This window comes from Papaver somniferum, chromosome 7 (genome assembly GCF_003573695.1).
Source record: "Papaver somniferum cultivar HN1 chromosome 7, ASM357369v1, whole genome shotgun sequence".
Lineage (NCBI taxonomy): Eukaryota > Viridiplantae > Streptophyta > Magnoliopsida > Ranunculales > Papaveraceae > Papaver > Papaver somniferum.
In genome coordinates, this window is record NC_039364.1 from 191,863,428 (window position 1) to 191,935,516 (window position 72,089).

At 37.0% G+C, this 72,089-nt stretch overlaps 1 pseudogene; it reads right to left on the reverse strand.

The window, feature by feature from the left end:
• Positions 1–6,077: 6,077 nt before the first annotated feature.
• Positions 6,078–8,289, reverse strand: LOC113295734 (annotated as a pseudogene).
• Between the last annotated feature and the right edge of the window lie 63,800 nt (positions 8,290–72,089).

Genomic DNA, 72,089 nt, shown 5'->3' on the forward strand with positions numbered 1-72,089 from the left:
GTTACGGTTGGTAAAAACTGAACGACATAAATAACCGTAACTGAGTTACGGTTCGTATCGAGCATTTGTTTACCAACCGTAACTGGTATTACGATTGGGTTTCCCCCATATTAAACCAGTTACGGTTGGTAGTTCATCTCTTACGAACCGTAACTACTAATTATAGTTGGTTACTTGAAAAATTCTAACCGTAAGTATCTCTGAAAATGTAAAAGTTTTGATTTTTTACGTATCTTAGATAATTTTGAGCAACAAAAAGCTAATTGGAACTAATTTAGAAGTATAACTGGTCATTTTCGGGCACTGGTTCTTCATTTTCTTGATTAATTTCTTCAATTGATTGAGATTGACCTTCACATTGGGTTAAAACATCTCTAGCTACCATCTAACAAATACTCCATATCCGGATCCCCATCAAGAGGTATGTAGTATTTGTTTTCTCTATCATATAGAGATTCACCCATCTCAAATTTGTAACTGAAATCACTCATTTTGGTTGACTGAATCAAAACCAAGGATTTCACAAATATCACAAAAGTTTTTCTTTTCTTCTCCTCTAATTTTTTTTTTTAACTCTAAAATTTGATTTTGTTTTGATTTGGAGTAAATATAAGTGAAACTTAATTATTAACACTAAACTAGATTATCAACACTAAACTATGTAAGGGTTAATTAGTTATTATCATTTCTTTTTTTGGATAACGGGCACTTGAAATTACCATGTAATGATCCTTTTTGTCCTATTATATCATCCCCTGTAATGATTTCTTCAGCCCCTATAACAGGTTACTAGACTTACTAGTTACTATCATGTAATTTCAAAAATCATTATACCTTATACATAAGCTGCGATAATAAAGAGAAATATTCATGAAGTCAAATTCATTTGGGTTGTAATGTAGTAGAAAACTAGTTGTATTGATTGTATTTGGATAAGAGATAGGATAGGCGTAGACAACCCTAACACATGAAGATCTAAATATAGGCTAACACACCTATTACACTTTAGTAAAACAGGAAATAAGAGAAAGACAATTACTCTAGCACTCCCCCTCAAACAGAAGTATGGAGCAAAGTAAATACACAAGTTTGTCTAAAGTGCTATAAAAACAGTTGTGAATAATATTCTTGCAAATAAGAATTATTCATTCTTGATTCTTCTAGCTTCATGTTATATAAGAAAATTGAGTTTTCTCTCTTGAAATGCGAGAAAGTTGTGTTCCTAATATTCCCCCTAAAATTAATGCCCATTTCCCATACAAAGGGATCAATGTGCAAACAGGAAATTAAACGAAATATTATTCATTCTTCAATTTTTCTTCACTACAGTACTATAAGAAAGTTGGTATTTCTCTTCAGTTCTCTTCAAATTGTGGGATTCTTTGTTGATAAAAGATAAAATATGATGGTATACTGTGTTGGTTAACATATAAAAGGTGATGGTTTTTTGTGTTGGTTGACAGATAAAATGTGATGATATTCTGTGTTGGTTAGCAGAAAAAATGTGGTGGTGTACAGTGTTGGTTAACTGATAAAATGTGATGGTTTTCTATGTTGGTTAACAAATAAAATGTGATGGTATTCTGTGTTGGTTAACAGATAAAATGTAGTGGTGTTTAGTGTTGGTTAACTGATAAAATATGATGTTCTGTGTTCGTTAACAGATAAGATGTTGATTCTGTGTTGGTTAACAGATAAAGGTGTTTAGAATTGGTTCCAAGTGACGGTGGATAAGTTGTGGAACAAAATTTAATCTAGGTACTAAGATGTGATAAAATGGTGTTGGAAAGTTGTAGCAAAAGTAATGGTTTGGATAATGAAAAGTCTAGTCTTGAAAAGGTGTAATAAAAGTTGTGTTCCTAATAAATGAGTCTTGGAGATGTTATTAAGAGTTCAAATGTTAGTACTCTGAAAATAATAAACTAACAGAGAAAGTTGTGTTTAAAAAAAAAAAAAAATCATCCCAAGATTTGAATATATTCTAAAGGATGATTGAATATGGTATTGGTACTGGGTTTTCAAAATGAAACAATGAATTTGGTTATTGAGAAAGCAAAAGAAAAGATGCGTGTTCTAGTGAAAAATACCCAGCAACAACCTACGCGGTTTAAAATGATTTTCGAGTGTGGTGGATGGTTGGTAAGTCTGGCAAAACTATGGTCATCACGTTATAAAATATTCAAATTGACGACTAATCCAGGTAAAACTGGACATTATCCTAGTGTTTGTGGGTGAAAATAGCTTCTGCTGATTTTGGTAATTTCGGGTGTGTGGGTGAGAAACGAGTATAAACCCTAAACAATGTATTGTAAGAGATTACTTTGATTCGAGAGATCAATCTGTACAAATCCGGCCTAAACCAAGAAATGGCCGTTCCAGACTTGCTTCGGTCACAAAGTGAAGGAGAAGGGTTGGTCTTAGGGAGGGAAGCGAAGAGAGTGTTGAGACCAGAATAGTTGATTCTGGAAGAGTAGTTGTTTGACGACTTGTATCAGAAAGTAAAACGCTAGCAGATTGGGAATCTAACAAGTGATTTCTGAGTGTGGTATGTTCCTGACCAAAAACTTGTCGTTTGGTGGAAATAGGTGAGACCTATTTATATAAGTCGTAACAAAACGTACCCTTGGTCTCGTAAGAAGTGGAAACGGTTTGAGTAATGGAGGAGAATGATAACGGGTAACGCCTGGAATTGATGTTTCCATAATGAAGAATACGTTTCACCATTATTTCTTGTCATTACTAACCGCCTCACTTTTATGACACTTTCTTATAACGGGCGTATTCCACGCCGCACGCTGTAAACCGCCAGACCAATACCCTGATGAGCATCCCCCAATTTGTGACATGTTTTGATGTCTCGAGTGTTTTTGTGTAGCATGTTGCTATTGTTTGGTAAGTTAAGCTTGGGAGGCTTGCCGATCGGTGGTGACCTTTGACGGTCGAGATTTTGCATCTTGAGAGGAAAGGTAGCCGTTGATTGTTGCAACCTTTTGTTTGGCAGCCAGTGGCATGGAGGCGTGGCCAGTATGCTCGTGCATTCTTTAGGCGCGGCCAAAAATTAGGGTTTGGTACAAACCGTGTAGTTTTGGCATTGGGCCAGAAGTTGCCACGCGTTTAGTGGCGAACTTGTACGGCTGAGATTTGTATCTCAGAAGGAAGGGTAGCCGTCGATTATTGCAACACTTCGTTTGGCAGCCAGCAGCATGGAGGCATGGCCGGCGTGGCTTTTGGGTGTGGCCAAGTTAGGATTTTGGCATAGATTAGGCGGGGCCAAAATTAGGGTTTTGGCATAGTTTGGGCGCGACCAAAATTAGGGTTTGGTGCCGTGACCAAAGAATTGGCATCGTAACCAAGTTGGTGCCGTGAACAAAAGTTGTCACAAGTTTGGTGGCGAACTTATACGACTGAGATCTTGCATCTCAGGAGGAAGGATAGCCGTTGATCGTGGCTACCTTTCGTTTGGCGGCCAGCAACATGGTGGCATGGTCGGCATGCTCGTGCATGCTTTAGGCGCGGCCAAAAATTAGGGTTTGGCATAGTTTAGGCGTGGCCAAAATAGGGTTTGGCATAAACTGTATAATTTTGGCCTTGGGCCAGAAGTTTCCACGCGTTTGGTGACAAACTTGTACGGCTTAGATTTACATCCCAGAAGGAAGGGTAGCCGTTGATTGTTGCAACCCTCTGTTTTGGCAGCCAGCGGCATGGAGGCATGGTTTTTGCGTGGCTGGCATGGCATGCCATTGGCACGGTGGTGCGGCTGGCGTGGTTGGCATGCCTTTGGCGCGGAGACGTGGCTGGCATGGCATGTCATTGGCACGGTGGTGCGGCTGGCATGGTTGACATACCTTTGGTGCGGAGACGTGGCTGGCATGGCATGCCATTGGCACGGTGGTGCGGCTGGCATGGTTGGCATGCCTTTGGCGCGGAGGCGTGGCTGGCATGGCATGCCATTGGCACGGTGGTGCGGCTGGCATGGTTGGCATGCCTTTGGCGCGGAGACGTGGCTGGCATGGCATGCCATTGGCACAGTGGTGTGGCTTGCATGGTTGGCATGCCTTTGGCGCGGAGACGTGGCTGTAATGGCATGCCATTTGCACGGTGGTGCGGCTGGCATGGTTGGCATGCCTTTGACGCGGAGATGATGCTAGTCAGCACTGAGGGCTCTGCCGTGGAGCATAGTATATTAAAAAAAGGTACCCTGATAAATTTCTCACAGACGTATTGAAGGTCTCAATAAATGCGCTAGTGGAGACATTATTATTCAAGTTCTGTTTCTTTTCATAGTGACGTCACTGTTTGACTAAGGTTTTACGATTTTAACCCTAAGCTAAAAACCACCATCAACATTAAGTCCCCTGCTTAGCTCGGAACAGGGGCGTTGTTGCGAGGTAAGCATAAGATGGTGACAGACAAGGAAAAAATTGAAATGTAAGTCAGGAAGAGACGGTCAGAAAGATCCGACTAACCTTTTCGGGAGATAAAGAGAATCCATGACTCTTGCGTTGGCTGCTTTTGTGCAAATTCGGTTCGGGGTGCTGCCGGCTAGGCAGCGAAATGGTAGAGGTGGTTGCTGGCTGTGATGCAAATAGTTGGCGTCAGCTTGGCTTGGCCGCGTGCTGTCTTGACTAGGCTAGGGAACACAGAGTTGTTGGCGTTGCTGGCTTGGCTTGGCAAGCCGTTGGCATAGTTCGGCTTGAGATGGAGTCGTTAGCAGTGGATCGGCTTGGGATGGAGCCGTTAGCATTGGATCAGCTTGGGATGGGTGCTGGCTTGTCGTGGCGCGGACTATCGGCTTGGCATTGCTTGCGGGTCCGGTTGCCTCTTTCCATGCGTGGCTCAGATAGGAAATCCTTTCCTTATTCAAATCCCAAAGTATCATGTTCATATGAAAGGTGTTAGCTCTCCTACTCATGTTATACCGCCGGTTTCGCTTCCAAGTTTCGGTGCTGACAGTAGAGCAGTAGCAATAACGCGGGCCAGCGTGTTCCAAACACGTACTTCCATGTTTTTTTTTATCAAACCCTAATTGACCCGTATAGACAAATATCTTTTCCAGCCGATATCACGCCTTAATTCACTACCAGTAGAAAGTTTTCCTTTTTCGGATTTCATCGCTCTGCTGAATATAAGAGGCGATCTTGAATTCTTCGTTCGTACAGATCGTCTTGAAATCACATGTATCTTCTCGTGTTTTCTCCTGGTTTCTCACTCTGTTTTCTTGTTCATGTAGATTGCTGGTGTAGATAGGGCGAAAACTTATCCCCTCTTTTGATTCTGTAGTATATAATGGGATCTTCCAGTGACAACCGTACCTCTGACTCTTCGGAGAGAAGCTTTGGGATCGACGAAAACTGGTTTTCTTATCTTGAGGAGGCATTGGCCAGAATTAATTCTCTGTTTCACTAGTCCAGAAGGGCCTATAAATGACATATGAAATCTTTTATAAAACATGGTTTATCACGGCTTTCATCTGTCATTCGAACCGTTATTTATTTGGTGTGACTCTTTATAAATAACGAATCGAAAACGTCATTTAACTATGACAAATAAAGTATGTGACTTTAAGTCGCGGACATACTCTATCATTTAGTATCACGGTTATCATATGTTAAATTTAATAACAGTTGATGTCTGTCCTATGTAAATGCTCTGTCATCATTCAGCCTACTGATTCAGACATTAGTATTTAGATATGGCGATTCAGACATTAGTATTCAGATCGGGTGATTCAGAAGTTGGTTGAATCTGAGAAAATTTTTTCCCTAGTTCTGAAAACAAAATATTAAATGAAACGGTTTAAATTCTAGTTGCAATTTAAAGAACTTTATATTAATATAAAAAAAAACATTCAACACATAGAATCTCTAAATACAAACTGAAAGACAAATTATAGAAACCTAGAATTGCATACTAAACATTAAAACTGAAATCCATCTACTAAGATTGTCACCTAATCTTGCCACTCTAATTTGGTAGCTCTCCTACAAGATTTACATAAGTTTTTGGCCACTTAGTCTTGTCATCTGTTGCAATATCTCCAAGTACTCCTTCCATTTCGCATAACATATCACTTGCATTCATAATTTTATCAAACTTATGATCACGACCTTCCTAATGAACACATTATGCAATGGGTAAATGCTTGATGTAGCCTTCCCAATATCTTTTCCAATCATCTCAGGGATAAATTTTGCCACCAATTCTTTAAGATCACATGAAGAGGTCAGGTTTACCATGATTTCAGCCATCTTGTGAAGAATCCGACAACACAAAGTACAGATGATACAATCAGGAAATAATAAGAAAATGTTGGTTTACCATGATTTCCCTATTCTTCCAATAGGGTCACAAAAGAATCTTACACACATGAATCACATGAAATGATAAGAAAATATTGAATTCGAAAGACCCAACTTCACCTCTCGAATCTGGCTAGATTGAGCATAACAAATTCTCTTGACCTGTTTGTCTGACTGCTTGGTGAATATACTGCAGAACGATGAAACAATCTTGAGAAAATGTTGAAATCGAAAGACATAACTTCACCTCTCGAATCTGGCTAGATTGGGCATAACAGGTTCTCTTGACTTGTTTGTCTCGCTGCTTGGTGAATCTAATGCAGAATGTCCTCGAGGTGAAGTTGTCTGTTGTCTTGACATCAATATGCATTTCAATCAATGTCTGCCACTTTCTTACAAGAGGTCTCAACTTGTCTGTGGTAAAATCCATTCCCTGAATCAAACAATTATAAATATATGTATCAAAATAAATCATTAATAAGAGACGGAATTGTAGATTGTTACTTACCCAGAAATTGGTAAGAACATTCTTTCTTTTAACATCCTCAACTCTAAGTCTGAACTTCTTGCACACTTGATCCTCATTTCCTCAAAGATCAGCCAATGAAACCTCACAGTTGGCGAGTGAGTCCTTAGGAAGCAATCTGGAAAACAAGGAGAACATGCAATCCATTAATGTACATTGTTAATATTATGAAGCAAATGAGGCTGATACTTGAAACACTGGCTTTGTAACCGTTAGCTAAGATCATAAATCATTGGCAGACTCAATACTAAAACATGAAACAAAGAGATGAGTCAGGTGAAAACAATGAAGCTATGTCTTATAGTCATCATGGGTATATCTGAAAGAACAAGTGCCTCAACAAAATCACAAAGCAAGTTTTCAGCAGGAATTGGTGCCAAAGCTTGTAAGCATCACCTACGATCGTAGTTGTGCTACATCAGTATACCAAAAGATGGGCACCTAAGTTTCAATCAGCTGCTAGCTATGAATAAGAGACATAATCTAAAAACATCCAAGATTGTTCTCTTAGGCAGTTCAAAGGGACATAACATCAATGAGCTTAAATTCCTTAATACCACCAACGGCAGCATTACTGCATCACCCCCACATCACCACCGCCACATACAAAAAGATGGCGTCTAAGTTTCTAAGTTAATAACATTTCTACAGTGGTGGTGTTGATGTTTTGGACAGGTGGTTAGTGATATGGTGGTGGTGGTGGTGCTGTTGTATTATGGTAAAGGTGGTTGCCGTGGTATTGGTATTGTAGTGTCATGGAGGTGGTGCTAGATTAAGTGGCTATGAACTCGAATTTGTGAGGCATAACCATTCGATTACTACTCATGTTCTAACACTAAGAGTTCTCAAAACTGTAATGTTGTCTTTCACAAGATCACTGACTAATATCATCTAAGTTGTCCTACTTGTGTAAAGATGATTACAAAACTGAGAAGAATAAAAAAAATGCTTTGTAATTTAAAATGCAGGTGCTCATAAAATAATTCCATTTTGTTGATGCATTTCACCAAACACTTTGCACATATTCATCAGTTTATTCATAACCAAATCAGATAACATGAGTTCTACATCGGACTTTTACATAGAAAACAGAACAGATGATGAAATTAACCTTTAAAGAAGCTTGATGTATTATTCCTTGTCAATGAGTAAAGAGGAGGAATGCAAGTAAGTGATGAAATATATAAAGTGGTAACAACAGATTTGAACAAATTTGAGTAAAAAAAAACAACAAATTTGAGCAAAAACAAGGAAAATAAACCCCATCAATTGGTTCTCTATAGATGGAATCTTAGTCACTGTTAAATAAAGAATATGAAGATCAAATAAGAAATTTGGACACCTTATCATGGTTCTTCAAATAACCCATTTAGACTATCACCTTATCATCGTACATTTCAGAAACCCTAACTCCGAAATTTAACAAACTTGAGTTTTAAAGATAAAACAGACCAATTACACATCAAGCACACACAAAGTAATAAGGTTTAATGAGATTTCCTGCTATCAGTTGATGATTGAAGTGGCGAGAAAAGATTTAATTTGGTTTTTTTCTTTTCGGAGGAACCGAAGACGAGACTTTTCAGGATCTAAGTTTTTTTTTTTTTTTTTTGAAGAAAAGTCTCGAGTTTAGTTGAATCATCATCGAGTATATAGGGCTTGATGGAATCGGTCCCATACCAAACCATGTGAAACGTCCCAAGTCTTTAGATGTCATGTCCTAACATGGTTCTAATTCGGACTTCCATAAAAGTCCCAAGTCTTTAGATGTCGTGGCCTACTATTCTTGTTCCTGGTTTGGTTTCTATAACTCGGTTATAACCTACGTATAAAAATTAATCGTATTTTCTGAATGGGTACTTAAGTTCACATAAACGAGTAATCATATAGAATCTTAAAAACCCCTCTTTGATCATCTTAATTAATTTTTCTCTTTTTTCAGAAGTATCTGATCAATGGGTAAACATCCATGCATCGCTTGGGCTCCAATTCTATGGGGTAAGTGTCGTGTTTTATTTACGAGAAATAATAAGAAATCCAAGTTATCAAAAGTTGATAATGAATCTGTTCACGAGGGACATTCTATCCCTGATCTTCTTTTTCATATCATCACCAACATACTCCTTAGACTTTCCTCAAAGTCCCTCTTCCAGTTGAGGCACCATACTATCTCAACTGACTTGTTATATGATTTAACCACGAATCCGTACTTTATGCGCGCACACCTAGACCAAGCCCGAGCTACTCCAACCATTGTTGTGCAATCTCTTTCGCAGCCCATTGACAATTGCATAGAGCTTTTTCTTTTTGATGATAAAGCTGAGTACGTTGAGGCTACAAGCTTCGATCTTAGTTCATATGGAGAGGAACGCCCAACTGATCTCTGGGGTTCATATGATGGTTTTCTTTTATTCACAAGCCAAGCCAGGCATTTATGGCAATTATGTATTTGGAACCCGATCACAAAAGAACAAGTAACCATCACCTCGCCAAGTCGTCTTTTATCTTTCTGTGGATTTTACTTCCATCCATGTAAAAAGGAGTACGAAGTGGTTGTATGTCGTTATACTGCACGAAAATTCGACTTTCAGATTCTTAATTTAAGAACTAAGCATAGAAGAAGTGTTGGTAGCGGCTCTTACCCTCCAAGTACAAAAATACCGCCTGTATTTATCAACGGGACGTTTTACTGGATGGTGGATTGGTTGGCTTATTTCATCTGGAACAACTGTGTTCTCCCTAGCCTATCAGACGCAATATTATCATTTAATATTGAAACCGAGGAGTTTAGTACCATGGAATCTGCTGTGCCATGTAATTATACTCCAACGCAAAGAAGATACCCAGGAAATGAGTTTCAACTTTCCGATTTGGAAGGCGAATTGAGCCTATTCGATCCTTCGTCAAGAACTGAAGTGGTCATATGGGTGTTTAACAACAATACCAAACGTTGGGATAAGAAACACTCAGTGATTAGTCCCTATCACGAGCAAAAGTGGTATTTCTACTCGTACTTCACCGAATTTGAATACATCAAGATGAAAGGAGAATTCATAGCATATCACTGCTGGGGTACAAGAAAACCATATATTTACAATGTAAGTTCTGGAACTTGGAAGCTGTTTGAAATTAATGGATTTGAAAGAGATTGCACAACAACAATTCATACTCAAAGTCTTGTCTCTTTGGATGCTGCAGATTCAGTTATACCACTAGAAAATATTGATGTATAAATTTGATCTCTTGTCTGGTTTTTTCTTTCTTATCAAATGAATCTACATACCTGATGGCTTTTATCTTAGAATTTAGTTGATTTATATTTTATACACGTCTTTATTAGCATTACAAAAAAGTAAATAACAAAAGAATAGAAAACAAAATAAAACCTTTGACATTGGGAGGATTGAACCAACTCATCCATATCAACATTGTTGGGATGGAAGGCAGATAAATAATTACGAAATAAATTAAGATAGATGTTAAAACTACACATAGAAAATTCTTTTCCCTAAAAAAGTTTGTTTGGACGAAGGAAACCTTATTTTGTGGGATCACAAAATTGACTAAAAAACTCATACTATTTTTGGTGTGTCAAATAGACATGTAAAAAAAAGATACTCTTCTAATATTCTAGGATTTAAAAGATACTGTTCTAATATTCTATTTGGTTATTTTACCCAGAAAAACTTATAACAGCGGACTAAAGCTCCCTCTCCATATATTTATTAGAATTTAACTAACGTGTTCTATATTTCTATTGCATTCACAAGTCTACTGGTCAGTACCCTACAGTGCTCGGAGACTTGTACGATCCATGAATATATAATTCATAAAGCATTAGAAAATGCCCTAAGTACTACTAGCTATAGAAAAAAGGAAAATGATTTGTGAATATAAGACGTGTCAATTAGTTGATAGATGCTAACTAACTAATGCATGTCAGCCACAATACTACAATAATGATTGTACTTGGGAAAATAAAATAGTGTGTAATATTATTTGAATAAAGTAAAAGAAGAGTTGGTAGTTGTTCGGTGTTTTTTTTTAGGTGAAAAATTAGGATAAAGATCCGCTAAACGTGTAGTTCGCGACATTGAATCAAGTATGATCCGAGAATTTCATACTCAATTAGTAAGTTAATTAAGTTACTGAGGTGCAGATGATATTCAATGGGATTGACACAAGTTTTCTTTATAAAATCAAGTACACCGTATACTAAACCTTGAAATTTATCCTAGTTTAAACTCGATGAAACCAATTTTATCCTTGTATAAACATGGATGGAACCATGCACATCACAAATTAAACCCGGATGAAACCAGCTTCATTTTAGCTTTAAAATAGATGAATACAAATTTCAACCGAATATAAAACAGGATGAAACTAGTTTCATGCCAGTTAAATATGAATAAATTTTTTTTTATGGAAATCTAAAACAAGATGATACTGGTTTCACCCTAGCAATTTTTGAATAATTTATTTTTTCTCATTTTATTCAGGATGCATCCAGTTTCATCCTACCTATTTTTTGAATAATTTCTTATATCTTAGTTTAAGTCAGAATCCAACCAGTCTCATCACAACAAAAAAAAATTGATTTTTTTTTTCGAATTTAGTATCAACAATAGGTCTTGTTTAGTAGATATGCTCATACCATTTCCAAAATTATAAGTTTTATTAAAATATGACTTATATTTCATAAGTTGTGAATTTTTTCGTGATTAATTTTAAATTGAAAAGAAAAAAAAGTAACCTAGAGAGAAATATGACTTATATTTCATTTTACCCGACCATAATTTTACTTGTCTTTTATAACCGCACCTTATTTTTTTTCGGGCATTTGACCCATTTTATCTTCCGGGATACCTCTCTCCCCCTCATTCTAATCACTGCATTTGTACCAATGGACACATTTTTGTGTCCGATTTGTCTCGATTCTATATATTGTTAGGGCTCATTTTTGTACTTATTATGGTGTTTTTGTGTGTGTTATTTTTGGCCAATAAACATTTTGGAAAAAATCGATTTGAAAAGTTGTTAAAGGCATCCTGGGGAATTACTAAAGGCACCCATAATTTGGATAAGGGGCACCTCAATCAATAAGGGGCACCCAAGCTGTTAAAGGCACCCGATGTTTGGTTCAAGACACTTCATCTTCAACATTTGAATTCTGGTTTTTGGCGAGAAATAAAGAACAAAATTAGGTTTCGATTTTTGGACAACTTTTGGACTGATTCAATCCCTGGGTTTGGTACAGGTGAACTCTAGTTGACTAAACAGGCCTGGTATATGAGTTTGATTCAACTAAATTTGAGCAGATAGTTGGGTATTTGAAGAAACAGAGTCTCGGTTTTGCTTCTCTCCTTCCCGTGTTTCTATACGCTTGGCATGTATTCATAGAAGTCCTGACACACAATCTTTAATGAGTTTGCAGCGAATTGGAGTGTGTAAGCATTAGGTGGCAAAGTGAAGGATGAAAGAAAAGGAAGATTTCACGTAAAACAGGGAAGAAATTCCTGTATCCTGCATTGAGAGTAAAAGAAAATATTTGCATTGATTGTTGCGATATTTTGAAATACCTCGTGGTGTGGTAGAGGATGTTTTGATTGAGATTGATTAGTTTATTTATCCAGTGGATTTCGTTGTTATAGATACTCAGCCTGTTCAGGACTCTAGTGCACAAATACTAGTGATTTTAGGTCGCTCATTCTTAGTGACAGCTAACGCTATCATCAACTGTAGGACCGGACTTATGAACATATCCTTTGGTAATATTACCACTGAACTAAATGTATTTAATGTTACCAGACAACAATCTGATGATTTAGAGGAATCGAATATGACTAACCCTTTAGTTCAGGATCTAGTTCAGGATAATTGGGATGAAACTTTATTTGGCGATTCTCGAGATGAATTTGATGAGACAATTATCTTAGGTCAGATAGATGACCAGACTTAAGAACTAGAAGAAGCTCTCGGATATTTTAAAGACTCTATAGACCCGTAAATTCAAGCCATACTTAAAGGTCTTACAGAGAGTAATGATTACCCTAAGTTTAGGGGTTGTGATGGTTCAAATGATCGTCAAGTATCCCCATTAGAAGTCCCTAAGTTGGGACTCTTGTTGGATTCTGAATATGAAGCTCGATTTTCTGATTTTGGTACGGCGAGGATTTTGAAACCAGATTCATTAAATTGGACTTCACTTGCAGGGCATCCAACTCAAAACCAATTGGCCAATTGGAAATGAGTGGAGTGGCCTTTCCAGATTATATTCAATGTTTATTAATGGGATATTAGCAATGTGGGAATATTATCCTTCACACGCCCCCCTCACGTGTAGGGTACTCTTTGTGGGCCTCTAACACGTGGACCAGTGTTGTTATAGGTGGTCGTTGGGCCTACTTACATAGGGGCCTGACTCTGATACCATGTTAGAATAAGGGCATCCAATTCAATACTAATTGACAATGGGTGGAGTGACCTTCTAGATTATATTCAATGTTTATTAATGGGATATTAGCAATGTGGGACTATTATCCTTCACACCTTAAAATTTTTGTGATTTATTGTTATCAAGGTATCATATATCTGAAATCAGTAAGTAATTCACGTCCATTTATTTGTTAATAATGATGTTTGCAGATCTTGCCTATATAATGAAAGTGACCGAGATATGTGATGTTTATAGCTTTGGGGTGATCATATCAGAAGTACTTATGGGGATCCATCCATCTGAAATCATCACATTGCTCTCAGAAATTCTTCTTTCATCCCCATCATCGAGTAAGTTGGAGCCAGACATAAGGTTGACAGACATCTTGGACCCATGCATTGGAGAACCATCAGATATCATGAAGAAGGAAATAATGTACATCCTGAAGGTTTGATTTTCCTGTTTACGGGGTGATCCATGTAGTTGGCCAACTATGAAAGAAGTATTCGTAGAGCTATCATTGGAAGCTCAGAGCAGGGCTGATTTAGCAAAGCCTTTGGAAATAATTACACTGGGAGACACTCTGCAGTCATAATAATTTGTGTAACCAAGTCATCTTCTTTTTTTCTTTTCATTTTTTTTTCTTATTTTTAAGTTAATCAGTTATGATTTTATCTTTTTCAATTGTAATTTTCTCTCTGTGGGTCCTATGAATATTTTGTAATATAAGATATAATACTCCATTGCAAAAAAATATGCAACAACATCAGGGAAAGCTTACATCCGCGAGGGGAACTCTTCTTAAAATAACCCTCAACTGTAGAGTTGCACACAAGCCGCACAACTAATCCAGGTTGTAATTAATTAATCACCTCGTGTTTGTCAAATCAAATAATCATACACATTTGGAGAAGTTCAAGATTCTCGGTACAAGAATATATCATGAAAGCTCTCAACACTTAACTTGGCCCAACGTACATGTGCTCCGGTATTAATCACCTCATCCTATCATGCCCTTCAAAGTTATCTGGCTTCACCAATTGCCTACAAAGATTCCTTTCTTTCTATGGCAAGCTATGTTAAACAGAATGGGTACCAAGGATAACTTGCTTATTAGAGGCATAGACTCTGATGGTATCCGTGTCCTCTTTCAAGTCTAATTGGAATCAGTCGATCACATTTTCAATACATGCACCTTCGTTTGAGCTCTATGGGCTTCAGAAACCATATGAGTTGACAGTTATCTTGAGTTTCCAACATGTACGACTCGGAAGAATAAAAATATTTTGGATTGAAAGATATGTATTCATAACAGAATGATTTAAAGGAAACAACTGAAATGGAAAAATATAAAATAAAACTTGGTTGCACAAATTATTATAACAACAGAATGTCGGCTAAAGTAATAATTTCTAAAGGCTTTGCTAAATCTGCCATGTTCTGAGCTAACAAAGATAGCTCTACTGCGACCTCTTGCATAGTTGGTCGAGTACACGGGTCACCCTGTAAGCATGAAAATGTAGCTTTCACCATATACATTATTTCTTTCTGCGCAATATCTTTTGGTGCTCCAATGGATTGGTCCAAGATGTCTTTCAACCTTATGTTTTGCCCCACAATACTCGATGCTGGAGGTGAAAGAAGAATTTGCAAGAGCAACGTGATGATTTCTGATGGATGTTTTTCCATAAAAACTTCTAATATAATCACCCCAAAGCTATAAACATCACATTTCTGTTGGAAATGATTTTGGAGTTAATGGGATAAATGGGTATTTAAAATGATTTGAGAATGGGCTCATAGACACTCAACTGTGGTTTAAGAGAAATGAAATTTTATTGCTCTCAAAAACTTTGTTTGGTGGTACAAGACCTTACGTCTTACACACACTCCATTTAATTCTCACCTTACCACTAACTTTGGTTTTCACTCAATTACATCTTCCCCATGATGTCTATTGCCCTATTTATAGGAGCTCTTAACCAACTCTTCACTACTCTAGTTTGGTCTAGAATATTCATGACTCATTCACTTTACAACTAACTAGAATATTCTAGAGAACTTGGGCTCTAATAGCCATGAAGTCTCTAGATGGGCTAGAGTATTATGGACTAATCTACAATAGACTAGTTGGGCCTAGATAATTCTAGACACTTCTAAACTAAAATCAAGTTTACAATTTTAACAGCCGCCCTTAAACTTGATTTGAAGTAACTCCAAGAATTTCTCGTAATTTGACGAAGACCTCGTTCTTTAGAGGTTTTGTGAATATGTCCGCAACTTGGTCTTGAGACTTTGTATATTTCAGTTGTACCTTATTCTCCGATATGCACTCTCGGATAAAATGGTACCGTGTGTCGATGTGCTTGCTGCGGTCGTGGGACACTAGATTCTTTGCTAAAGCTATTACTGACTTGTTGTCCACAAATATTGTAGTCGGTTCTTCCTTCTCCATTTTAAGTTCCTTCATTAAACTCCTTATCCATATCGCGTGAAAAACACACGATGCTGCTGCGACGTACTCAGCTTCACAAGTGGAAAGTGTGACGATCGGTTGCTTCTTCGAACTCCAAGTGAAGCCCGTATTTCCGAGCAAAAATACAAATCCAGTAGTACTTTTCCTTTCATCTAAATCTCCGGCCCAATCACTATCACTATATCCAACGAGTTTGTACTTGTATGATGATGAGTAAAATAAACCGAAATCAAGTGTACCTTTTAAGTAGCGCAGAATTCTCTTGGCAGTCTTCATATGGGTAACCGTAGGTGCTTCCATGTAGATACTGATTAGTTATACTCCGTAGAGCATATCTGGCCTTGTACAAGTTAAGTATCTCAAACTTCCAACAAGGCTCTTGTAAAGAGTCGGATTGACCTTCTCGCCTCCATCGATCTTTAATAGCTTGATTCCGCATTCCACGGGAGTAATTGCCGGATTACACTCCTCCATTTTAAATCTCTTAAGGATTTCCTTCGAATATACTTCTTGAGATATAAAAATTCTATTTTTCCGTTGTTTTACTTCGAGCCCAAGATAGTATGACATAAGACCGATGTTCGTCATCTCAAATTCTCTCGTCATTGCTTTCTTGAATTCTTCGAACATTATTGGATTATTGCCGGTAAAGATCAAATCATACACACATAGGCAGACGAGCAACATATCTTCTTTTTCATTCACCTTCACATAGAGAGCATGTTCATGTGGGCATTTCCTAAAATTATTTTCTTGGAAGTACTTGTCGATTTTGCTGTACCATGCTCCTGGTGCTTGTTTTAGGCCGTATAAAGCGTTTTTAAACTTCAAGACTTTATTTTCTTGTCCTTTTACTTCGTACCCTGGCGGCTGCTCGACATATACCGTCTCTTCAAGATGCCCATTTAGAAAGGCTGAGTTGACGTCCATTTGATGGACTTTCCATCTATTTTGGGCAGCTAGAGAGATAATTAATCTTATAGTTTCAAGACGAGCGACAGGAGCAAACACCTCATCATAGTCGATGCCCTCTCTTTGGTTGTATCCTTTTACTACCAATCTTGCCTTGTATCTTTCAACCTCCCCTTTAGCGTTTTTCTTGGCTTTGTACACCCACTTTACTCCAATTGCTCTTTGTCCTTTCGGAAGTGTTACAAGCTCCCAGGTGCTATTCTTCTCAATAGCCTTAATTTCTTCATTCATCGCCTTTCTCCATTTTTCACTTTCCACGGCTTCGTCAAAAGTTATTGGTTCACTATCTGCAAAGATACAAAAGAGAGATATATTGTCTCTGTAGATATCATTTAAACTCCTCGTCTGTATGGGACTTTCGCTTGAGCTTTCATCTGCTGATGATGGATCATTCTGGTGCAACGCTGAAGGAGATGGAGGTGGTGTATTAGATGGAGATTCTGGTACCGGTGGTTGTTGTTCTTCTTCTTCTACGATAGGGAGAAAATTGTAATCCTTTTCTTGAACACCGACATCCCAGATGCCTTCTTCATCGAACTCCACATATCTGCTTGTGATGACCTTTCTATTGATTGGATCGTACAACTTGTATCCCTTGGATCGAGAGTCATAACCGATAAATATGTACTTGGCACTCCTGTCATCCAGCTTCGTTCTCAGCTGACTCGGCACATGAGCATATGTGATACTTCCGAATACTCGTAAGTATGAGACGACGGGTTTCACTCTGCTCCATGCTTCTAAAAGAGTCATGTTCCACACGTTTTTTGTGGGACATCGGTTTATCAGGTAAACCGCACAGTCAACCGCTTCAGCCCAAAACTCCCTGGGCATTCTCTTCGTCTTCAACATACTCCGGGCCATATTGAGAATTGTCCTGTTTCTCCTTTCGGCAACTCCATTTTGTCGAGGTGTATATGGAATTGTAAGAGGCCGACGGATTCCGTTGTCTTCACAGTAAGACTCGAACTCCTTCGAGGTAAATTCACCTCCTCTGTATGATCTCATAACCACAATTTCGAAGCCGCTTTCTTTCTCCACAAGGGATTTAAATTTCTTGAAATTGGAGAAAACCTCTGATTTTTGTTTCAAGAAATAAACCCATGTTTTTCGACTAAAATCGTCGACGAATATGAGGAAATAGTTATTTCCACCATACGAGCTTGGATTTATTGGTCCACAAACGTCTGTGTGAACTAACTCCAGTGGCTTTGTGGCTCTCGTCAGTGTTTCCTTAGGAAAACTTTTTCTGAAATGTTTTCCAAGTAAACATCCTTCGCACAATTGATCCGGGTGGTCTATTCTTGGCAAACCTCAAACCATATTTTGTTTGGACAATAACTTTAATCCTCCAAAATTTAGATGTCCATATCTAAGATGCCAGAGCCATGACGAGAGTTTCACACAAGCAGTCAGACATCTCGCGACGTCATTTTGAATGTTCAGATAGAACATCCTATTTCCCGTCATTGGCACTTTGGCAATTAGTTTTCCTCTCCCATCTCTTATGAAAAGACTAAGGTTTTCCATGTTCATCCTATAGCCCTTTGCTAAGAGTTTTCCCAAACTTAATATATTCATTTTTACGTTGGGGACATAATAAACATTAGAAATAAATTGATGGCTTCCATTTTTGAATCGAATCAAAAATTTTCCAAGACCACTCAACGGAGTTTTCGCTCCATTTCCGAACGTCACGTTGCCGGAAACTGATTCATCAAGCTCCACGAATTTCTCCTTTGTGCTGCACATATGGTTGCTTGCTCCCGTATCAAGCACCCATGTACAGTTTTCATCATTGTCACCTCCTTTGCATGCCACCAAAAAGGTCTGGTCTTCTTGATTTACTTTACTAGCGTAGTTTGCCCCCTCCTCGACATTATTTGAAGAAGATCGACAGTCCGAAGCATAATGACCAAGCTTATGACAATTATAGCATTCAATTTGAGATTTGTCATACCTTGGCCTATTATTGTTGCGCCATGAATGGTTTCCTCTACCACGACCTATTGTGGAGCTTGACCTCTGGCCTCTCTGATCATTGTTATTTTGTTTGCCTCTTCCTCTTCCGCCGTAGTAGCCGCGTCCTCTTCCTCTAGCATTACTACTAGAGCTCTCTCCTTTGTCTTTTAAAGTAAGCTTAGCTTGTAGAACTTGTTCTACCACTCCCTCTTTACTTATATTTCTCATTCTTTCTTCATGGGCTTGAAGAGATCCCATGAGCTCATCCGCGGTCATGGATTCAACGTCTTTGGACTCCTCGATTGCTACGACGATATAGTCGAATTCTGGAACAAGTGACCGTAGTATTTTTTTCGATCACACGACTATCACCCATGACCTCTCCATTTTTTCTTAGTTGATTAACAACAACTAAAACTCTTGAAAAATAATCCGATATTAATTCGGACTCTTTCATGGAGAGAGATTCGAACTCACCTCTTTGAGTTTGCAACCGCACCTTCTTTACTTTGTCCACGCCTTTGAATGAATTTTACAAAATCTCTCATGCTTGCTTTGCATTAACAGCTCCCGATATCTTCTCGAACGACGACTCATCCATTCCTTGATAGATGAGGTAAAGAGACTTCTTGTCTCTCTTTCTTGAAATGCGCAACACATCTTTTTCATTTTGCGGAAGCGCCGCTTCATCCTCCGATTCAACATAACCTTTATCTACTATCTCCCAAGCATCTTGCGAACCTAGTAACTCCTTCATTTGGATGCTCCAATTTTCATAGTTATCTTTAGTGAGTTTAGGGACGTGAAAAGGAAACATTTCACTAGCCATTAGAATCTTATAGCTCTGATACCACTTTGTTGGAAATGATTTTGGAGTTAATGGGCTAAATGGGTATTGAAAATGATTTGAGAATGGGCTCACAAACACTCAAATGTGGTTTAAGAGAAATGAAATTATATTGCTCTCAAAAACTTTGTTTGGTGGTACAAGACCTTACTTCTTACACACACTCCCTTTAATTCTCACCTTACCACTAACTTTGGTTTTCACCCAATTACATCTTCCCCATGATGTCTATTGCCCTACTTATAGGAGCTCTTAACCAACTCTTCAGTACCCTAGTTTGGTCTAGAATATTCATGACTCATTCACTTTACAACTAACTAGAATATTCTAGATAACTTGGGCTCTAATAGCCATGAAGTCTCTAGATGGGCTAGAGTATTATGGACTAATCTACAATAGATTAGTTGGGACTAGATAATTCTAGACACTTTTAAACTAAAATCAAGTTTATATTTCTAACAATTTCTCCGTCACCTTCATCGTAGATGCAAGCTCTGTAACAAAGTAAATGGATGTGAAATTTTATTTATTAACTTCAGAAAAATGGTACCGATAAAAAATAAATTATAAAAGTTTTAGTTGGATTATATATTTACCTGGAGCAATATATCCATAGGTTCCTGCAACGGTGGTCCAATTCGTTGAATCCGGCTTCAAAATCCTTGCCGTACCAAAATCAGAAACTCGGGCTTCCCATTCAGAGTCCACCAAAATATTGTTTCTAGTTATATCCCTGTGAACTATTGCTGAATGTAATCATGGTGCATGTAAGCAAGTGCCTCAGCTGTTCCCTTGATGAACCTTACCCTCTCTATCCAGTCGAACTCCATTGCTTGTTCCCCATCACATAAAACATTTTTCAGACTTCCCCTTTCTATGAACTCATAAACCAAAAATGAGATTTGCATTTCAGGATAAGATCAGAAACCGAAAAGCTTGACAATATTCCGATGTCGGATTTCTGTCAGTGCATGAACTTCACTTTAAAATGACTTGTGATCGTAGAATCTTCATCCAAAGAATGAAATTTCTTCACAGCAACAATCTGACTTGTTGACAGTTCCGCTTTATACACACTCCCATATCCTCCCGTACCAATGCAATATTTAGTATCAAAATTCTCGGTTGCTTCAATAATGTCTTCAAGCACTATTTTTCCATCGTAATTCCATATTGAAAATAAATTTCCACCGATATTGGTTGTTGTAGCTTGGTATGTAGGCCTGGAGTTTGTTACTGATCTTTGTCGATGAAACAAAATGGCAAAAAGTATGAATAAAAGAAACAACGAATCAATCAATGAAAGTAGGATTATCAGCAAAAGTTTGTTATTATTGGCCTTTTTTCTTCCGATCACAACTGAGGAGTTACATGGATTTATACCTCTAAAATTAATGTCACTTAACCCTTGGTTGTCCCTTAGTGCATCAATTGGAGCATCCACAAAGGCCTTGGTATTTGGAATAGGACCGCTCAACTCATTGTACAATGATCAAGCTGAGCATTTGATCAAATGAAGATGGAATTGAGCCTAAAAGGTTGTGTGGGATAAATTTAACCTTTCCAACTTGTTTAATCTACCAAGAGATGATGGTATCTCTCTATTCAAATCATTATAACTAAGATCTAACAAAAACTGTAACGAATCCAGGTTTCCGATCTGAGGTGGGATGCTTCCATTAAAATTGTTTGTACCCAAATATAAAGATAATAACGTTTTACATTCCCCTAGTTGTTTTGGTATTGACCCAATGAGTTTATTTTTCGATAGATCGAGATATTGAAGGTTGGAAAATTTTCCAATTTCAGAAGACAACCTACCGGAGAGCTGGTTATTAATCAAATCTAAATGAATTAGTGAAGACATATTCGACAAGTCCGTACGAATTTCTCCTACTAAGTTATTTGAATCAAGATAAAGTTCCTTAAAAATCACCAAGTTTCCCAAATCTGATGGTATTGTACCAGTTATATAAGATACCTAATGACCTTAGTTTTCCAATATCTTTAGGGATGTCACCAGTAAGTTGATTTGCATGAACTAATAAAAATGTGAGGTTGGTCATGTGGCATATAGAAGTAGGGATGAGACCAATGAGATTATTTCCACACACATGAAAGGTAGTAAGAGATCGTAGCCTTCCTATATCTTGAGGAATGATGGCTGAAAGTTCGTTATCAGATAAGTCAAGAGTGTTCAAGCTAGTTAAATTAGTTAGAGAAGTGGGGATTGAACCAGTGAGATAGTTGTCGTACACTAAGATGGTAAGAGAACTTAATCTTCCGATATCTCAAGGTATGATGCTAGAAAGTTGATTATTATTTATTCGAAGAAACGCTAGTCTAGTCAAATTGGTCAATGAAGTTGGGATTGAACCATTGAGATTGTTGTTGGACAAAGACAAGAGGGTAAGAGAAGTCAGTTTGCCAATTTCTCGAGGGATGGATCCACTGATTTGATTTCGAGAAAGTTTTAAAATTTTCACACTTGTAAGAGAACCCATTGCTGGCGGAATAGTTCCAGAAATTTTATTCAAGGAAAGATCAAGGTGGACGAGGGTTGAAAGATAAATGATTTGGGAGGGAATTTTTCCAAAAAGTTCATTCCGGCTCAAGCCAAGACTAACAAGGTTTGAAAATATGAGAAATTGAAATTATTGAGCGTACCTTGCAAACCAAAACCTGTTACATTCAGTTCAGCAACATTTCCCTCGTTGTTACAAGTGATCCCATACCACTTGCATGGACTCGTTGTACTCACAGTAGAATTCATCTTCCAAGAAGATATGCGAGAATGATTTTTGTTGACAAGTGTAGATTTCCATTTCAAAAGAGCATCTACTTCTTGTTCAACAGTTACTAGTTGTAAATGTTGTTTTGTATTAATGGAAGCAAAAGAAGAACCGTATGCAAAATGAAGAACACCGTAAGATGAAACCAATAATAGTACCAAGACTAGTAAACTATCAGAGGAAGCTTTTTTTCATTGCGACATATTTAAAGAAGAAGAGATTTACTTTGTGGCTGATATGATCATCTAATTAAGCAGAGGGGGGTTCTTATAATAAAATCTTGTTTTGTTTTATTTGGAAGACTTCAGGTGGATATTTTTTGTATGTAGTCTACAGACACACACGATAGGGCTTTGTGTGGTTGAGTGTAAATTTCATCCCAACTTATAAGAAGGGCAATAATTGTAAGAAGTGCAATATAACCATCTCCACAACTATAGCCGCCAATGAATGGATTGAAGATAAAACCTCGACAAAGAATGTACTACAATTAAGCTCTGTCGGTTGATAACTACGACCTATAAGATTCATACCTGAAATCTATCACACCTCTGACTATCAGAGAAATACATACAAATCTGATTCCCATAAACATGTATTTAGCATAAATTCATTTAAGTTATTTTCCAAGTGATCATGACTAGAAGTAATTTATATATCTATCGTGATGATATTTCAATTTACCATTCGTATGATACTAGTTCTCAGTTCTCTATACTAGATAGATAGTAAGAGTTGATGCACCATTAATGCTAAGCGTTTAACCTTAATTCACCATTAAGACTTGCGTGAATTATAATTGAAGTTGTCTTTGCCATCGTTTTCGACTTTTTGTACAAAGGAAGTTTTTTTTCAAAATTATTTAATAAGGGTGGAAGATACAGTACCGTTGAATATATATCTTGCCATAGAGTGCTTTGTATGATGAGTCCATCGACAGCTGGCGTGAATGATTATGGCAGGTAGTATCGTAATGTAGAGGATGCTTTGCTGGATACAAATTCCCCATTGCTAATATCCCCATAATAACCACGAAGAATCACCATAATAAATTCTAAAATAGATTTATTTACTTTTAGACATGGAATTTGTCCACCTAGCATTTTACTCACGAGATCTCACCCAAGAGGATATTCACAAGATATCACAATGCGTGCCACACAGAAGCCTCTACAAGTTCGTTTTTGGCGGTGAAACCCGTCTGAAGAGAGCCCTCGCACTGGTAAACAAGCTTGCACTAGAAGAGCTCGTTGAGGTCATCAGGTTTGCAAGGAGAAGAGGGATTTGATTTTAGCTGGAAGGGATCGCGACAGACATTTGGAAGGTATGTTTGAAGAAATGACTGAAGTTCAAGCCCTTGTAGGGTAGCTGTTGCTGCAAATGCACCTGGTATTGCTGCTCCTGATGCTGGTCATTTTCACAGTCTCCATAATATTTATTGCACTTATTTTCAGTAAGGGTAATATATTCATTTTCGCAGTCTGTAATATTTACTTTACTTAATTTCGATGTCGGGTCATTTTCATTGTCTCCATAATATTTATTGCACTTATTTCCAGTAAGGGTAATATGGTGTGTAATATTTACTTTACTTATTTCCAATAAAGGTAGTCTGGTTATTTTCGTAGTCTCCATAATATTTTCTTGTACTTATTTCCAGTAAGAGTAATATGGTTATTTTCACAGTTTGTAATATTTACTTTAGTTATTTCTGATAAGGGTAGTCTGATCATTTTTATAGTTTCCAGAATCTTTATTGCACTTATTTACAATAAGGGTAATATGGTCATTTTCACAGTCTGTAATATATACTTTATTTATTTCCGATAAGAGTAGTCTGGTCATTTTCATAGTCTCCATAATATTTATTTCACTTATTTCCAGTAAGGGTAATATGGTCATTTTTACAGTATGTAATATTTAACTTACTGATTTTCGATAAGGGTAGTATGGCATTTTCACTGTGTCCATAATATTTATTTCATTTATTTCCAGTAAAGGTTATATGGTCATCTTCACAGTCTGTAATATTTACTTTACTTATTTCCGATAAGGGTAGTCTGGTCATTTTCACAGTTTCCAGAATATTCACAGCATTTATTTCCGGTAAGTTTAATTTGTCATTTTCATAGTTTTCAGAATTTTTGTTGCACTTATTCTGATAAGGGTACACTACGGGAAAAATCATCATTGACGACACAAGATAAGAGTTGCAGTACCCCTACGACAACTCCATTTCATGCATTGTGGAACGGGGGTATTGTAGAAAGTCCAAGTTTTTCTACAATGGTTGACAAGTGTTGTAAAGGGTGATGTGATTCATGGTTCGACAATAGTTTGTCAATGTTGTGATTCTCTTTCGATTTTTTTTTATAACCTAACACAACTCTTGCTTGTATTGTAGAACAATCGTGGACAACATAAGTAGCATATCGTAGAAACATATGCAACAACAATTACCAGTATTATGAATAATATTTGCACATCACTTGTATGAATTGTCGAACTATCTTGGACAACACAAACTTATGTTGTAAAGTAACTGTTTCGTAGTCGAAAACTGGAAGACAACATCGATTAGTATTGTGAATACTACTATCATTACACTTCCTAGAGTTGTACAACTATACTGAACAACTCCTACTTATGTTGCAAGATTTGTTTTTACAATACCCTTAACAGTTGTAATATTTGAAGTAACAACTTCTATTTTCTGTAAATGAATGTGTAACTACAAATTTTATTAGAAGTTGTGTGCATAAAACTATTTTGAAAAAAAAAATTATAGCTGAAACTGGCGAAAGTATTTCACATTCACATTAACCTGCCAGTGCAATACACTTACATTCATTCAAGTTAACCTACTAGTGTTAACCACATACATTCAAAAAAATGGCAGTGATACAAAAGTTTAGTTTTATAAACACACTCCAAAAAGATTATGAAGATGTCTATGGGAACACTAATCGATCCTTGGGCCATGTAATAAAACTTCCGACAGCATTACTAACATACTTGAACTCTGAAGTTGGCATGTAGACATAAGCATCATCCACATGAGCAGTAATCACACATTGTATGCCAGATCATAATGAATCTGGAAACCGCATCCCATTCAAGTTACTATCATTTGTGGGGGAACTGCCATTTCTATTTCGGTAGGAGCCATCATTGAAGGCCTGACGAAGTCTTCTTCAACCTTAGGTTGGTGGATGGTAACATCAGGCAATGGAGTCATTGGACCATTCTTTCCTTTAGGATCCTAATCCAACATGCCCTGCCATTTAAGCTTCATGTAAGCTGCAGTAGCTATCATCCGTTCCTCATCTCCACCAGTCTTCCTACAACAAAACAGTAAAGGTCAAACACAGCTTCTTCACCCATACTGAAATAAGCACAACATCATTGCACAAAGCAATACTAGCTCCCTTAGCAGTATCATTGTCCTAGAAGTGGTTATGTAACTAAGTTGCATTGTTGCCGTAACTCTTGAGCATGTAAGATTGGCAGGAAGAATCAACTATAAGTTGAAATTAGTAATCTAAAGAACTAAGAGAAAGAGAGAGACAGAGTGAGTTACCTAAATTCCTTTTTCTTAACTGTCGTTGCCTCGCAATCATGTTTTCATGCGCCACAGCCTGAGAATTGGGAACTATATGTAGCCATGCAAAATCCTCTTATCTGGTAAGTACTACGAAAGAGTAACACAAAAATATCAGAACATAACATATTTAATTCAGCTGTCTCACTATACTGAGTTGTATGCTTCTATACTAGATGAAGGAGACAACTTACATGGTCTACCAAGATGGGAACTGCATCAGTTGGCTCCGAATAAAGCTCCTAAATCAAAGACCATTGGTTGCAGTGAGTAGAGAATACGATTCTCTTTAGCAGGCCCAAACCTGTACATTATAATCTACATTTTCTTGTTCTGCTGTATTTATCTCAATTGTTGATCTATAAAAGACATATCCATAAAACCATTAAAACACAACTATATGGTTCAGTGAAAGCCCAAATTTTTCTACATAACCCCTAATTTCACAACAACAAAGAAAAAATCCCATTGCCTGTTAATAACCAAAGAAAATAATAAATTCTAGCAGTTACATTGAGATACATGTGCAGGGAATTGAGTTTGCTTGACCACCTTCACTCCATCCATATCGGTTGATATTTATTTCCCCATTGCTTGCAGCTTCATATATTCCATGGATTTTTCGATCAGAGTAATTGAACAAGAATATTGGCAAGCCAGGCTTGACGTAAAAGCATCAGTGGCACTGGTTTTGTCTTCTCTTGCTTATCTCGCAGCTGTAAAAGCATCCATTAATCCCGCGAAAAACTCTTCTAACTCTCGGTCAATATCCACCACTACTGCATCACGCCAATAATCACAGCAACATCCTCCTTTTCAGCTGCACATTATCCAACTTCCATTCTCAGTGCCACCATTTCAGCATATAACTAGTACCACTGCCATCAACATTACATTCTTCCATGTCTTCTTGTTCATATCCTGCTGCTATAAACACTACATTACCATCATCTTTCACAGCTTTAACCTTAATATCAACCTCTCTAGAGATTCTTGAACATAACCAAGCCCCTACTGCCTATTTCATATCCATCTCATTCTCTGCATCAAGTTAATATCCTGTAACAGCAACATTCCATTCCTGCACATATTTGACCATGGCTATCACTCAGCTCAAGTCCAGCACCAGACTCAGCTGACTCCATTATTTGTTTCAAACAACAACAACATTCCCTCAACATGCTCAAGTCGAACACCAGACTCAGCTAACTCCATTCACTTCTTCATTTCTTCATCACCAGTTCTGTCATTTACATCCTGAATCTCCAAAACTTGTTGTTTTTGTTCTCAACTGATGACAACAGTTAACACCACCAGTTATATCCATCTATAGCAGCAGCAGTCTTCAAAACTTCAATATCAAACCGAAACCATGAATATCAACATTATACTTCTTCATCTGAACCCTAACAACAAGCACACAACCACACAATTACCACAAAACCCATCTTATTATGATTGAAATCGAGCTCATCTTCCCCTTTAATCAATTCAAATCTTCAAATCTATCACAGAATCATACATCCAACACAAACCCTAGCTCTGATTTTATCAATCCTCCAACACAATAGAACCCTAGTTCTTCATAAATCTGCTCATGTCTTCTATCAATCTGAGGGAATCAATCGAACCCATCTCTGTTTTCAGTTGAAGCTCAGAAACCCTCATTTCGATTTCCATTTCCTCCCTGAGTTCTTCATCTGCGTCTATGCTTGAATTAACTTCAAAAACTCTTGTCTTCTCTCAAACAGAACCTCACAGACCAATGGTACCATTTACTGCCAGAAGTCATCCAAATCACCCATAGAATTTCACTATTTCGGTTGTCAACTCAGACTCTACCCAGCTAAAACATCAACCATTCAACCACAAACTCATCGTCCCCAATTGATCTCAGAGATTATGATTTTGATTTTGAAATCTAGGGTTTGTTTTGTTCAACTCAACATTGAGATTAGGGGGGGTTTTATTTTTGTTTTGAAATCTAGGGTTCGGTTATGGGAATTGGGATGAGGTTCTAGATTGAGAAGAGGATTTTGATGAATCGAGAACTTCTAGAGATGGAAGAATTGAGTTATGTGATGAAGATTTGAAGGAAACTTGAGTTAGGGCCGCCGTTGATTGTTTCCGAGAAGAAATTTGGTTTTGTGTAACTTGAATCAGTGATGGGGTTGATTAGAATTTGGTTCAGATCTGGATTTGATGAGCTGCTACTATTGACTGTTGCGGATGAGAGAAAGGGGGAGTTAAAGAGAGAGATTGAGAGAAGATGATGAAGAAGAGGGGTCGAGAGAAGAGCAGCGGTGGTGATGGAGCGCCGCCGTCATCTGTGGAGTAGAGGTGTTCTTCAGCGGTGGTGATTGAGAGAAAAACAGATAGGAATTGGGTTTGAGTGGTTGAAGGAGGGTTATGCTTCGGAAAAAAAAGAAAGAAGAAAAGAGTGAATCCGAATGAAAATGATGGACGGTTGAGATTGTATTTGAGATGCTCATACGGATTAAGAAAAGATCTTGACGGTTGAGATTGTATTTAGGATGCTCATGCGGATTGAGAAGTATGTGTTTCATTTTGTGCTAATACGAGCTCATGTATTCGGTTTGATTATCAACCTTCGACACGAAAAATATCCAAAAAAAATATGAATAAATGTAGCACATTCTTATCGACATTTTGATATAAAAAAATCCAAAAAATGTATAAGAATAAAGTTGAAAAATAAGAAATCAATCCGATAATTGATGTGTTTCTTTGTGCTTTTGTGCTTTCTCTTTGTGCTTCCGGTTTGAATTTCGACTAGTTACATAGGTCATGAAGTAATTTTGACTAGTCATACATGTCATGAAGTAGCTTTAGTTCACATTAATAGCATGATATATCATCGAAATCGATAAATATGAAGCTCAATGTCGATTCAAACTTCAAATGTGGTATAACGACATACAAACTATGAACCAAGAAGCTCTGAGAGGGTTCTGACTTCAAACTTAGCATGATACATCATCAAAATCGATAAATATGAAGCTCAATGTCGATTCGAACTTCAAACTTGGTATAATGGCCTATAATCTATGAACCACAAAGCTCTGAGAGGGTTCTGACTTCAAAATTAACATGATACATCATCGAAATTGATGAATATGAAGCTCAGTGTCGATCCAAACTTCAAGTTCGGTATAACGACTTACAAACTATGAACAAGAAGTCTGAAAGTCCACAAAAACGATGAATCCAACCATTTACTGGTAAGATTCCATGGAAATATTCTACGAAACCTTAAACACACACAAAACTTGGTAAGAACGATGAATCCATCCATTTACAGGTAAGATTCCTTCGGAATATTCTATGAAACCTTAAACAAACCCTATTTCTGCACATTGGATGCAAAACAGACTCCGAGATCGAAACCTGGCAGCGAGTGGACTACTCTAAGTCAGAAACTTGGTAAGAACGACGAATCCATCGATTTACAGGTAAGATTCCTTCGGAATATTCTACGAAACCTTAAACAAACCCTATTTCTACATATTGTATGCATACAAGGCTCCGAGATCGAAATCTGGCCGGGAGTGGACTACTATAAGTCAGAAACTTGGTAAGAACGACGAATCCATCGATTTACAGGTAAGATTCCTTGGGAGTATTCTACGATACCTTAAACAAACCTTATTTCTGCATATTGTATGCAAACCAGGCTCCGAGATCGAAACCTGGCTACGAGTGGGCTACTATAAGTCAGAAACTTGGTAAGAACGAAGAATCCATCCATTTACAGGTAAGATTCCTTCGGAATATTCTACGAAACCTTATACAAACCCTATTTCTGCATATTAGATGCAAACCAGGCTCCGAGATCGAAACCTGGCCGCGAGTGGGCTACTCTAAGTCAGAAACTTGGTAAGAACGACGAATCCATCCATTTACAGGTAAGATTCCTTGGGAGTATTCTACGAAACCTTAAACAAACCCTATTTCTCCATATTGTATGCAAACCAGGCTCCGAGATCGAAATCTGGCCGGGATTGGACTACTATAAGTCAGAAACTTGGTAAGAATGACGAATCCATCTATTTACAGGTAAGATTCATTCGACATATTCTACGAAACCTTAAACAAACCGTATTTCTGCATATTGTATGCAAACCAGACTCCGAGATCGAAACCTGGCCGGGAGTAGACTACTATAAGTCAGAAACTTGGTAAGAACGACGAATTCATCCATTTACAGATAATATTCCTTCGGAATATTCTAAGAAACCTTAAATAAACCATATTTCTGCATATTGTATGCATACCAGGCTCCGAGATCGAAACCTAGCCAGGAGTGGACTACTCTAAGTCAGAAACTTGTTACGAACGACCAGTTCATTTACAGGTAATATTCTTTCGGAATATTCTACGAAACCTTAAAAAAAAACAATATTTATGAATATTGCATGCAAACCAGGCTCGGAGATCGAAACCTGGCTGCGAGTTGACTACTCTAAGTCAGAAACTTGGTAAGAACGACGAATCCATCAATTTACAGGTAAGATTCCTTCGAAATATTCTACGAAACCTTAAACAAACCCTATTTCTCCATATTGTATGTAAACCAGGCTCCGAGATCGAAACCTGGCCGTGAGTGGACTACTCTAAGTCGGAAACTTGGTAAGAACGACGAATCCATCCATTTACGAGTAAAATTCCTTCAGAATATTTTGCGGCTTAGTCACCTGAGCATTTTTTTTGGACATTGTATTTTGTTTCACAACTCTTATAAAGGGTTGTCTTAAAATTAGTATATTAAAGAACCACAAACTTGACAGAACTTGTGATAGTGTAGGAATGGTTAGTGGTGTATACTTTCATGCAGGAAGCTGAGGATCAAATCCCCCCATCCTCATTTCTTCCAACGTTCTATATTTTTACTTCAACAACACTTATAAGTGTTGTTATGCATTTTTATTAAGAAAAAAAACAACCAAAACTTGTGAACGGTAAGGATGGTTGATGAGCTAGACTTCCATGCAGTAGATTCATGTTCGAATCTCCCTTCTAATCTCATTTTTTCCAACATTCTATATTTTTACTTCAACAACACTTATAAGTGTTGTTATACGTTTTTATTAAAAAAAAAGAAAAAAAAAAACAAAACTTGTGAACTGTAAGGATGGTTGATGAGCCAGACTTCCATGCAGTAGGTTCATGTTCGAATCTCCCCTCTAACACTATTTTTCATCATCATATTTTGGTGTTCTTCAACAACTCTTGTGAAAATTGTGATAGGCTTAGTCACTACCTTTATGGAACAGAGTTGTTATAGCTAAATGTCGTCACAACGTTTTTGCTTAAGGAGTTGTTGTTTGTTTTCTTAGCGCAACCCCTTGTTTCCTAAGGGTTGGCAGTGATGATATACGACAACTCTTCCTTTGAAACCATTTGTAAAACATATGACTTTCTACGATGTTTAGCGAAGAGTTGTAAATCTCCAGTTGTAGATGTATATTTTTCCCGTAGTGGTAGTCTGGTCAATTTCACAATCTTTGAAATAAGTAGATATTTTGTTGTGGTTTTGTGGACAAAAAATCGGGATAAAAGGTTGGTATTTTTCCAAGTCAAATTTCCTACAAAGTCATGACTTGTTGTCTCAGTATTGATCCTAAGAGTTAAACATATATATTGGTTTTCAGAAGTTACATTAAATGTTATTTTGTGTAAATGTTGCGAAGTAGTGACAAGAAAAATCCTAAGAATTATTAATATGAGACTGTTTTAGATGTGGTGAAAATTTTGGGATCATTTTAGATTATAATTGTGATTGTCTGGATAATTGTCAACAAATATTATTGTTACTAATAAAATAATTTAATATTTTTAATTATTATCACGAAAACAAAATTCATTAACAATTATAATTATTGAGGGACTTATTACATATATATAAATGACTAAAAAATAAACTGAAATAAGTTACACCGTGATAAAATTCTTATTTTAATATAGTGTCGAGGCTTACATTTAAGGGTAGTATCTCCTATTTATACTTTCTATTTGAACATTCTAGAAGACCTACTGTATTCTAGAAGACCTACTGTAGGAGCCTACTAGAAAACCTACTAGGCTAGATATTTCTAGCATCTAACTACTTATTTACTCTGGATAATCCTAGAGACCATTTACATACTAACTATCTAAAGAACCAACTAAACTAATCTAGTTTATTCTAGCTACTAGTTACGGGGTTTTGTACTCTAGACATTACTAGAGCATATCCAAGACAACCTAGATATTTCTAGGATTATCTAGATATGTGTTAACACCTAACCAAAATCGGTGGGGGATATCCAACATAGCCATCCAACTTAAATTTCCAACTATACAAGAAGTTCCTATTGAATGATACACTTTTAAATCAATGGAATTACGTCCAATTGGTGCAACCAGAATTATCTTCCATAATTAATCTCCTCTATCGCCAAGTTCAATAAACTTGCTGAGATATCCAACGTACAATTTAGGTGCTATATTTGTATAGAAGATGACATATTGATGTATAAATTTGATCTCTTGTCCGGTTTTTCTTATCAAAAGAGTCGACGTATACCTAATGGATAAATTTGATCTTTGATTTGCATTACAACTCACGAATCCATGCATAGAACTCCTACAAGATAACCTGCTTGGAAGATAAAGGGACCAAATCAGCCAACACAATTTTGTATACTTGTATTCATTGAAGCGTCCAGCTATAACCTAACTCCATCTTTAGAAGTACAGCCAGGTATGGGGAATTATATCATCACATAGTCTTCTCCATATACTTTGGCCCTTTCCATAGGTGCGCAAGAAGTTGACACATCAAAGCTACGTACACCAGTAAGTTAAAATGTTTCATCACTATCTATACTTGTTCTTTATCAGAAAATTTCACAAAGACATCTAGTTGACATCGTTAAAACTTAAAAGTCGAGTTTCCGAGTGAACAGAATTCGTAAATGTAAAATGTATGTGCAGTTCTTCATTCTACTACTTGGAATTCTTTCATGCTCTTGGCTTTATATGCTTCAGCAGCTGGTGAAAGTAATTGATCAAAAAAAAAGACTTTTAGTAAGTAATCATATTTAACAAGGATAAGTAAGTTCGCAGGCAATCTTTTTTAAACGATGATCCAAATAAACTCTTATCAAGATAAAAAAAACCCAGCCTAACCAACCATGCATAGGGCACATGTTAACGAAAGGCTCTGAGTCTTTTAATGCAGTGCAAATAGGGTATCCAAACACTCGTCCTATCAAGTGCATTATAATCTCTATTTCTATCTCTGTTTCTGTTTAGGAAACATAACTAAAAACTTTCATTGATTTCAAATATAGAACTGATATGTCGAGTTTATATATTTTTTCCTCAAATTTTTGGAAAAAAAAGGTCCTAACATGGTTCTAATTCGGACTTCCATAAAAGTCCCAAGTCTTTAGATGTCGTGGCCTACTATTCTTGTTCTTGGTTTGGTTTCTATAACTCGGCTATAGCCTACGTATAAATATTAATCGTATTCCCTGAATGGGTACTTAAGTTCACATAAACGAGTAATCATATAGAATCTTAAAAACCCCTCTTTGATCATCTTAATTAATTTTTCTATTTTTTCAGAAGTATCTGATCAATGGGTAAACATCCATGCATCGCTTGGGCTCCAATTCTATGGGGTAAGTGTCGTGTTTTATTTACGAGAAATAATAAGAAATCCAAGTTATCAAAAGTTGACAATGAATCTGTTCACGAGGGACATACTATCCCTGATCTTCCTTTTCATATCATCACCAACATACTCCTTAGACTTCCCGCAAAGTCCCTCTTCCAGTTGAGGCACCATACTAGCTCAACTGACTTGTTATATGATTTAACCACGGATCTGTACTTTATGCGCGCACACCTAGACCAAGCCCGAGCTACTCCAACCATTGTTGTGCGATCTCTTTCGCAACCCATTGACAATTGCATAGAGCTTTTTCTTTTTGATGATAAAGATGAGTACGTTGAGGCTACAAGCTTCGATCTTAGTTCATATGGCGAGGAACGCCCAACTGATCTCTGGGGTTCATATGATGGGTTTCTTTTATTCACAACCCAAGCCAGGCATTTATGGTAATTCTGTATTTGGAACCCGATCACAAAAGAACAAGTAACCGTCACCTCGCCAAGTCGTATTTTATCTTTCTGTGGATTTTACTTCCATCCATGTAAAAAGGAGTACGAAGTGGTTGTATGTCGCTATACTGCACGAAAATTCGACTTTCAGATTCTTAATTTAAGAACTAAGCATAGAAGAAGTGTTGGTAGCGGCTCTTACCCTCCAAGTACAAAAAGACCGCCTGTATTTATCAACGGGACGTTTTACTGGATGGTGGATTGGTTAGCTTATTTCATCTGGAACAACTGTGTTCTCCCTAGCCTATCAGACGCAATATTATCATTCAATATTGAAACCGAGGAGTTTAGTACCATGGAATCTGCTGTGCCATGTAATTATACTCCAACGCAAAGAAGATACCCAGGAAATGAGTTTCAACTTTCCGATTTGGAAGGCGAATTGAGCCTATTCGATCCTTCGTCAAGAACTGAAGTGGTCATATGGGTGTTTAACAACAATACCAAACGTTGGGATAAGAAACACTCAGTGATTAGTCCCTATCACGAGCAAAAGTGGTATTTCTACTCGTACTTCACCGAATTTGAATACATCAAGATGAAAGGAGAATTCATAGCATATCACTGCTGGGGTACAAGAAAACCATATATTTACAATGTAAGTTCTGGAACTTGGAAGCTGTTTGAAATTAAGGGATTTGAAAGAGATTGCATAACAACAATTCATACTCAAAGTCTTGTCTCTTTGGATGCTGCAGATTCAGTTATACCACTAGAAAATATTGATGTATAAATTTGATCTCTTGTCTGGTTTTTTCTTTCTTATCAAATGAATCTACATACCTGATGGCTTTTATCTTAGAATTTAGTTGATTTATATTTTATACACGTCTTTATTAGCATTACAAAAAAGTAAATAACAAAAGAATAGAAAACAAAATAAAACCTTTGACATTGGGAGGATTGGACCAACTCAGCCATATCAACATTGTTGGGATGGAAGGCAGATAAGTAATTACGAAATAAATTAAGATAGATGTTAAAACTGCACATAGAAAATTCTTTTCCCTAAAAAAGTTTGTTTGGACGAAGGAAACCTTATTTTGTGGGATCACAAAATTGACTAAAAAACTCATATACTATTTTTGGTGTGTCAAATAGACATGTAAAAAAAAGATACTCTTCTAATATTCTAGGATTTAAAAGATATTGTTCTAATATTCTATTTGGTTATTTTACCCAGAAAAATTTATAACAGCGGACTAAAGCGCCCTCTCCGTATATTTATTAGAATTTAACTAACGTGTTCTATATTTCTATTGCATTCACAAGTCTACTGGTCAGTACCCTACAGTGCTCGGAGACTTGTACGATCCATGAATATATAATTCATAAAGCATTAGGAAATTCCCTAAGTACTACTAGCTATAGAAAAAAGAAAAATGATTTGTGAATATAAGACGTGTCAATTAGTTGATAGATGCTAACTAACTAATGCATGTCAGCCACAATACTACAATAATGATTGTACTTGGGAAAAATAAAATAGTGTGTAATATTATTTGAATAAAGTAAAAGAAGAGTTGGTAGCTATTTGGTGCTTTTTTTTAGGTGAAAAATTAGGATAAAGATCCGTTAAACGTGTAGTTCGCGACATTGAATCAAGTACGATCCGAAAATTTCATACTCAATTAGTAAGTTAATTAAGTTACTGAGGTGCAGATGATATTCAATGGGATTGACACAAGTTTTCTTTATAAAATCAAGTACACCGTATACTAAACCTTGAAATTTATCCTAGTTTAAACTTGATGAAACCAATTTTATCCTTGTATAAACATGGATGGAACCATGCACATCACAAATTAAACCCGGATGAAACCAGTTTCATTTTAGCTTTAAAATAGATGAATACAAATTTCAACCGAATATAAAACAGGATGAAACTAGTTTCATGCCAGTTAAATATGAATAAAAACAAATTTATGGAAATCTAAAACAAGATGATACCGGTTTCACCCTAGCAATTTTTGAATAATTTATTTTTTCTCATTTTATTCAGGATGCATCCAGATTCATCCTACCTATTTTTTGAATAATTTCTTATATCTTAGTTAAAGTCGGAATCCAACCAGTCTCATCATAGCAAAAAAAATTGATTTTTTTTTTCGAATTTAGTATCAACAATAGGTCTTGTTTAGTAGATATGCTCATACCATTTCCAAAATTATAAGTTTTATTAAAATATGACTTATATTTCATAAGTTGTGAATTTTTTCGTGATTAATTTTAAATTGAAAAGAAAAAAAAGTAACCTAGAGAGAGAAATGGATAAAAAGAAGAAAAAAAAGAGGTGAAGGGTATACGTGTCTGTGAGATATAGTTTTCATTTTACCCAACCATAATTTACTTGTCTTTTACAACCGCACCTTATGTTTTTTTGGGCATTTGACCCATTTTATCTTCAGGGATACCTCTCTCCCCCTCATTCTAATCACTACATTTGTATCAATGGACACATTTTTGTGTCCGATTTGTCTCGATTCTATATATTGTTAGGGCTCATTTTTGTGCTTATTATGGTGTTTTTGTGTGTGTTATTTTTGGCCAATAAGCATTTTGGAAAAAATCGGTTCAAAAAGTTGTTAAAGGCATCTTGGGGAATTACTAAAGGCACCCATAATTTGGATAAGGGGCACCTCAATCAATAAGGGGCACCCAAGCTGTTAAAGGCACCCGAGGTTTGGTTCAGGACACTTCATCTTCAACATTTGAATTCTGGTTTTTGGCGAGAAATAAAGAACAAAATTAGGTTTCGATTTTTGGACAACTTTTGGACTGATTCAATCCCTGGGTTTGGTACAGGTGAACTCTAGTTGACTAAACAGGCCTGGTATATGAGTTCGATTCAACTAAATTTGAGCAGATAGTTGGGTATTTGAAGAAACAGAGTCTCGGTTTTGCTTCTCTCCTTCCCGTGTTTCTATACGCTTGGCCAACTATGAAAGAAGTATCCGTGGAGCTATCATTGGAAGCTCAGAGCAGGGCTGATTTAGCAAAGCCTTTGGAAATAATTACACTGGGAGACACTCTGCAGTCATAATAATTTGTGTAACCAAGTCATCTTCTTTTTTTCTTTTCATTTTTTTTCCTCTCACTAGTCCAGAAGGGGCTATAAATGACGATCAAAGTCTGTTATAAAACATGATTTATCACGGTTTTCATCTGTCATTCGAACCGTTATTTATTCGGTGTGACTTTTTATAAATGATAAATAGATAACGTTATTAAGTACGACGACTAAAATTTGTGATTTAAACTCACATACAAAATTTGTTATTAAGTATCACGGTTATTGTATGTGACATATAATAACCGTTGATTAATGTCATAAAAAAATCACGCTTACTAGACGTGAAATATATCACGGTCGAAGTACGTCATTTAAAAATCACGGATGATGTATGTTAAATAAAATAACGGTTGACATCTGTTATAATTCGAGGTATTTTTATTAAATAATTTTTTTATTTTAACGAGAAAGTTCTGTCATTTTTTAGCTACCGATTCAGATATTGGCATTCAGGTTTTCGAAATCTGAAATCAGTTCATAATAATATTTGCATTCAGGTTTTCGGAATCTGAAATCAGTTCATAATAATACTTGGTGTATCAGAAATTCATCAAGATTAAAAGACAAAATAAACAGTTAAACAAATTGACTTTATTAATTTATTAATTACTTTTTAAAAGAAAATAGAATATTCAACATAAATTAGAAGACATCCTAACAACTCCAAGTTACATGATCTAAATGCTCTCCTACAGGAGTCACATAGGCCTTTGGCCACCTAATAAAGTTACCAATAGGAACATCCCGAAGTACAGCTTCATCTCTGTCACACAACATTTCATTTGGCTCAATGATTACGTGAAGCATGCAGTTGTAGTTGTCATCAATCAGCACTGTAGTATCGACATATTCAACTGCAACTGGCTTTTTCCTTGAGTTCCTCAAAAATAAAAGACCAAACGTTGATGGTACTATTGGCATCCCAATATCCTGTATATTTAACAAACAAGACCAAGTTAGCTTAAAAATTCATGATAGCAACATTGTATGCATCTGACTACACAGTACTAAAGAGCTGTTAGAAATCACCTGCTGGTAAGAGCTATTAGAGATCTGATCATGTACTCCAGTGTTGTTTTTCTGTCTTTCAGCATCCAACTGTGCTTTCAAAGCTTCGTTTTTCTTCTTATCTTTCAGCACATTGTGCTTCTCATCCTGCAACCTGGCGTTCATAAACTCAGAAGCAAGAAACTGGGAATTAGAAACGCCAGCACCCATTCCGCGTATGTATCCCTTACGATCAGCGCCAAATATCCAGCCATATTTAAGAAGCAAATTCAAATTCTATGAAATTCAGTTAAACAATTAATGTAACACATGGGCGTTTCTTAGACTACTGTGCATATAGAAAGTCACGGGCAATTCACAAGGCGGCAATAACAGTATACACATAGAGGGAAACTTCAGTTATTAACACATTTTTCTAATACAGTCCAGCACTTATGTCATCAAACATATAAAAACTAATGAAATGTACATATTGGTGCTGGTGCGGGCTACTTGAAGCAGCGATTACTAATAAAACATAAAATAAGATAGTTCTACGGATGCAACAGTACTACAGTATGGAAATGTGATTGTAAGAGACTGAAAACAATAGCGAACCAAATCAGTAAGCATTACTGTAAAAGAGCAACTTAACCACTATCACCATCCAATATAAAAATTCAAGAAGCAAAAAGATTCATGTAACAACAAATACACCACTAACCTTGGTAACAGCGTCGGTTCCCAAACACTTTTGTGCTGAAGGATTTTTATCATATTCCTCCTGCACCAATGCCTACACATCAACAGAAGCCAGCTAAAGTCAACTGATATCATAAATATCAATAAATAATATTAGACAAAACAGGAGAACCTACTAATTTTGCAGCTGCCAGTGATTTAGAAGATGAGGGATTATCATATGGGGTGACTTTATGTGTCTTCAGAAACACATCTGGCCTATATATCTCACAAGTGGGACTTTGTTTCTCCTGTGACAACAAAATGTATTAAATATTTGCACAGTTTTGCATCAAAAGACGATATCTTTGAGACAATAAAGAAGAGGCTTCTACTGACAAGATAAGTGCATCAAAATTCCATTAGATGCTTAGATAAGTAATCATTCTATAACATCACTTCTTATATAATCTAACCAGCTTAGTTTCTTCAGTTAATATTGCAATTTAAAACCAATTGGATTGAAACTAATAAGTGACCCTTTCAGCAGGATGCAATAATGCGCGAAACTGCATAAACAAGGACTCTTGGCATACCAAAACTTCTTATGCTCTCCAGTTAATGAAACAAATTGTACAACATAAGAATAATAGCTCAAAAATGACATGACCATAAGCTTAGGGAAAATAAATCCAACTGGACTCACTTGAACAGAGTCTCAAATGTCTTCTTTGCATTCCGGAGGAACCTCTTTCCAATTCTTAAACCCCAATCCTATTCGTGATCTTGTGATCTCGCCGATCCAAGTTGCAAATTCTGCTGGTCCGTTTCATTTCCCGTGCTCATTAAAGAACACTGGCAAACGCGCATCTAGGTTGGAAAAGCCAAAATCAGCATAAGTAATGAACCATCAGTGATTTAGAAAAGAAGGTATATCAAGGAACAAAACTTACAAGAAACTAATAATTGGTAGATATAACTTAAAAACTAGGGAAATCAATGAATGTAACATTACCATCAGAGTTTTCATGAATGTTCTCAATATCATTATCATGAATATTAAGAGCATGGTCTGATTAATGGATTGACACAGTTCCATGCGGTTCATCATGACATGATTCGGACAATATGGGGCTGCGTCTAGGAGACAAGGGAGCCCAGTTAAATATGGGGATGCTTTCCCTCGAACAAAGAGTGCTCATGCTTCCTCCATTCATCTGAAACATCAACAAACCTATTCATCAAGAAAACAAAAACTACTCTACCATAAGAAAACCGCACTTAAACATGGATAGCAACAGTCTAATAGCTCTATTGAACTGATTTGTTATTTGCACCAAAAGATTTTAAACACACAAACACCCTATATATACATCGTAATCAGATCCATATACACGAAACTCAGACTGTCTTATTACAAAACTATAACAAACCCAAGTTCAGATTTAATCGGAGATAGTCTGATATGAAACCCATTCATGTTTTCGATCAAAAAGTCATAAGTTAATTAGCGATTGTATTATCACAATACTAAAACAATCCTATGTAACCTGATTTCAGATTCAATGAAAGATACTCTAATATGAAACTCATGCATTTTTTCAATCAAAATCGTAGCAAGTTATTTACCAATACATAAATATGCTTATTAAGCTAATAGAAAATCAAGTGGCATGGTATTAACTCAGACTGTCTTATTACAAAACTATAATCAATCAAAATCATAATAAGTTATTTACCAATACATAACTATGCTTATGCAGCTAATAGCAAATCAAGTGGCATTGTATTAACTCGGACTGTCTTATTACAAAACTATAACAAACCCAAGTTCAGATTCAATCATAGTCTGATAAGAAACCCATTCATGTTTTCAATCAAAAAGTCATAAGTTCATTAGAAATTGTATTATTACAAAACTAAAACAATCCTATGTGACCTGATTTCAGATTCAATCAAAGATACTCTAATATGAAATTCATGCATTTTTTCAATCAAAATCATAATAAGTTATTTGATAAGCATAAAATAGATATACCTCGTTGTTTTTTTATCTCTGATAATCCCCCAAAAAGATAAATCGCTTTTGATCTCTGATAATCCCCAAAAAGATAAATCTCTTAACATCTCTAAATTGACTTTAGGGTTTAACTTTACAGCTATTCCAAAACACCAAGCGGGAAATAATCCCACACAAACGAATTTTCCTTTGATTTTCATCCCGCCCAAAAATTATTAGGGTTCAAATCCAAAAAAGAAAATTGACCGGGATTATTTCCTCTGGATGTTCTTCTTCAATTGATTCTCAATATATTCTTCTTTACATCCTACAGCGATGCACAAATGTTTCCGAAATTGTAGAACAAATCTTCACTAATAAATCCTGATTTTCTGCCAAAAAAAATTGGATTGAGGAGAAAACTTGCCTAAGATAGAAGAGATATGGATGAAGCACCGACACAACCCAGGAAAATACTCTACTCTTTTTTCTAAAATATAAATTTTGTGTTTTCTACTTGTTAATTTTGATGAAAAAAACAACACGTTCAGCACAATTGGTCTAGTGGTCGAATAGTATATTCCCATCTTACAAACCCGGGTTCGATTCCCACTTGATGCAATTTTTATTTTTATTTTTCTTCTTTTTTGTTTTTTCATTTTTTTTTTTTGCTTTTTTGCAAATAAAATAGCCAATTAAAAATGTTAATTTGTACAAAAAAAAGAAGAAAAAAAATGTTAATCGAAGGGGTTCACACTAGACAAGAAACTTGTCAGTAACTGAGCAACAAACTGGGCACCAACCCTAAATTTTTTGATTAGTGAAGACACGCATTCTATTTTGTTAAGCGTTTGTTTAGTGAAGACTCGCCACAAGACTTTGGTCTTTCATTTTTAAGCAGCTTTGACTGTAGTTGACCGTCACCAATAAAAAATATAATATGATAATTATATTATAATAATAAATAAAAGGATTTGTTGAAATTATTTTGTAAAGCATAATAAAATTTCACTCATTATTCGGTTATCCATTAACAATAAATGTTACAGCGGAATCGCAGTGCGATGTAAATTTTGCCACTTGGAAATTGCTAGTACTCAAGATAGCATTATTCGGGATGTTAGGTTTAAGTTTTGAATTATACATCAAAATTTATTTCACAATTAAAACTCGACACTTCAAAGGTAGGATAAACTGCAGAAACTAGAACTTCAGCCTTTCGAATTCTTGTTATCTGCGCCAAAATTCAGCTACATATTCAAGACTCGATACTTCAGTTGAAAATTTGACCGAGTTGGAAAGAGTTCGAGCAAAACTGAAGAAACCGGAACTCCATCATTTCGAGTATAGACGTTTTATGTCAAAATTTAGTTACATAATCAAGACTCGACACTTCAGCCGAAAATTTGAACAAGTTGGAAAGAGTTCGAGTAAAATTGGAGAAACCGGAACTTCATCCTTTCGAATATAGACGTTTTATGTCAAAATTTAGTTACATATTCAAGACTCGACACTTAGTCGAAAATTTGAACGAGTTGGAACGAGTTCGAGAAAAAACTGAAGAAACCGGAACTCCATCATTTCGAATTTAGACGATTTATGTCAAAATTTGGTTACATATTCAAGACTCGACACTTCAGTCGAAATTTTGACCAAGTTAGAATGAGTTCGAGTAAATTTGGAGAAACCAGAACTTCACCCTTTCGAATATAAATGTTTTATGTCAAAATTCAGTTACATATTCAAGACTCGACAGTTCAGTCGAAAATTTGACCGAGTTGGAATGAGTTCGAGTAAATTTGGAGAAACCGGAACTCCATCATCTCGAATTTAGACGATTTATGTCAAAATTCAGTTACATATTCAAGACTCGACACTTCAGTTGAAAATTTGACCGAGTTCGAGAAAAACTGAAAAAACCGGAACTCCATCATCTCGAATTTAGACGATTTATGTCAAAATTTGGTTACATATCAAGACTCAGCACTTCAGTTGAAAATTTGACCGAGTTGGAACGAGTTCGAGAAAAACTGAAGAAACCGGAACTCTATCATCTCAAATTTAGACGATTTATGTCAAAATTTGGTTACATATTCAAGACTCGGCACTTTAGTTGAAAATTTGACTAGTTGGAACGAGTTTGAGAAAAACTGGAGAAACCAAAAATCCATCATTTCGAATTTAGACGATTTATGTCAAAATTTAGTTACATATTCAAGACTCGACACTTCAGTTGAAAATTTGACCGAGTTGGAACGAGTTTGAAAAAAACTGGAGAAACCGGAACTCCATCATTTGGAATTTAGACGATTTATGTCAAAATTTAGTTACATATTCAAGACTCGGCACTTCAGTGGAAAATTTGACCGAGTTGGAACGAGTTTGAGAAAAACTGGAGAAACCGGAACTTCATCATTTCGATTTTAGACGATTTATGTCAAAATTTAGTTACACATTCAAGACTCGACACTTCAGTCGAAAATTTGACCGAGTTCGAGCTAAACTGAAGAAACCCTAACTCCATCATTTCGAATTTAGACGACTTATGTCAAAATTTAGTTACATAATCAAGACTCGGCACTTCAGTTGAAAATTTGACCGAGTTGGAACGAGTTCCAGTGAAATTGGAAAAACTGAAAGAGTCGGCATTTCGAATTTAGATAATTTTCGGGATCGAGGAGATTTAGCAATTTGCATCAGAATTGTGTAATTATAATATGAAATCCCTTATTCAATGAAATATTATATTATAAAAACAACACATACAAAGCTTTTGGTTGGTAACTTATTCAATTGTAATAAATATAATTTTTATTGAAATATAAAAAATAAAAAGGATTATTTTATCGTAATTGAATATCTAAAGGATTAAATTTAAGAAGTACATTAGGAAAAATTTCAAAGTAACATTTTTGTCATAATAAAAAATTCCACTCAAAATAAAATACTGATAAATTTTATCACGAGCCATTGTTGAGACGCTTACTGGTTTTGAACTTCCGCCTCTCCAAATTTTCCTGTAACATCATAATTAACAATCAGTACAACACTCCGATAAAATGAAGCAACAATTCAATTCAAAAAACTTAAACTTACAAACACAGCTTATTCAGAATTACTATTATCATCTAAGTTCGCTGCCGTTAGGGAAGATTCTTTAGCTATGCCAGTAAAGACAAAAGGATCCTCAAAACAGATAAGGACTTCGTCGTTTTGGAGATTCTAAAACAATGTCCACTTCCTATCAGGAATACTCTCATCCTTGCAATAAAAACTGCAGTAGCTTGAGAAGAATGGATAAATGGCTCATCGGTGTCTTTTTTGTTTCCCATAAACCGTTCGAAGTTTAGATAAATCTGTCTTGTAACCGGATCCACATACCATCCATTCACCTTGTCTTCGACACGAACCCAATCACAATAAAATACAGTTTGCTTGAAGGTGGTATGATCCAGTTCTAGAATTTGTTTAACAATTCCGAAATATGGAACTTCATCGTTCACCGTGTTCTGATCTCTGGCACTTGCTCTGAATGTGGTTGTGGCATTTATGGACACTCCACTATTCTGGGTGGGCATACCTTTTTCTGCATCAGATGTATAAAGATATATCCATTTACTCCATACGCATTATGTAATACTGCATATCTAGATGGACCATCAACGAGCCGCTTAAAATATGTTATGTCTTTTCCCTGAAATTGTTGCATTATCCATTTCATGTATTCATCGAGCTTCCTTGAATTCCTTCTTCCTCTCACACGTAATCTGTCATACTTCCTGTAATGAAAATTTACGATTACCACCATACTCTACAAATTTGTTTGTTCATTCAACCCTAACTAGTTCAAGCTCAACAAGGAAGTAAGTTACTGTACTAAGAAATGATAAGAAAGTCTGAAAGTACTACTTACTTTTCCCATTCAGTATTTTCTTGAGAATGCATCAAAACCCATCTGCGTGGTTGTTCGTACTGTGCAAGTGCAACTGTATTTCCTTCAGAGAAAATTGTTTTTTTGCTGAAGAGAGCTTACATTTCGAGCATGGACAGAGGTATAGTTTATCTGCCCCTCCAGTATCTTTTGCGAACCTAATAAAGGATTCAACTCCTTCCAAATTGAGCTGAATGCCGTGGAGCATCCATCCATTCTTTGCTTGGAGGTGTAATAGACATCACTTCAACTAAGCCTGATGAATGACATACATAAAAATCAACATGATGCTAATGAATATTTTGTAAGACTGTAAGGATCAAATCGCACAAAATTTTGGTTCCGAATTCCACATTAAAAGAAAGAAAAAAACAAAACAAAGCTTGGAGCAGATCCACAAAGTAAATTTAGACAAACAAAGCTTACTGTCAAGAGCATCATACAAAAGGTAACTACAGATACTACAAAACTTGTGTAGAAGGCTTAACCACACTACTCAAAGGAGCCGGACATGCAGCAGTAGGAGCTAAGCTTAGCAACCAGCTTCTCTTACAATGCAACCCATGTTAAAAAATGAATTGATAAAACTAAATGAGCATGGAATAGTGAATTACTGGACACAACTACACCGATTTAGATAATAACAGATGATCAACTCAGCATACATAAGCACATTAGGTCTTCAAAGATCCACAGCTAAAGCCTAAATGTCAAGCAGATGCAAATTTACTGGTTTCTACAAAAACAATCAACACTGAAACACTATTATGTAGAAAAAGAAAACAAAAATACTGCACATACTCACAGATTAAAGAAAGATGTACCAAAATGGTTTTGTTTTGTTACAAAAGAACAAAAATATTAGAAAGCTAAGATTTCCCAGTTCTCCATTAAGAATACATTTTATGAAATTACTGCCACGAGATAAGTTACTAAAATTAGCAAAGGCTTCGAGAGAATGTTACTCAGATGGGACCATTGTAATATCAGATACTTACTTCAGATTCCTTTACTTAATACAAGTGTGGTACATGGCGGCAGATGTAGAATTAAATTGGTGTGCAGACTGGATAATCAAGGCGTGGGGACACAAACTCTAGGGATGAATCATTTGCTTGTCTCGTTGATTCCATGTTTACCAGCCTCTTGCCAAAATTGCTTGAACTGTTATTTAGTGGGAGTAGCACTATATTTAGTAGTGCAATAGTCGAGGAATTGATTCATGTGTGACATGCCTGTTAAGTATGTTAGCTCCAAGAAGATAACCAGATCTTTTAGTGGTCAATGTACTGGTAATATATTTGGCTCCTAGTGCTTGTGATATGAAAATTTGACGACATAGGATGCTGTTTTTATTTAGGTTTCTATAGAATGATCTACCTGAAGAAAATACATGTTATGACTTTCTAAAATGGTCATAATATGTGGCAAGATCTCTTTTTTCCAATGCATTTGTAACAATACAAAATTCACTAAGACATTGAGCTAAATAAATTAATCCACATAAACCCTTATCTCCATTTGAATATAAACTCATCCAATCACCACTATCTCAAAGATATTCTATACTTAAATAAAAATTTCAATTACATATAACAGATTCAAGCATACATACTTGATACTTCCATTACATTTCAAATTGAAACTACACCTTCCTCCTACTTTCTTTCACTGAATCACTTGCGAAGTTCTTTTTTTTTTCTTCTGTTCAAGCTATTCTAGGTTTAGCAAACGAAATTACCATTCAATTTTTTGATTAACCAGACAGAAGCTTAAGCAAAAAAAAAAATCAAAGATGAAAAGGGATTTGTAACTTACTTTAATTTGATATCTTCTTCTTCTCCGATCTCCTCTTAGGTTTGTCTACAAAATAACAGAGAGAAGGGTTTGAAGAAGTGAATTCAAAAACAACTTTCATTCAATTTAACTAATCAAAATCATTACTTCCCAATTTCTACCTTAACCAATTTATCAAATCAAAATCTTTGAATGTGCAATTTTGGTCGCCAAAATCAATTTTTTAGGGACCAGATAGAAAATTAGCAAAACCCAGATACATAGATGACATGGATTTGAAACTTACTCAATACCTTCTTCTTCTTCTAAGTTAGAGTCTCCTCTTTGGTATAGTTAGGTTTCCGGAGGGAAAAAAACAGACTGTGGGGTGAAGACTGAAGAGATGAACCCGGAACTTATCTTCTGATTCTGGGCGTTAACTCTTTATGTTAGAATGGAACCGATACGGATATATGGTATGGACTTATGGCAAGAAAGATGGTGTCTGTGCTAAGCCAGTGGTTAGCCGTTTTTGTGGTGTGGCTAGTAAGCCGATATGGTTAGCCAATATGGCTCTATGTACTTATGGCAAGTAAGCCGATGTCTATGCTAAGTGCTTAGCCACTTTTGTGGTGCGTAACAGAATATTAATGGGGGCGTATTTAAACTTATTATATGTGACAGATTTGTTCCGTGATATAATGGTTTATAAAAAATCCTGCACTTACAGATTTATCACATTTAAAAATGACGTTTTTTTTGTGTTAAATGAAGGGTCTCACCATTTTCATATTATATGACATGATTTGTTTGTAATAACCTAATCACACAATTATTCTGTCATTTAAAAACGTGATTTATAGCCCCTTCTGGACTAGTGTTTCGTGAAGCTGGCGAAATTATTCAGGACATGCCTTCCACCTATTTATGTGGAGTACGGATGCATGCTCAAGCTTTCATGACTCTGGTGGATATGGAGGAAAAGCGGGGAAATGATGAAGCATCCCAGCGCGTTGAGATACCTCAGGGCAACGAAACTTCTCCACAACCCAGTGCTAGGGCTGACAATTCGCCTCTTGGTTGAAACGGCGGAAGACTGAGTCCGTGAAACTTCTAGGGGAGAGCCAGCTTAATCTCCATGTCCAAGATGGTGTCATAATCCTTGATTCTGATGCGGATGAACTGGGACATCCTCGAAAGGCCGTTGAAAAAGCTTCCAAGGAAGACGCCGCTGTGGTTGACGAAACTAAAGCAGGTTTTGGAGTGGACGTCAGAACTGCTGTTGGAGACGTTGGAGATGCTGTGGCGGCATATGCTGAGACGGTTGTCGAAGTGGGTGTTGGACAGGAGGCGGAAACTGTTGCTGCTGAGGCGGTTTCCAGGTGGGATGTTAGAGTTGTCGTTACCGAGGCCGTTTATGAATGGAACGTTTGTTGCCCGAGAGATTGTTGGGGAAAGTGCTTGAAAGGGCTCTGACAGAGGCGTTGGTGATCCGGGCGTATGCTTTCGATGATCAGTTTCCCTTTTAGCCGTTTCTTTTTGTCTTGTAGCGGTTTTGATGTTTCACATACTCATTTTCATCTTCTTTGTATTCATGGCGAAGTTAGGGTTTCGCCAAATAAGCATCCCGCTTATTTAGTTTTCATGGTTTCGCTTCTTTGAATAAAACCTCTTTTTTCGAAAGGATCCAAAGCCTTCACCAAAATAAGTTGTTTGATATACCTTATGTGTCGTCTGATGATTCTTTGCATATCCTTCCCTTCAGAGCTTCGAATAAGGTATTTTTGCAGGGTTTCGTTTTTTTTTTTTTTTTGGGGATTCAGGAAACTCGTTTGAAAAGAAAAGTATGTTTTTTAGATAGGAATCAAAACCCTAATTAGGAATGCAAACGGTGCATTCATCTTAGAGGAAATACAAATATGGAGCGGAAAGGGAAGTCGCTGAAGAAAATACTAATGGGAAAAAAAAACTGGAGGACAGAGTAGCACAGTGCCTTAGGTATTGAAGGGCTTGAGCCATCGTGAGTGGACCGTCACACCTTCCAACTTGTCAGCATTGATGAGTTTGCAGTAACCGCCTAAGAGGACGTATGCCACCAGATATATGCTCATCTTCCCTTTCTTCGGGCGAACCAATTCGGAAAGCTATCCTCACTGTTATGTTTCCTACTTGAAATGAGGTCGCCTTGATTACCACATCTCCAATTGAAAAAGCGGGGGTCTAACAACAACACCCAATATTTCGCTTAGCAATCTGTATGGACTAACTCCGAATACTTTGCTAGAGAATCAACTAGACAGTCAGACTCAATCTAGATAAAAGTATCTCAAGGAGTTAATATCTCTCTCTTTATTTGATTTTTACTCAAGCTAAAAACAATAGCGAGTCTTTATCAAATACAAGGAATACTTGGACGGTACCAAACACCAATGTCCAAGGATCAATCAATATCAATCAACAACCAAAGGTTGGATTTCCAATTGATGATCATGAACGCACAATCTAAATTATTTCAATTATATAAAATATAATGCGGAAAAGAAATAACACGGACACCAGAAATTTTGTTAACGAGGAAACCGCAAATGCAGAAAAACCCCGGGACCTAGTCCAGATTGAATACACACTGTATTAAGTCGCTACAGACACTAACCTACTCCAAGCTAACTTCGGACTGGACTATAGTTGAACCCCAATCAGTCTCCCACCGATCCAAGGTACAGTTGTACTCCTACGCCTCTGATCCCACAAGGATACTGCGCACTTGATTCCCTTAGCTGATCTCACCCACAACCAAGAGTTGTTGTAACCCAAAATCACAGACTTAATAATAAACAGATCTGTCTCACACAGAAAAGTATATAAGAGGATAAATCTGTCTCCCATAGATGAACCCTAGGTTTTGTTCCGTCTTTAGATATAAAATCAATGTAACATGAACCAATTGATAATCCGGTCTTATATTCCCGAAAAACAGCCTAGATTAATCAATCACCTCTCTACAATCCTTCCTGACTACACAAGCGGATTGTCGAGGAATCACAAACATTGAGACGAAGATGTTTGTGACTTCTTTATCTTGCCTATCGGAGAACTATCACGATCTCAAGTCAATCAATCGGTTGTACTCATACGATAGAAGATGCAAGATCAGATCACACAACTACGATAAAGTAGTATCGGTCTGGCTTCACAATCCCAATGAAGTCTTTAATTCGTTAACCTGATTTTAGAGAAGAAAATCAAAGGTTAACGGAGATCGACTCTAGCGGGTGCACTAGTAGCACACAGACGTGTGGGGATTAGTTTTGCACAATGCTAGATGTCTCATTTATATATCCTTCAAATCAGGGTTTTTCCTTAGTTACAAAGCAATTCTTATTCACCGTTAGATGAAAACCTGATTTACATTCAAACTAATATTTCTCAACCGTTAGATCGAAAACTTAGCTTGTCACACACACTTGGGTAGACGTTTACTGGGTTCGTGAAAACCATGCCTAAACGTGAACGTGTATGTTGGTTCAACATAGTAACCCAAAAGATCAACCATATGAGCATTTCATATTAACCTTGTTCTTCTTCACCATAACTAGTTCAGTTGACTCAAATGAACTAGTTAAAGAGTTGTTCAATTGCTATGAGATCTTATATAACTACACAAGACACAATTGAAACAAAGATGATTCGATTCGATTGAATCGGCTCATGAACATTATAGCCACGGTTTGCATAAAACATTCCTTAGTAATTTAATGTTTCATGTTCAGAGCACATCTTTGGATCATAACCTCTTAAGTTCACAAACGAGTTCGCGGACTTAAGTTAATCGGTTGAGTTTTCCAAACTCAACAGAAATTATCGGAAAGAGAACTTCCGCCAGTTCACGGACTTAGCACACAAACGAGTTTTGGAAAATCCCAGCAGAAATTCTCGGTCGAGAACTTCCGACAGTTCGTGGACTGAGTCTACGGACTGGGTTCGCGGTCTTGGCAAGCCAATTCCACAATCCTCCCGATTTCTCTTGATCAACAAAGTTCGAAAACTTCGGTTCAAGGAATACATGGTTATGTAATCTAAACTCTCATTTCAATCATTGAGACATTCTCAGAGGACGCTATGTAGCCGTTATTCACAGACCGATCCACGTCAGAGCAATTCTCAAAGTGATTGAAACTTTTCATGACTTTCGTCACTAGGTGAAGATAAACTTGATCAAAGCGAAACACTTTACCAACACACGATTTCGAGATAAAAGATAAGCAATGAATGCTCAGCTCGAAATGTCAAATGTCTATGATCTAGTCTATATATCATATGACTTTTGTCTCATAAGAAGTAGGAGATAGAAGAGATAGACTTTTGAGTGATAGATAAGTTCAAGTCTCCACATACCTTTTTGTTGATGAAGTTCCACGGTTCCTTGTATAGATCTTCGTCGTCGTATGATGAATCGCCATGAAGTCCTTGAGCTCAACTACACTTTTTTTTCCTAGTCCAAGACTTAGCTATGTAGGCTAGAAATCAAGACTTATAGTTTTGATCACTAACATTGACAAACATGCTTGAGATAGCAACGCATGCGAGGTTGACCGAGCTATGCTCTAACAATCTCCCCCTTTGCCAATTTTAGTAACAAAACTATTAATACATATGGAATACAAAAAAAGATAAACTTTAGTGGCTCCTATTCCATAGTCTAATCTTCAACGTTCCTTGAAATCTTCGTCCTTCCAAGTACTCCAATGATCCCAAAGGTTGTAAGTTTAACACCATCTGTTGAAGATCCGTAGCTATAACAATGAGAGAAATCGAGATTCTCGATCATTATTATACAGTGTCATAGTATTATTATATAACATCAAAGTCCAATTGTATCACGACTTTAACAATAATACTACGGTGATATTTATCACTCCTCATTAGACAATACTCCATCTCGATCATGGAAACCACTCCCCCTTACACAATGATCCGAAAACCATATGTATTTGTAGTGTGACTACAATATTTCTCCCCCTTTTTGTCAATAAAATTGGCAAAGGTACAAGAATGGGATCATAATGAAATTTCCACAAGAGACATTTCCTGACTAAAAAAAATAAATACATACCAACTTAATTTAGATGCAATCTAATAGCCGAAGCTAACAGCATTCATCAAGGAGTTTTAAGATACAAGATAACCCTTATAAAATTCCACAATCGCACTCCCCGCAAGATATTACCATTAAGCACAAGTTCAAAAGAACTCTCCCCCATTTGATGTCATTCCTGAGAGAACAACAAGAGCGACCTTAATTTCGAAAGAAAAGAAAGATTTTTTATTGGACACCAAAAACCATAGGAATGATTTTCTATATCCAAAGCTCAACCAAATTAATCACAAGTAAACCAATGATTAATTCAATTGGAATTCGTAACTAAATCAAACCACAAAAGTGATCAATTTAATTGAAAGTGCTCAACATAAGTAAACTCACGGAGCTACGACTAAGTCAATCACACGGAGATGACTAACTTAACCGTTCAAATACTCAACATAAGGAAAACCTTACGGAATATATGACTACATTAACCAAAGAACATGATAGTGTAGCCTTTCATATACTCAACACAAGAACTTGTGGAATATATGAAAACTCAACTAGATTAATTATAAGAGAACCTATAATTAATCTAATTGGAATACAAATAACCAAACTAATCACCGAAGTAATCAATTTAATTATTTTGGGTTCAACATAAAAGAACTTATGGAACCCCGATTAAGTTCATCATAGAATATGACAACCTTAACCGTACATGTACTCGACATAAGAAAGAAAACTTATGGAGTACAAACTAAATAACCAAACATGTTGAGTAATTTAGTTCTTAATGCTCGACATATAACATCTTATGGAACAACCAACAAAGCCAAGGTAAATCAACTTAGTTGTAAGGTTCTCAACATACGACACACAATGGAGCCTTCACGGTAAAACATAATAAAATGGATCAATGAAGATCAATACCGTGGATAACATACAAGGATCTATTCTATTTTCCATCATAACGACATAATAAACTTTATCCTTGTTGAACAAAAGATTTTATCCTATTTTCCATCAAATTAATGATTACATAGGCTTAACTTTTGTATATGTCAAAAGTACATTCGTCCTTTCATTAATATGAATACCGATTCATGAATGACTTTACTTTTGACTGCAATATGGGACCTTCAAATTCACGGACGTAGACAATACATATCCCATAAAAACATTGCAATATCACAAACCATTAAAATACTGTATAAACATCATCCTCCAAATATTTTTAGAATTTAATACCGATAAACCTAAAAAAAATAACATAAGAAGATGAAAACAAAAATAGCTATGTGTAGTCACAATCATCGCTATTCAAAGCACTAGTTATTCTTCCTACTAATCCAAAAAGAAGACTTACTAGGCATATGAGACTCAGTTTTCCTTGATGATTTCATACCTCTGAAATGGTCGATCAAAGTAGGAGTCGCTGATATCCTTGACCCTGTTGACCGTAGAGACACCATGTTCAAAGGTTAGAACGTTGACTTTTCGATCAATAGTGCGAGCATAATGACGGGCCTTTGCACAGTCAAGGATAACTTTCTTCTGATTTCTGATCAAGATATTCTGAGTACCAAGGATTTTCGCCTGCCCATCAATAAGCTGGTTTATCTTCAATTGAAAGTTAGTCAATTTATTCTTAACTTCATCCTGAACACGAATCAAATCCTTGACAGATTCACCAATCCAATTGTTATACTCTTTTCTTTCAAGCATCTTCTTACGTATAAACTCTTGACCAGAATCACATCCTTTGATACCATCCTCAACCATAAGGTTAACTTCTTCTTTGGGAACAGTTTCCATAGAGCTCATTTCTGAAGAAAAATGAGGCACCTATAATATTTATATATGTTCGTGAATGCCCTGGATAGAAACCCTAGATTTCCTTGAGGAGATACAGGTATTTGTGGCCGACCAAGAATGGCCCTAGAAAGAGATACTGTGCAGCTTCCAAAACGTCCACCATCCCAAAAGACCAAAGAGACGAAAGGAAAATTATACTAGAGAAGGTCATTACAATAAGGGATATACAATCCTAGAGAAAATATAGTACAATACTTGAGCATCTCTCAAATCCTCATCCTTGTATCTCTCAAATTAGACACAAGGATAGAATATTCTACTTCTAGGTAGCAGAGGGAGACATAGTCTCAGCATCGGTTCTGAGAGAGTACATATAAATTCTTCTAGGATATCTTATCTCAGCAATTCTTATCCTTTCACTACAGCTTCCAGGAAGAAGGGTGTGTCTCGCAGTCCTTCTGGGAATCACAGGCGGGAAACCCTTATGATGACAAAGTCTAGGACCTCTAGAAATAGGTTCTAGGGGATTTTCTGAAATTCGTCTCCACACACTAGACTTAGATTTATCATATATGTTCTTATAAGCACAAGACATACTTTCATTGGTAGTACGAGAATTTACAAATGTCCTGTAACAATTTCTAGGAGAGAGATCATTCTTATAAGATACCTGGTTTCCTGTGAAAGGGACCTTCATTGTAATAGTAGTTCGACTATTTACTCCATTGACAGTAGAAAGAAGCAACTTGTGGAGTTCAGAAACACGTTTCTTTCTAGCAAAACAGTGGATAGCATAGTGATTTCCTTTTCCACAGAAGGTACATATTCGTGGAGGAGAAGCAACAACTGGCACTTGTTTAAACTTCATAGCCACGGGAGAAGATTGTAAGTTATGAAAACTTTTCTTGACACAATCTTATCTTGGAGAAAATTTCATTATGTACGGTAACTCATGAGAATTAGTTTGAGCAGAAGAATTTTTATTTAAAACAGAGTTTTCCTTTTCCAAGGATTTGCACTGTCCATGGGCTAAGACAAGCGATGCTTCAAGTTTCTCCCTCTCAACACGAAGTCTGTCTAGATCAGATGAACGCGTCTTGATCAAACAATTTCCTCTAATTGAACCTTCTTTGACCAGCTTTTCAAGATCACAAATCTCTTCATGCTGTATGTTGTTTTCTTGAAGAAGTTTCTCAATTTCCTTAGAGAAAGACCCTATAATGTTATAGAGTACCTGTTCACGATCAATAGACTTTTCAAATTCATCAATGAGTTTACCATGATCCTGCAGATCAATACACTCAGTAAAAAATTTTCAAATTCTGGTTAGCTCCAATTCAGCTTTAGTCATTATATCCAATGTCTCATTGGAGGAAGAATGATTGACACAAGATGAAACATTCTTCTTACCTCGGGATTCGGAAGAATCATCTAAGGAGTGAACCTTTGAGGTATTTCCGAGACACTTGACAAAGTTGACAGCTTTAGGAGGCATTTTGGTATGCGTATGAGATTCTGTCCACAGAGTCAGATCGCTACAAACACAGATTGATGAGGTCTTAAACGTGTTTGCCTGCTCTGATACCAATTGAAAAAGCGGGGGTCTAACAACACCACCCAATATTTCACTTAGCAATCTGTATGGACTAACTCCGAAATACTTTGCAAGAGAATCAACTAGACAGTCAGACTCAATCTAGATAAAAGTATCTCAAGGGGTTAATATCTCTCTCTTGATTTGATTTTTACTCAAGTTAAAAACAATAACGAGTCTTTATCAAATACAAGGAATACTTGGAGGGCACCAAAGACCAATGTCCAAGGATCAATCAATATCAATCAACAACCAAAGGTTGGATTTCCAATTGATGATCACGAACGCACAACCTGTATTATTTCAATTATATAAAATATAATGCGGAAAAGAAATAACACAGACACCAGAAATTTTGTTAACGAGGAAACCGCAAATGCAGAAAAACCCCGGGACCTAGTCCAGATTGAATACACACTGTATTAAGCCGCTACATACACTAGCCTACTGCAAACTAACTTCGGACTGGACTATAGTTGAACCCCAATCAGTCTCCCACCGATCCAAGGTACAGTTGTACTCCTACGCCTCTGATCCCAGCAGGATACTGCGCACTTGATTCCCTTAGCTGATCTCACCCACAACCAAGAGTTGTTGTAACCCAAAATCACAGACTTGATAATAAACAGATATGTCTGACACAGAAAAGTCTATAAGAGGATAAATCTGTCTCCCACAGATGAACCCTAGGTGTTGTTCCGTCTTTAGATATAAAATCAAGGTAACATGAACCAATTGATAATCCGGTCTTATATTCCCGAAAAATAGCCTAGATTAATCAATCACCTCTATACAATCCTCCTGACTACACAAGCGGATTGTTGAGGAATCACAAACAGTGATACGAAGATGTTTGTGACTTCTTTATCTTGCCTATCAGAGAAATCTCACGATCTCAAGTCAATCAATCGATTGTACTCGTACTATAGAAGATGCAAGATCAGATCACACAATTACGATAAAGTAGTATCGGTCTGGCTTCACAATCCCAATGAAGTCTTTAAGTCGTTAACCTGATTTTAGAGAAGAAAATCAAAGGTTAATGGAGATCGACTCTAGCGGGCGCACTAGTAGCACACAGACGTGTGGGGATTAGTTTTGCACAATGCTAGATGTCTCCTTTATATAGTCTTCAAGCTAATATTTCTCAACCGTTATATCTAAAACTTAGCTTGTCACACACACTTGGGTAGACGTTTACTGGGTTCGTGAAAACCATGCCCAAACGTGAACGTGTATGTTGGTTCAACATAGTAACCCAAAAGATCAACCATATGAGCATTTCATATTAACCTTGTTCTTCTTCACCATAACTAGTTCAATTGACTCAAATGAACTAGTTAAAGAGTTGTTCAATTGCTATGAGATCTTATGTAACTACACAAGACACAATTGAAACAAAGATGATTCGATTCGATTCGATTGAATCGGCTCATGAACATTATAGCCACGGTTTGCATAAAGCATTCCTTAGTAATTTAATGTTTCATGTTCAGAGCACATCTTTAGATCATAACCTCTGAAGTTCACAAACAAGTTAGCAGACTTAAGTTAATCGGTTGAGTTTTCCAAACTCAGCAGAAATTCTCGGAAAGAGAACTTTCGCCAGTTCGCGGACCGGGTTCGCGGAATGAGTTCGCAGACTTAGCACACAAACGAGTTTTGGAAAATCCCAGCAGAAATTCTCGGTCGAGAACTTCCGAAAGTTCGCGGACTGGGTTCGCGGACTTGACAAGCCAATTCCACAATCCTCCCGATTTCTATTGATCAACAAAGTTCGAAAACTTCGGTTCAAGGAGTACATGGTTATGTAATCTAAACTCTCATTTCAATCATTGAGACATTCTAAGAGGACGCTATGTAGATGTTATTCACAGACCGATTCACGTCAGAGCAATTCTCAAAGTGATTGAAACTTTTCATGACTTTCGTCACTAGGTGAAGATAAACTTGATCAAAGCGAAACGCTTTACCAACACACGATTTCGAGATAAAAGATAAGCAATGAATGCTCAGCTCGAAATGTCAAATGTGTATGATCTAGTCTATATATCATATGACTTTTGTCTCATAAGAAGTAGGAGATAGAAGAGATAGACTTTTGAGTGATAGACAAGTTCAAGTATCCACATACCTTTTTGTTGATGAAGTTCCACGGTTCCTTGTATAGATCTTCGTCGTCGTATGATGAATTGCCATGAAGTCCTTGATCTCAACTACACTTTTCTATCCTAGTTCGAGACTAAGCTATGTAGGCTAGAAATCGAGACTTATAGTTTTGATCACTAACATTGACAAACATGCTTGAGATAGCAACGCATGCGAGGTTGACCGAGCTATGCTCTAACACCAATTTATATGAGTTTGAGTGATGTGTAACCGTCTGACTCCTGGTCCCGTCATCTTTGACTGCAGTTTCCAGATCCTTGGTGAAGCGTTTAAAAGGCCCAGCGCCCCACTCACATCTCTTAAATGTGTCCGTGATGATAATCAGATCGAGTCCCCATGACGGTTTAAGAGAAATAAGATATTAATTTGATTGCACCTACGACACACATCAAATTTTGGCGCCGCTGCCGGGGAGCAGTTGGTAGCTTTAGTTTTTATTTCTTTTTATAATTATCTTTGTTTTTAGTTTTATTTTTTAGTTTTTGATTTAGATTTTGAGAACTTTGTTTCAGGTACCTAATCCCTGGCACCGAAACAGTGGGATTACCCAAGGTGCGGAATTCGAACTCGCAACGGAACGGGACTACAAGCACGTTCAAAGTTGCAACAAGAACCTTCTATAGAAGAGATGGTTAATACAGACGATGAGAGAGATCCTCCACCTCCGGATAGGAAGTTAAGAGAGTTGACATCTCCATGCTTAGATTCGCAACCACTGTGCATTACAATCACTAACCTAGTGGATCTGAAGTCGAATCTACTTCATCATATACCAAAGTTCAAGGGACATACAGATGAAAATCCAAATCGACAGCTTCAACAGTTCCAGAACACAATGACAAGTATGAGGCATGCAACCGCAGACAGAGATATGGTTATGCTACAAGCCTTCCCGTTCTCATTGTCAGACTTAATAGAAGAATGGTTGTATTGTCTTCCGCCAGGGAGTGTTACAACATGGACTGCGATGAAAAAGCTATTTCTGGAGAAATATTTTCCTGCTTCCAAAGCGGCATCCGTTTGTAAGGAGATTAGTGTCATTATACAGATGTCTGGGGAGTCTCTATATGAGTATTGGGAGAGGTATAAGAGGTTTTTGGCAAACTTCCCACACCATAATATATCCTCAACACTTATCATTTAATACTTCTACAAAGGATTACTTCCATAACAGAGGAATTTGATTGATGCGGCTGCCGGTGGTTCACTTACTGAGAAGACAATCTCGCAGGAAACCAATTTGATTGAGAGTATGGCTTCCAATGCTCAACAATTCTACACCAGAAATAACTCAAATGTCAGAAGAGTTAGCGAGATGGGGGAGTCTGCACAGTCAGAGCAACGGATGAACAATATAGAGAAGGTAGTATAACGAATGACAACAATGATTATTCCTACTTATGAAGAAGAGTCTGAACAGGTGAATATTGTACTCACTAATCAGAGGCCAAGGTATGATCCCTACTCTAATACTTATAATCCAGGTTGGAAAGATCACCCGAATTTCAGTTATGCAAATCAGCAAGCTCCAGCTCCTAATCCTTATGGGCGACAGAGTGGTTTTCAACAACCACAGTTCCGACCACAACCTCCACCTCAGCCTCAACAACAGACTCAAAATTCTAGTTGAGAGGAGATGATGAAAATGATGATGCAAAAGCAAGATTCCAATGCTCAGCGTCAAGATGCAATCCTGCAGAAACAAGATATGGCTATAAAGGACTTGCAAACTCAAATTGGACAGTTGGCTACAGACATGAATGAACTAAAAGCACAGAATTCAACAAAGTTGCCATCACAGCCTTTTGTGAATCCAAGAGCGAACGTCAATGATGTAACTCTAAGAAGTGGGAAGCAAACAGAAGAGCCAAAACAACAAGAAAAGGTTAGTCACGACTTGGAAGAGGAAGTAGAAGTGTAAATCATTCCAAAGGAAAATCCAACCTCAATTGGCCAACCTAAGGACACAGTTCCTACTTTTACCATACCACCTCCTTTTCCTAGTCGTTTTGCCAAGTCAAAGAAGCAAGTTCTAGACAAGGAGATTATGGATATTTTCAGCAAGGTGCATATCAACATTCCATTTATTGAGGCCATCAGAACGGTACCCAGGTATTCCAAAGTTCTGAAGGATTTGTGTAGAAGGAAAGAGAGGTTGATTGCTAACGAGATCACTCAGGTGGGAGAAAGTGCTTCATCTATGTTGCTAAAGAAGATGCCTGCAAAGTGTAAAGATCCTGGTGGTTTTACAATGCCAGTTACTATTGGTGACAAACGGTTTGAGCGTGCTTTGCTTGATTTGGGAGCTTCCATAAGCGTGATGTCAGCCGATGTTTATGATTCCTTGAATCTGGGACCTTTAAAGGAGACAGGGATTATCATTCAATTAGCTAATAAGTCTAATATATATATCCTAAGGGACTCGTGGAAGATGTGTTTGTGCAAGTGAATGAATTAATCTTTCCGGTTGATTTCTTTGTTGTGGATATGCAGAATGGGGACAATTCTTCGTCTATTTCATTACTTCTTGGGAGACCATTTATGAAGACCGCTAAGATGAAGATTGATTGTGATACTGGGACACTCACTATGGAGTTTGACAAAGAGGTTATACGCTTCAATATATTTGAAGATATGCGTTATCCAAGTGATATCCATTCCGCATTTTCTGTTGATGTTATTGGTTCATTGGCACAACAGAAGTTTGATTTGATCAACGAAGATGAACTTGAATCTGTGCTAAAAAATAACATTGATTTGGATGTCCATGGCATACCTAACTTGGACGTTGATATTCCCAAGGAGTTTGTTGAGACATGTGGTGCTTTAACGACATCACAAGAAGTTAGACCAGGTAATATTTCATATATTTCTTTACCTGTGATTGATGAAGTTCCTTTACCTTATGTTGTGCAGGCACCTAAATTAGAACTGAAACCCCTACCTGATCACTTAAAGTATGCTACTTGGGTGATGGGGAAGAGCTTCCAGTCATTATTGCAAAGAATCTCACAACAATACAGGAAGAACGCCTTCTTCGGGTTTTGAAAGAGCACAAAACGGCTATTGGTTGGACAATTGCTGATATCAAAGGCACTAGTCCAGCCATGTGCATGCATAGAATCCTTATGAAAGATGATATCAAGCCAGTACGTGATGCTCAGCGTAGGCTTAAGCCCCTAATGATGGAGGTCGTGAAGAAAGAGATCCTCAAATTACTAAGTATGGGGGTGATTTACCCAATTTATGACAGCAAATGGGTTAGTCCGGTGCAAGTGGTGCCTAAGAAATCAGGTGTCACTGTTGTTAGAAATCAAGATGATGAACTCGTTCCTACAAGAGTTCAAACAGGATGGCAAGTGTGCATAGACTACAGAAAGCTCAATTCGGCTACCCGCAAGGATCACTTTCCTTTGCCTTTCATTGATCAGATGTTAGAGAGGTTAGCGGGACATTCACATTATTGCTTTTTGGATGGTTATTCGGGATACAACCAAATTGTTATTGCACCGGAAGATCAAGAGAAGACCACCTTTACTTGCCCTTTCGGTACATTTGCATATAGAAGAATCTCATTTGGTCTTTGCAATGCGCCTGCCACTTTCAGAGATGTATGGTTAGTATATTTTATGATTACGTGGAAAACATCATTGAGGTATTTATGGACGACTTTACTGTTTATGGCGATTCATTTGATATTTGTTTGAATAATCTTGAACTTGTGCTTAAAAGATGCATAAACACTAATCTTGTTTTAAACTGGGAGAAATGCCACTTTATGGTAAACCATAGAATTGTACTTGGCCACATCGTGTCCTCTCAAGGGCTCGAGGTAGACAAGGCAAAGATAGACTTGATTAGGAACTTACAATACCCCACTTCGGTGAGGGAAATTCGCTCATTTCTTGGTCATGCAGGTTTTTATAGGAGGTTTATCAAAGATTTCTCCAAAATCTCAATGCCGATGTGCAAATTGCTGCAAAAGGAGGTTGCCTTTAACTTCGACTAGGAGTGCAAGGATGCCTTTAATAAATTGAAGGAATTGTTGACTACTGCACCAATTATTAAGTTACCTGACTGGAGTTTTCCATTCGAGTTAATGTGTGATGCAAGTGATTTGGAGCTGTTTTGCGTCAGAAACTAGACAAGAGGTCACATGTGATTTATTATTCATCAAGGACCCTAAATGAAGCGCAAGTCAACTATTCAACCACCGAAAAGGAGTTGCTGGCTATAGTATTTGCATTAGAAAAATTTAGAGATTATTTGGTGGGTGCCAATGTGATTGTATATTCTGATGATGCAGCACTACAGTACCTATTGAAAAAGAAGGAGGCTAAGCCAATACTCATACGTTGGATTCTTTTGTTGCAAGAATCCAATGTGGAAATTGATTAAAAATTATTTGTGGGTTGTAGTAATGAGGTTCAAACTCTCGGACTTGTGAAGGATAATTTTTTTAGAAAATAAATATATATACAAATATTGACAAATTGGTAGAGAGTTACTGGGACTAAGGACTTGGTCAATTCTCATGCATATGGTACATTTTATTTATCCTTAACAATTATCGCTCAAAACATAAAATGTAAGGACTCTTATTTTGCCAATATAGATTCTCAGAATATTAGTTATAAATCGTAAGAATGGTACATCAAACATTTAAGCAAGCATGTCGCATCAAATAAAATGATAACTAATTAATCAAAATCATTTTTCAATTTTAAATCAATGCAAAAGTCATAAAAAGAATAAATTAAATTTACCAGAATGACGAAAATCGCCTCCTCCGTTGTCCCAATGTTGGGTTTAGCTCATCATGGTGAAATACCTCTCAAAATATTTTATCAAGATCAATTGGTGTTTACAATAAAGAGAAGAATAGAAAATGGTGTGAAACTGTAATCTGCGACGCACAAAAGGCGTCCAGAATAAACGATAAAATCTAACTGATGTTGTCGCTATGGTTCTAAGACCCACACCTACGACCCACGAGCCACTGTCGTTGTCACTGTTGAAGAACGACGGTTTCTGAGAGTCTGTTCTTCGTGTTCTTCATCTTCATCAGCAGCATAAAACAGCAGCAGGAAGCTTGTTGTTCATGGTGATTTCTTGCTCCTCAGTTCTCCTCAAGCCCCCAAACTCTCGACCACCTTTCTCTGACCTCCAAGGACTCTATTTAAACCCGAAGCATGCATCGAATCTCCTCCATAACTCCACAAATCCTCGGCAGTGAAAGAAAATATTTTCGGATATTTTCTTTCATGTTTTAGCTTTTCACGCGTTTTCTCTGGTCCAGCACGCTCCAATTCGACTTATTCACGCCTCAACACTCTTCCAACGCCGCAGAACTCCCCCATGCACACAAGAACTTCAATTTTGCTCGTGTTACAGTCCACGTGCTCTGTTTTGGGTGTGTGAATCATACCGAAAATTCCAGCCAAATTTGATCGATCATGTCACCCATACTATGTTCCTTAACCTATATCACATCTCTATACCAAATTTCAGCCATTGAATTGACCCATAACCCCTTCATTTTGACGATCGAAATTCTGCCAGAACTGTTTAGAAATTTCCCGCCAAAATCGTTTCAAATGGGGAAGAAACTGGTAGCCCCCTATCCAGAATAGGGGTGCGAATAGCAGCTTCCTTGGGGGTGACCTGGGGGTGCCCCTTAGTAATTAGGTTACCCCTTATCCAAAAGAGAGAGTCTGAATAACACTTGTCCTCCGGGTGCCAAAATCAACTTTTCGAGCCGAATTTTCCAAAAATGTTTATTTCCTGAAAATACATAAAAACACAATATTAATACAAAAATAGAGTTCCAACAATACGGACATTGAGGACAAATTAGACACAAAAATGTGTCTATCAGAAATCAGAGATAAGAAAGGTGTTGAAAATACAGTTGTTGATCATCTTAGTAGACTTGCTATTTCCGAAGAAGAACTTCCCTTACAAGATCGTTTTCCAGACGAACAACTTTTCTCGATTGAAGAATCAACACCTTGGTATGCTGATATAGTGAACTACTTGGTTACAAGGCAAGTACCTAGTACAATGTCTACTTTTCAAAAGCTAAAGCTTAAGAAAATAGCCAAGCAGTATGTGTGGGATGAGCCCTACTTGTGGAAATATGGTGCTGATCAGATTATCCGCAGGTTCGTACCTAACTCTGAATTTCAATCGATTCTATCTTTTTGTCATTCTTATGCTTGTGGTGGTCACTTTGGTGCAAAACGTACCGCTCTCAAAGTCCTTGAGAGTGGCTTTTATTTTCCTACCCTATTTGAGGATGCATATGCTTTTGCAAATCTTGTGATAGATGTCAACGAACGGGCAATCTAGGTGCTCGAAATCAAATGCCACTCAATCCTATTCTCATTGTCGAGATTTTTATGTGTGGGGCATTGGTTTTATGGGTCCTTTTGTTAATTCGAATGGAAAATTTTATATACTTCTTTCTGTGGATTATGTTTCTAAATGGGTGGAAGCTAAAGCCACTCCTACTAATGATTCTCAAGTTGTTTGTGAGTTTGTGAAGGAATACATTTTCTCTAGACATGGTACACCAAGAGTGGTTATCAGTGATGGAGGCTCGCACTTCAAGAAATCCTTCCATGCTCTCGTCAAGAAGTATAACATTACACACAAGATTGGTACTAGAGACCATAACTGTCAGACCGTTTATCGAAACACTGTGCCCTTTTGAAACTTTGTACAAAACACGTAGATGAACAACTTTTGTGAAATGGAGTTTTTCCAAATTCCTTACCAATTTGTACAGTGATTTCGTTTTATCTGCTGTTACGACAGAATTCAGAATTTTCGGTTTTACACATTGAGGACAATGTGAAGTTTAAGTGTGAGGGAGTATTTTGCATATAGATTTTTCACTTTTTTGTACATTTTTTTCGCATGCAACAAAAAAAAAAGACTCCAACTTGTAGTTAGTTTAGAGTCACATAATATACATGTCGCTAAGATTACATCAAAATTCTCACAAGAGTGACTGAACTGAAAGATGCCAGAGAACACGATCCGGTTTCTTGCTTGTTTGAGAGTTAAAGTTGGATTTAACCATGCCAGTGGAAAATGAGGTGCATATTGAACTCGGTAGTAGAATTGTGATCCCCTATAGTGGAGACTACCTATTGTTACATCATGTGAGGCACCGACCTTCAATTCTTTGTACGTGTCTAAATATGTGCTTTTAGAGTGTGTGTCACCGTACGTTAATTCCAGGTAGAATGGTGAGCTACCCAACCTTCCACCAATAGAAGCACTACTTTGATCTCTTGAGTGATATTTTATCAATCATGATGGTGACATCGAATTGCTAACTTACATACCACTTGTAATCTTGTTCGCAGTTAGCACCATCCACTTTATCTCTCTCTACACCAACAGGTCCGTAGAAACACCATCATCATCAACAAGAGGAGCATCACAAATTCGAAGGAAAGTTGAAGACGTTTAAGGTTTACAGGCAACATTACAAAATGAGCAGATTTTATATTCAAGTAAGCAACAAACAAGGAGCAAAATTTCTACATATTGAAGACTTATATACAAGAGCGAAAATTATCAAGATGAGGGTTCAAGAAGTTTATCATATTAAGACATACAAGTTGTGAAGAAACAAGCGGTAAAGTACTTACACCATAGCCTTTGTACTTACAATTTTATTTTATTTTTATTTTTATTTGTTTTATTTTCTCTTGTCTAAAAAAAAATTGAAAAAAAAAAGAAAAAAAAATGAAAAGAATGAAAATAAAAAAAAAGACAAGACAAGAGAAATTTTTTTGTTAGGTTCATTACTAGTTTTATTATTTTGTTTTTTTTTTCATTTTGTATTTGATTTATTTTTCTTGTCTCATATAAAAAAAAAAGGAGTGAAAAAAAAAGAGACAAGAAAAATTCGTTGTATCATATTGTGGTTTTTTTTAGTTTTTTTTTTTTAACAAAGCCAATGGAAGAAGAAATATTTATAATGAAGTTTCAAGCAACAAGGATTTGAAGAAAAGAGTTACATTGTCAAGATTCTACGAAGTTCAAGAGTTATCATCAACAGTTGAAGACCGAAGACGAAGATGAAGACAAGGATTGAAGACAGAAGACATTTCTATGGATGCTGTGAGAGTGGTGCTAACTGCACGTCGAACGGATAACGAGGTAAGTACGCATATTCCCACCTTCGTTAAGTGGTTGATTTCCTTTCTTAGAGATCGTCAGAAAAATGGGTTTTTCAAAACAATAAAAGATGTGGGTTTTCAAAACAATTCAGAGGGTTTTTCCTTCCTACTATTTAAGGTGTCACATGATTCACTCTTCATTCCTACCTGGACACATGTGTGACCCATAAAAAAGTTGTTTATTATTGAGAGCAACTTCATAAAACCCTTTCTGGTAAGGCAGAGTCGAGACTTTTGATTACTCTCGAACCCGGATTCTTTCGATAAGGGATGGTTATTTCTCTCTCAACTTTTAAGGATGAGATTGTGTTTATATATATGTATAACTTCTTATGACTAGTGTGCAGAATCTCTATGTCTTCTTAGCGTATTGGATGCTATCATTTGAGAGAACTAGTAAGTTGGGAAAGTAGGTTTTGTGGGTATACCTCTTGTAAGCCCTCATGAGACTATAACTCGTCCACTAGGGACACCTAGGGGTTTAAAGGCATGTTGCATTAGCTAAGTGCATCCGTTTTCTCGACGATATGGAGTTGTTGTATTTTAGATAGTTTGCTCGAGGACTAGCAAAAGCCAAGTGTGGGGAATTTGTTAAGTGCGTATTTTTCATATATTTAGTGTCAAATCCATGCTAGTAATTGCTTATATTCTTGCAAATTATTGTATATTACGTTTGTTTTCTCTTATTTGTATTTTGCTAGGTGAATCATCCAAAAGAAGGGAATTTGCACTTAATTGTGCATAAAAGAAGTTAGCTAAAAGCGGAGAAAGGCCAAAAACCAAGTGGAACTCATCCTAATCGAGGAGTCTTTGATATCATCTTGAAGAGGATGAAAAGACGAAGCCAACGGAGAAAGAGTGGAGTCATTCCGACATCATACGAGGAAATTACAAGCCTTCTAAGCAAGCCAAAGTTGCGGGTATTTGTGAACGCACATAATTTATAAAGGCACCCGAGTTTTCTACTCAGGCCAGCCGCGTAGGGCGTGATTGAGAATTGAACTGTCAGTCCTCTAAGACTGGAGTACCCAGCTGATTCTCTCAGGGTTATTATGTTCTTAAAACTGAACAGAACTTGGTCGAGTTTCAACGACCAGTTCTCCGGTCATTCTTAAGCTGCTGCCAATATCGGATAGAGTGCAGCAATGGCGACTGGTGGTGATTTGGATACACGAGCAGATGGTAAATTGGTTTGCTGCCATTGACAGATTTGAGCTGATAATGATCGGGATAGTATGGAGGTTGCTCGGAGATGGAATATCGAATGGGTTAATGGTGAAGCTATGATCATTGATGCTGCTCACTGCTAGTAGTAGACGATGAAGAACTGTTGATGGAAGAATGGCAGTATGATAATGAGCCTGAGAAGAACAGAGAATCGGATGATGGTGACTGCATGATGGCAACAGAGATGAGATCGATGGAGCTGAGTTGTTGCTGCCATCAGTGTTGAAAACCAATAATGGAGTTCTCTGAGCATTGGGTTACCGTGATTGGTGGTTGGCTGAAGCGGACTGAGAAGAGATATTCTGAGGTCTTAAGAAAACAAAGATGCAGCTAGGAAGGTTTTTTCCATTGTATGGTGGTCGAGCTTGGGAGAATGAGATGAACAGGCAGATAGTGAAACTCGTGTTGGCAGTGGTGTTGCTTCTGGTGGTTACGGTGGAGATGCTGATGGAGTTTGGTTTGCTGTTCGAGAGAAACCGTAAGTTATGACTGCAGTGGTGACGAGTTGGATGCTGGCGATAATGAAGCAAATCAATGGCTACTGTTGGAGGTCAACAAAGAATGGTGATGCCAGAGATGATGAGTACTCGAGATGGGTTTCAGACCAGTTGAGACTCGATGGTGTTTGCTGCCAATGTCAGCGATGAAGAATATCGTTGGCGGTGAATGATACGCTGAATATGGAGGAGCTAAAGAATGTAGAGAGTTGCTGTGATCGATGGTGGTGATTGAAAGACGCTGTTGATGCTACCTTGGCAGTAATGAAGAAAACAGGGAGATGATGATGGATCGGAAAGATGATGGGTCGAGGCTGTGTGTGAGAGAACAGAGAAGATAAACTATAAGATGTTGTTGATCACAATGATGAAGCCCGACAGAGAATGGCTTTCTGCCATTGTTGATGGAGTTGCCTGTGAAGATGGAGGATGTGGAATATGACGCTGTAGGTATTGATAGCAATAATGACGAGAAGTGATGGAAGGAAGAAATCCAAAAGCAGCTGGCTGTTCGCGGAGGGCCTGGTATACGTGACTGGCCGGAGGAAAAATAGAAATCCAGGGGAATTAAAAAAATCACCGAGATAGGAGTGTCCGTGAGATGAGGAAGCGAAAACTAAAATTCCAGGGAGTTTGAAAATTCACGGTCACTCGTATATCCGTGAATGATCGAAGGAAAAACTGAAAACTCAGGGAAATTATTTTCTCACGGTAGGATGTCTGTCCGCGCCGCGGGAATTGGAAGAAAAGGTATATGTTCGTCAGTTCTGGCAAACTGACAGGATAATGGTGTTTTTGGGCTGGGCTTGTCCAGTTTCGAACATGAGCCCACTTGGCTGTTTCAGCCACTCGATGCACGACCAAGACCTGGGCGTGAGCTGTTTTGGCAATTTGGAGAGTTTTGGCAAGCTACTTCGACAGGGATTCGACGCACGTGCACATCATTATTTGGGACACCTACATAAGAGATATTTCTATCATTATCATATAATCTTTTATCAAGTCATTGGAGAGGAGAATTCAAGAGAAGAAAAGCTAGGGTTTTGGAGCGACTCATCACCGTAACTATTTCTTTACCATTTTATCATATGAAACTCATGGATTTTGTTAGTACCATGAGTAGCTAAACTTCTTAGTGACTGGGGATGAATTCTAAGTTATAGACATGATTTGAGTTATTATATAAATCTATTTTGAAGTTCTTCACATGATTATTGATTGTTTATACTAATTAGAATAATTATGATTGATTGATAGATTGTTTAGGTGGCCAACTGAATTAATTTGTTGATTCAATCAAATGCTAGTATTGAGTTAGGAGATAAGTAATAGTCGAATAATTCATACACAAGTAGAGAACACAAGACCTTGCAGAGGGATTCTGTGTAGCAATTGTGTGTATAAACAACACTAGAAAGTGGACCTTGAGCTAAGAGTCTAACTACTAGGATCAATCTATAATTCACAAAAGATAAAGCATTCGAACAAATTACACCTTGAGTGAGCTACTACTAGGTGGTTTCGACGAATAGAATATGGTATTGGAGAGCTTCCGTACTCAGTGATTTAAGGAATTTAGGGGATAACACTGAGCTAGCTGTTATTCCACGGTTGGTAATAATCTGTGATTAATTGTATTAATGGATGAATATAATAACTTGATGACGGTTTAGTAACGAAGAAGGATTCCCTGATCATATTTCTATCCATTGCTTGCAACTTTATTATTTTCAATTGTTTTATTTACTTTGTTTACAATCTAAAACAAAAACCCCCCATTGTGACACTTTTGACAACTAAAACTCCCTGCTCTTCGTGGGAACGAACTTGACTTTTATTATATTATTTTTAATTGAGTGGAAATAAGATATTAATTTGATTGCACCTAGGACACGGATCAATGTGGCATGCTTGCAATAGAGAAATCGTGGATCCTAATACAATGATTGTTGGTGACATATTTCAAGGTATCCAATGATACTGCCATAGATGATGCTGGCATTAATCCGTTCTCTACTGGGAAATGTCATCAAAGGAATGATTGGTTAAAGTGGAAAGGATGGATTCACGAAGAATAACAGTTTCTCATAAAATGCATAATTTTGGTACTGCAACCAGAACACTCGATAATGTAGGCTACTCTTAGCCACAGATGGGTGTTTTAGTACCGACATCCGATGATGTGACCCTAGTGGCTACAGGTGGATGTTTATGCATAATGAGAAAAGCAAAGTCAACTAATTAATGGCGCAAAGTCTTTTCATATAAATCTGAAATGGATTACAAAGAAACATATTATCTGTTATCGATGCAACTACCTCTTTGGTATTTGTCTGGCAGTCTTTTAAGGACTCGACGTGCGTCTAATAGATATGGTTACTGCGAATCTGTGTGAAAACATGATACGGATAACCGCAGACAAATTCCTGAAGGTTTTCACCTATCAGTAGTATTACCATGTCATATGCATTCGCTCAATAAGGACGAAAGTTGTCAATCGTCTAAGTGAATGCTTATGTTATCCAGGAATGTGTGAACCATTTTATATGCCCATGTACTGTGCATGTACTAGATTTGATGAATACAATATCTACTTTATTGGAACTTCTGAAGAGTTCTCCAAAGCAAAAAAATGCTTAAAGCATAAGTTCGAGATGAGAATCTCGGTAAAACAAGATTACAGTCTGAACATTGTAGCTAGCAGTCCATTAATTTTGTCAACCTTGAAGGTTTAGACATGTTTAAATGGACAAGCTAACATAATTGCAGTCATTCGATCTCTTATTTTTAAGATTGATTGGTTTACATCTCAAAGGGGATGTATCACTCTGTGGTAATGGTACATTACTTGAAATATGCTAATACCTGATACTACGTTTGTAGTAAACATATAAGTACGGTTCTACCCATCACCAATATCGAGGCACTGGTCCTAAGAAAACTCCTTCATCTTCGTGGCACCATTAAGCTTGATTTTTTGAATGAAAGATCGCTGAATGTCTCCCACAGAGAAAAGCTAATCGGACTGTTTAAGTTTTGATTTTTGGAAGGTTTGTTAAAGCAACTGAATAATATCCTAGTTAGACTCTGGTAGTAGAGGATACTCGTGATTCCTTGTTCAGACAAAGTTAGTGGAGAATAAAAGGCTGACACAACAAGACGATCATTAAGAAATTTCACAAATGTGGATCAGATCAAATTTCTGTAATTAAGGAAGTTGAAGCTGTTGAAGTCATTAGAAGATGGATCGTGATCCTTATGAAATTAAACAGAATGATTAAATAAGACGCCTAATCATCATGGGGAGTAAAGCCGCAGAAGACTAGGGATATTGGGTATGTTGGACATTACGTCGTGTACTCTTTTTCCTTAGTCAAGGTTTTTCCCACTGGGTTTTCCTTGCCAAGGTTTTAATGAGGCATGCGAGTCCACTTCCACACGCGGTTTCAATGTTGTACTATTTTTCCTTCGTCCTGGTTTTTATCCCTCTGGGTTTTTCCTGGCAAGGTTTTAACGAGGCAACATCTGCGAGTTTATCATTGTTCCGAGAACTCATGTTTTCCCACGTTCAGGTTTTTGTCCCTCTGGAATTTCCTGACGAGTTTTTTTTTTAAATAAGATAACAGCTTAGAACTATGAGCATCATCTAAAGAGATGGATGTCCATAGGATTTTTGGCGAAATCAGTGATCAGATTATCACACTCTACTCTCAAGACAGGTTTTTACCGCACACAGTTTTTCCTGATAAGTTCTACACGAAACCAAACAAGCTGCATGGACAATATTGTTGTGAACTTCCAGCATTCAGGTTTTGTCCTAAATGGTTTTCCTGGCGCAGCTTTGACAAGAGGAGACAATTCGTGACAACGATCATCACACTAAAGGCTCCAAGTGTCGTATCCTTCGACAAATTATCCCACCAGATTTTTCTGGCAAGATTTTGATGAGGCAATGTTCTTGAATGGTGGACCATCTAAGGTGGAGTGTTATACAAGATTGTGCTAGGTGGCTGATCCACCAATAGACACACATACTAAAATATGGGACCCACATCAAAACCCTTATAAGTGCCACATGCTACAACATGTGTCAACATTGGGTTGATAATAATCTTATTTAAGGGTCATCTTTATCCCTTTTGTACTACTATAAATAGCCGGTGAAGATCACGTTTTGTAGACGACTTTAGAGTGTGTATGAAACAGTAAAGAGAATTAAATTCTCATTTACATAGTCTCCATCTGATGTTCTTAAACATAAGAGTTAATTACTTTTTGTATTTTTTTTTTTTTTTTGTAAATTAGGTATTTCATTCAACAGACTAACTTATGGCATTAGAAGCCGTGGTTACATCAGTATTAAAGGTATTACAAGAAAAGTAAATGGTAGACAAGAAAATCTAAAAGATAAAACTACCAAAAGGTGTTGGACACGCATATGTTGCCTCGTTAAAAACCTTGACAAGGAAAACCCACATCCAAAGGGAGAAAACCTTGACGAAGGAAAAGAGCACAACGTGATGAGTCCTAAAGAAGAATCTAAAACTAAAATTGCAAAATAACCACAACATTTGTAAATATTCAATAACCTAGGAAACATTCGTTCTCCATCGGTACCCAATAAGTAGTCTTCTAATACTGGAAACATGTATGATTTCACAAGCAAGTTGTGAAGAGTGAGCGTCTTTGCTCGCGACTAAACTATCAAAAAGGCTTCCTGAGCCCTTCTATCACGAACGATTCTGATAAAAGTGTCATGACGACCTGTACATGAAAGAGATTTCTTCTTAATGACTGAGGATGACGGTATATCCTTTTCCACAATCGAAGATTTGGTTGTTGAGAGTTGCTTCTTTGAAAAGATGTAGCCATATAGAACATAGCCAGTATTGATTTCAGCATCATGTTGTTTCGCATAAGCATTCAATTTCCTATTCCAAGAAGAAAAACAAAAG